This window comes from Physcomitrium patens, chromosome 14, assembly GCF_059467195.1.
Source record: "Physcomitrium patens ecotype Gransden chromosome 14, ASM5946719v1, whole genome shotgun sequence".
Lineage (NCBI taxonomy): Eukaryota > Viridiplantae > Streptophyta > Bryopsida > Funariales > Funariaceae > Physcomitrium > Physcomitrium patens.
Window position 1 is genome coordinate 5,378,768 of NC_143423.1, and position 72,089 is coordinate 5,450,856.

At 35.9% G+C, this 72,089-nt stretch overlaps 4 protein-coding genes across 11 annotated transcripts; 3 read left to right on the plus strand and 1 right to left on the minus strand.

Annotated features, from left to right (window-relative positions):
* Window positions 1-20,880: 20,880 nt before the first annotated feature.
* LOC112291888 (uncharacterized) lies at window positions 20,881-23,604 on the plus strand. Its single transcript, XM_024539846.3, has 3 exons — window positions 20,881-21,909; window positions 22,088-22,460; window positions 22,629-23,604. The coding sequence occupies exons 1-3, from the start codon at window positions 21,693-21,695 to the stop codon at window positions 22,972-22,974; spliced, it is 936 nt and encodes a 311-aa protein (XP_024395614.1). The 5' UTR covers window positions 20,881-21,692; the 3' UTR covers window positions 22,975-23,604.
* Window positions 23,605-27,364: 3,760 nt separating this feature from the next.
* LOC112291887 (succinate--CoA ligase [ADP-forming] subunit alpha, mitochondrial) lies at window positions 27,365-28,863 on the plus strand. The gene has a single exon (XM_024539842.3). The coding sequence runs from the start codon at window positions 27,609-27,611 to the stop codon at window positions 28,581-28,583; it is 975 nt and encodes a 324-aa protein (XP_024395610.1). The 5' UTR covers window positions 27,365-27,608; the 3' UTR covers window positions 28,584-28,863.
* Window positions 28,864-34,459: 5,596 nt separating this feature from the next.
* LOC112291823 (coatomer subunit beta'-1) lies at window positions 34,460-43,860 on the minus strand. 5 transcript variants are annotated; one of them, XM_073538804.2, is made up of 24 exons: window positions 43,723-43,860; window positions 43,104-43,124; window positions 42,701-42,762; window positions 42,452-42,506; window positions 41,748-41,784; window positions 41,240-41,565; window positions 40,915-41,046; window positions 40,564-40,712; window positions 40,136-40,204; window positions 39,787-39,937; window positions 39,553-39,618; window positions 39,252-39,440; window positions 38,888-39,028; window positions 38,634-38,708; window positions 38,203-38,379; window positions 37,787-37,878; window positions 37,472-37,588; window positions 37,213-37,327; window positions 36,675-36,746; window positions 36,210-36,406; window positions 35,959-36,052; window positions 35,747-35,853; window positions 35,479-35,548; window positions 34,460-35,048 (listed from the first exon to the last, which is right to left on the minus strand). In XM_073538804.2, exons 1-24 carry the CDS (start codon window positions 43,816-43,818, stop codon window positions 34,932-34,934), a joined length of 2,727 nt encoding a protein of 908 aa, XP_073394905.1. In that variant the 5' UTR covers window positions 43,819-43,860; the 3' UTR covers window positions 34,460-34,931. The 5 variants fall into 5 exon arrangements, with proteins under 5 accessions (XP_073394905.1, XP_073394903.1, XP_073394904.1 ...); XM_073538802.2 differs by having other exon boundaries at window positions 34,460-35,159; XM_073538803.2 differs by having other exon boundaries at window positions 35,419-35,548.
* Window positions 43,861-45,956: 2,096 nt separating this feature from the next.
* LOC112290956 (uncharacterized) lies at window positions 45,957-55,959 on the plus strand. 4 transcript variants are annotated; one of them, XM_024537842.3, is made up of 24 exons: window positions 45,957-46,972; window positions 47,494-47,592; window positions 47,881-48,105; window positions 48,399-48,509; window positions 48,623-48,706; window positions 48,922-48,981; window positions 49,176-49,304; window positions 49,561-49,622; window positions 49,864-49,920; window positions 50,128-50,236; window positions 50,409-50,561; window positions 50,803-50,889; window positions 51,038-51,151; window positions 51,465-51,544; window positions 51,818-51,953; window positions 52,280-52,429; window positions 52,652-52,737; window positions 52,879-53,066; window positions 53,213-53,305; window positions 53,521-53,708; window positions 53,945-54,056; window positions 54,218-54,375; window positions 54,488-54,604; window positions 54,946-55,959. In XM_024537842.3, the coding sequence occupies exons 1-24, from the start codon at window positions 46,760-46,762 to the stop codon at window positions 55,186-55,188; spliced, it is 3,054 nt and encodes a 1,017-aa protein (XP_024393610.1). In that variant the 5' UTR covers window positions 45,957-46,759; the 3' UTR covers window positions 55,189-55,959. The 4 variants fall into 4 exon arrangements, with proteins under 4 accessions (XP_024393610.1, XP_090111820.1, XP_024393613.1 ...); XM_090255694.1 differs by having other exon boundaries at window positions 54,488-54,764; window positions 54,946-55,083; XM_024537845.3 differs by having other exon boundaries at window positions 46,614-46,972; window positions 50,175-50,236; window positions 50,476-50,561.
* The last annotated feature ends 16,130 nt before the right edge of the window (window positions 55,960-72,089 follow it).

The window sequence follows — 72,089 nt, forward strand, 5'->3', positions numbered from 1 at the left end:
GATGTGAAATATGGTTTTGCATGTTGTGTAAAATATACAATATAAATTGATAATCAATGCAATAAAAGTACTTACTTGGATGGTTTAAGTATCCAAAATAAGCAATAAATAGAGTATTTTTTGAATTACAGATCTTTATAAATAGGGTAATTTCCAAGTATATCCCTGACAATTTCTTAAATTGCAAGTATACTCCTGACAAATTTTTAATTGCAAATATACCCCTGTCATATATTACATTCTCGTTGCGCTCTCTCGCCTGCCCCCCCCCCCCACACACACACACATCGCTGTAGTTAAAGCGACTCAAAATCTGTTGAATTGTTGCAAACGCCGAGAATGCAAAGAAATATATTCCTGCGCATTCACTGAAGGTGCAGATTGCAATCACGTCAGGGCATAGAAGATTCAGAAGACTCTCGGAACGGTCGTGTTATTGTCTTCAAGACAGCAGGTACTAGGAATTCAAAGAAATAAAGCATTTTTTCGCATAGAGATACCAAGCAATGGCGAAGCCGAAGAGCAATGCTCACACCAACATGGCAACAGCAGGGAGGGCTTCTAGAGCTTGCGATGGCTGCGGCTCTCAGGAACCACGATGGTATTATGAGGCTAACAATGTGTATCTTTGTAGCAGATGCGACTGGAGCGTGCACTCGGCTAATGCTCTCGCCTCGCGCCACGAGCATGTCCTTCTCAATTCCCAGGGCACCGTTTCTCGAGGACCGAAGAAAGCCCAACGGCAACGAAGCTCACAAGGCTCACCATCCTGGGTCAACGCACACCCACTTTCAGCCGTCACGGAAGCGCTCTCGTCTTTCCCAACGCCCAATCCTCACCTTCAAAACGCGGCCGACATTTCCAACCTAGAACATTGCCGCGGTAAGTTGAAATCCGAAAGCAGGAACCTGGGAGAATCCCACGAGGTGTCAAACTTCATCACCGTCAATATCCAGGAGTCTCCTCTCTCCTTTGCCCATGACAGTGCCATGGGGATATCCATGGCAGAGTTTTGCAAGGGAAGGGCAACTGCAGTTGCGGCCGTGTACATGGGCGTGGGGGACGCGTACGAGGAGCTCAGCAGTGGAGACTCCGGACCAGATTTTCTGGTGCCGAATGGCTACACGGAAGACTTAGTGAGTGCCACTGGAGCACCCACCGAGTACCACCGGAATGCAGGAAGTTTCTTAGACGCTGGCAATGGCGACGAGGACACGGACAACAGCCATGAGATGGCGTGTGTGGGAGATGGCTTGCAGCTTTGTAGGAGCGACGAGCGTTACAGAGGTTATCCCATGGGATTAGGGGATGGGGACGCCTTTGAAGTTAATTGTGAGAATACGTCTGGATTTGTTGATGAATGCTGCAAGGTAACCGGCGGTGGACTTGGCGATGGCATGGAATGCAGCCTTCAAGCTAAATTAACTTTAATGTTAGAGAGTAAAAATATTTAACATTCATATTAACATTAAAGTTATTAAAGCAATGTTAGAGAGTAAAAATGTTTTAAAATAAGCAAAAATAAAACTATCATCTGTTAAAACACAGAATAATGTGGTTTGTATAGTATGCTGTTACTTCTAAAATATTATAAATTTGATAATTTTACAAAAAAAATATGTTGAATTCTTCTTAATGCACACTGTTATTAAATAAATAAATAAAATTGAATCAAATTACTAATAGTCCATCAAATTAACAATTGCATCAAACAATATAATTATACTATATACAATAATTTGAAGGAATCAACATGAAAATATTAAAATAAAATTATTTATTAATTCTCAATTAAATATTTGAAATACTGATTCCTTCATACGGAAACAGACAACTCATTTTTTTTTACCACTAAGATATTAAAGATTGCCATTTCAATAAGATTTCCTACAATTCTGAGTTTAAGCAATTTTTTGTAACACTACGTTATATAACCTTATCTGGTAACATTTTTATTGGAAAGTCATACAATTTTTTTTTTCTTAATAGATTTTCCTAACAAACCAATTTTCATAATCAGAGCAACATTATGACCCAAATCTTCAAATATTCCACTGGAGGAAATGCCTCCCACTAATCCACAAAGTGCACAATAAATTTGGAGTTTGCGGATTTATATTCAAGCAACTCAGCAGAAGGAACATGATGGGATGTCGGCACAAAGATTCCTTGCTCCTCAAAACAGGCAAAGACATGTAGAAGTTAGACCAAAGAACGACTCAAGTGACTCAAATAGCTATTTCTCAGTATGTTATGGGTGATTTCATACTGCATCTGGTCTTCACGGACTTGCCTGTACAGAAACAACCCTCTTGTTTTATTTACTCAACTTCAACAATCCAACAGCTACGAGTTCTTTAAGTTGTGTTTAAGAAGCACGAGCACTTTGAAAATCAGGAGTGTAGGTCAGAAACGATTGAATCTAGGCTCCAAGTCTCAGGTTGATGTAAATTCCACTTTACTTCAGTAGAGAAGCGAGTCGCTTAGGTGTGCATTCGCCAAAAGAGCTTCAGAAACTAAGGGTGTATTCAGTAAGATGTTAGGAAGCGAGATGTACTCCAACTTTGTGTGTGATTTGATAAGCCACTCCGTAATTAGATTGGCACGTTACGCCACCACACTTGGAACCCTTGTTAACAACAATTGCATGATTGATGTTTCCGATGTACACAACCCTGCATCTTTTGCCTTGCAAAGAAATAAAAATACAATAAAATACAATTATATACACACCAAAGAAGCTTTGTATAACAGCAATAGTTCAAATCAATATAGAAAACCTGTGGAAGCAAAAATCTGAGGTCCTCTTAAATCTTGAAACACCAGGCTTAGGGCTCTTAAATGAAACAACACAGGAACATTTACAATGAACAGCTGCAGCAAAAGATTTATAAGTAGGTCTAAGCCCCTACACGGTTGATTTCACAGATAAAAACTTGAAAGGAGAGCTTGAAACTCTTAGCTAATTGGTAAGTTGAAAACTTAGCTAACAAATTAGCCATGTGTTGTATATATCGACCACTTAATTTATAAGTTGGCCACATGTCACGCATTTTGGCCACTTGTTCTACAAGTTGACCATAGGGCATACATGTTGGAAACTTGCCTTGCAAGTTAGACATGTATCCAGCAAATTGGGCATGTATCAAATGACATGTATAACATTGCCACATAAGCTTTTAGTTAGATAGTATTTATGGGGGTAAGACTGAGGTCTTCCTTACCTTTATCAATATATTTTCTACATTCTTGTCTTACTTCAAGAATTTCTAATCTCTTTGTATTTGGCAATAGCTATTCTAATTTCTATCTTATATCTATCTCTAGTTTGTCTACTTTCTCTTTTTAAGTGTTACAAGAGTGTATTGCTTATTTAGAATTTAGTTATGATCTATGTCTTGGAAAATGTGTTATCATAGCTTAGCTAAATTGAATGTCTAGCCTATTTTTGAAATATTTTACCAACAGATATATATATATATATATATATGCATAGATACATGCACATATAAAAATATTTTAAATTTTAATTTTTTTGCAATGTAATATATTCCATTTATAATTTTTTGTTTTACTTAAATCCTACCAAAATTAAATCTAAGCTTTTAATGTGCATTATTAAACAATCTTGAGATTTATTTTTGTTTTTATTTTGAAGTATTGAGGATTTAACTTAGACTTGTTTGATAATATTTTTAGTCTCTAAATATTATATAAAAATATATATATATATTAATTTCTTATAATATATATATATAATTATGATATTTTTATATAAATAATTTATTTAAAATATTATATTTAATAAAAAATGTAATACCTGATAGAAGAAAAATACTCTTCAAAAACTATATATATATATATATATATATATAAATTAAACAAAATAATTTTTATTTTTAATATTTTTATTTTAAATTTTAATTTGTCTTCTTTATAAAGCTAAAACATTGTTAAAAAAATTATCGCAATCTACATAATTTAAATGTAAAGTAATATTTATTTGTTTATTGATGCATTTTTATGTTTCAAAAGATCATATGTGATATGTACAATTCATACTTAAATTTAACTTTCTAATTGTAGAAAAATTTAGATTAAGAAAAAATCTGTAACTTATTTTTAGACAAAATTTATTGCCTAACATAAAATAGAGTGGTCTAAACATTTTATATACTTGTGATAATTTTTTCCAAGAAAAGATTTTTTATTATTTAACTTATAAATCTTTCAAATCCATAAACTTTTTAATTCAACCACAATCAACAAACATAAAATAAAAATAATTATTATTATATATATATATATATATATATATATATTTAAGTAGAGAAATTTAATTTAAACTAATAGAAATTATTATTCTTATATTTATTATTAAATTTTAAGTTAATTCCAACTCCAAAAATATCAATATTTGAGATTATATTACAAAAAACTAATATAATTTCTCATAATTAAATCCTAAGTTAATTAAATTTTATATGGATTTCTTTTAAAAAATTAAATTAGTAATAAATTTATTTATCTATTATTCTTGGCTTTTTATTTTTGAATTAGTAAAAATGCTACATACATAGATTTAGTATCATAAAATTATTATATTGTATATTTTTAAATACTACATATGTATGTATGTATATATATATATATAATAAAGATCTATCAACTCTATTTTTATTGAAAAAAATTAGTGTGTATTTGAAGAAAATACCATTCTGTATTTTTTGATATTTTTAATTTGTGATTCAAATTATTATTTTTTTATTATAAAAAAGTCTAAAAATATTATTAATATAATAATAGTCTTTATACTTATATAAATTAAAATAAACAAAAAAAGATAAAAGTATTGATTTATTTTTAATAAAATAATAGAGGAGATTTTTGGAAATAAGTTCAATCTATAAGTGTCATTTAATACATCACATGCCTGCAAATTATTTGAATTTAGAAAGGTTTTAAAGAAGCAATGTGCAAATATGACATCTGTCTTGAAAGCATTGTAGTCTTAAGAGGGCATCCTAATACTATATCAATTAGCTTGTAAATATTAAAGCAAAAATAATATTATATTTGGTTCTTTCATGGTATTTTTTTCACTCAAACTTCTTTTTAAGTGTTTCTATTTTTATACTTTTAAATTATTTACTGAAAATTTTACTTATTTATGAAGTTATTTTTTATTTTTATTTTTAAAAAATAGTCATTACAATGTCGTTTTTGTCTTTGAAAAAAACAAATACTGTATAGTTAATTTTTACACAATATACAATTGGATCAGTAATGCTTTTTATTTTATAAAATTTTATGGTTTTTTAGTTAAACAATCTAATAATAATACCTTAAAAAATATTATATTATGTTTTAATTATCTAAGAGATTTTTAAAATATTAAATATATTATTCAATTCTTATATTAGGTTTTTTTTTATAATCATCTATAATACCTTAATAAAATATATAATTATATTTAACTTAAAATAAATTTATTATGATTACATGATTCTTATTTACAAGATTTAGGATGCTACTTGCAATATTTTATACAATATTTCAATTATTTATAAATATCATTATTTTTATAAATAATTAGATAAATATTTACTAAAAATATAAAAAATGGAGTATTTTTATTTTAAAAAATTATTATCTTTATCAATATTTTGTGGCTAAATAATAAAATTTGTGAAATATTGCATATATTTAAATTAATTTACTTGCAAGACTTCTAAAAATATAACATATCATTTTATTTCAAAGTAAATGTGAAGATTAAGATATAGCATCAAGAAGTGTTTTATGGCTTATACATAGAAAATAAGTAATATATTTAATTCATTGATTTATTTCTTATAGATTTTTTATGATACTTAAGTCACTTTCTAAATATTATAGATAATTAGTAGAAAGTCAATTAATGTCTCTTGAGATTTAACTTTTAAATTTAACCAAATAAATATATGTATATTTTTATTTTTTTTTAAGTTGGAAGATTTTTAAAAATAAACTAAATAATTTTGTATTTTGTATGTAATACTTAAATTAGATTACTGCATAACTATATATATTTTTAAATATATCATATATTCTTTTATTTTTACAAATTTAAAAAATAAAAAATATTTTTTAATAAGATGAAGAAATTGAAAATGAATAATTTTTTTTATTATTACTAATGTGTTCTTTTAATTGAACTTTAGAAAATATTTTATTTACAATTCCTATAAATTATTCCATGTTGGTACTTTTATACTATGGTCCTTTTAATTGAAATTTAGTGCCCATAGTTAGCATAAATGTGGAACTAAGCTAGTTTTGTATGAAAAAAAAATATATATACATACATATATATAGATTTAAGTTATTGCCAAAATAATTTACTTATGTATAAATCTCTTATCTCTAAAATAAAAAGATTTTTTTAAAATTATTTAAATAATCAACTTAACAATAATTGAAGAAAATAATTTGATTAAAATAATTATAATAATAAACATTTTATCAAATTTACAATATATTAATTTCACATATAATGAAGACAATGTTTCTTTTAAAATGGATTCATCTATAAGCTTGGTTTTAAATTTTTCATTCCAAATACCTTCAATGCTTATCTCTATATCTCTCAACAACTTTTTTATAAAAACTAGTTATAATTTATGTATGTATATGATAAAATTTACTGACCAAATATTATTTCAATTAAATTAATCTGCTTTTTATGGAACCTTGTTGCATATCCTACGATTTCCTTTCCTGTATATATGCTTCAATATAAACAATATGAATAAATATGCTTTTTAATGTAACTTAAACACAAAAAAGAGATGCTACAGTATTACCAAAATCCCTTACAATAGTTATATCAAAATCATTTAGATTTAAATTTTGAAAAACTACCTCCAAAATTGGCTATCTTTAAACTTGAGTCGTTCACACTCTGTGTACGAGTTACCACAAGTCCATTGAATAGGGTGGGTTGTGGTTCAGAGATTAGTGGGACAGCAAGCTGCTTATAATAAATTTAGGATTAGGTTAAAACTGGGTTTTTTTATCTGTTGCTAGTAGTACAATGTCAAGCCCTCACCCTTACGCGGATTCGGTGAAAGCTAAGCTCACGCATGCCCCTGTAGGATCCACAAAGTCGGCGGATGTTAAAGCTGTTTCTAAAGATTCTCGTAGCGCAGGTGGTGTTGAGCTTAAACTGGTGGCGGTCATTACTAACATGGGAAAAGGTGCTAAAATTCATCCTACTGTGCCATCCGATGGGAATAAATTACCGACTGAATTCACACGAAGCAATACAGGCTTCTTGTTGCATACAGAGGCACTGACGATCAAAGTCGACCAGGAGTTGGTGAAGAAGTAGACAAAACATCTCCAGAAGCATGCCACTATAGCCTACTTTGTTGGGGGTAAGCAGTCTCCTTCTGTTTTGATTAAGTGGATTGATGTTATTAAGTTGCAGATTGGTGAAATTGTATCACTAGGGTGAGACCTGGGCCGAGGCTTTTTCCAGCTTCTCTACCTCAACCCGTCAGCCACACAAAAACTCCTCATGCTCACCCACCACCGTTCGAGGTGGGGTACGTGCATTTTGCAAACCTGGACATCCGGGTTTGGCCCTAGTCATCCAAAGGGTCTCCGTATCCCAACCTGGATCACATTGCGCAGCGTCCTGGGGGAGTTCATGCAGGTTGCTTCTCAAATTGCAAGTGGGCTGGATATGTTGTTGGGAAGTGACTCTCGTAACGCAACATCGGTGGATCAGAGATTTTGTGTCGCTTTGGAGGCGAGGGCCGGTTGGAGGACAACACTGTTGGTAACCAATGAGCTTTCGGGTGCGGCCTCGGAAATTACTGTTGATTATTGCAACCTTCCGATTAGGTGCCGGTTTTGCTTGAGTATAGAGCATCTTGTAAAAGATTGCAAGGGCACCAAATGATCAAAAGGTAACACCGGGGTGGGTAGTGAGGCATGGGCTTACACCCAGTCAGTCTCCCACCCCTCCGAGGGGTATGCCACAACCTCTTTCACCCAACCAAAGGGTAACACAGGTGTTGTCCTCCTCCCCCTCCCCAACTGAGGGCCAGAACCCAATATATTCGTGGACTCGTCAGGCTCATCTGGGGAAAATCAAGACCAGAGTGCTGGGATGCCAAGCAAAGGCACCGAGAGACCATGAAATCACTACTCAAACGGAGAGTCACGTCTCACCCCCCGAGTACGAATGGAATGGGTGGAAGAAGGTTTACCAGAACAAGAAGGCCATATGAGGACCCCAGCAACATAGTAACTCGAGATCCTTAGTACTTTCCCAGCCTAGTAAAAGAGGGCAGCAATGGATGCTAGTAGAACATTCAACCCACAACCCCTCCTCCTCCCCCTGCCAACGACATTCCACAAAGATCACCCACCATCTTCCATTTGGCGAAAAGAGACAATTCAGGCTCATCCTTGCCACCAGTAAAACTTGCTTCCAGGGGTCCCTCAGTGACAAATGACCCGGAAGATGGCATGGAGTGGTCCCCTACGCTCAGAAGAGTACAGTTGGAAAGTGGCCTCCCAAAGGGAAAGCTTCCTCTCCCTGTTACTGAGCCTCAGGGAAGGACCCAGCTCTCTTCCCCGCGAAATCTTGCCCATCAGCCTGAGCTTACCTCTCAGCCAACTGCTAACCACAGGCGGCCTTGTTCAAACACTGTACAAGGGAGGACTGCTACCTCTATAAGGGTCACTGAAGCAGAACCTAGCCTCGTCATTGAACAAGCTCTTTCCCGACCCCTCTTGGTGGACGACCGGACTACTTTTCCTTCCTTCGCCATGGATAGTGATCTAAAGACTGATTCGATCGACCCCTCAATCGCTTTGTAAGCAAGCTCCATGGCAGTTGGGCAGCCAGAAAACTTGGCTACCTCCTCATCCTTGAAACAGGATGGTCCGCCTCCCCTCCTTGTAGATCAAGTACTCCCTGCACCCCGAACCTCATGTCCCAGCCTGAAGACCCCTCATTAACTTGAATGGGTTAGCCTCTATGTCGCAGCCTACACTTGCTAGCAGTCTTGGAGAGTTATTAATGATGTATCCCCCGCCATTACGAATCAATACAACTGGTAGCCACACCCCCCCCCCCCCCCCGATCCAGCAACTCCACTCCCCAAACTCCAGCGGAAGCAATCGAAGGCCTCACTATACTCTTCCAAGCACAATTTTTTCAATGGTTACACAATATGAGAGTCCTTGAGTCCAATTGTGGCTTCTTTTTCATTCCACAGCCCCAGCGGCTAACTGACCACCAGCTACTCCGAAGACAGGATATGTTAGCCAATTCACGTCGCCAAATGGACCTACTTCTTCAAAGCTACATTTTATGTGTTACTTAATTATAAAACTTAAACTACAAACTTATATAAATTAAATAATTTTTTTTATATATTTTATTATTATTATACTTTATTTTTAATTAAAATCCAATCTTTCATAATATTTTATATTAATTTTATATATTTTACTACTTTCCAACATAACACTAGGCTAGATAGTATGTGCTCCAAATTCTATGCTATCTTGTATATAATTCCTTCCTTTCTCCTCCTCCTTTCTATCTTCAATGGTTGTTGTTGACGTAGCCCACTACTTTCAAAACATCCAAGACTGATTTTTGGATAGTATGAAGCTCAATTTGTGCACCCTGATTCTTATAGAAAAACTTGAAAATAGACTAAAAAATATGGATGTAGAAAAAACACTAAGGCCAGATGGAGTGGTAATGGAATTTTTAAAGAAATTCTAGGATATTGTTAAATATGACTACTTTCCATTGTCACACAGGCTATTACGGGTGGCCATTTTTCTAAAGGTATTACAAAAAGATTTATATCCTTGTAATTTAAGAATTGAATAAAAACAAGATTAACCAAATAGAGACCTATTATTGTCAAAGACATGAATCTTAAAGAAAGAAATCTTTAGTACACTCTTGTGTCACTCAAAAGAACTAAAAAGTTACTCAAAGATAATATGGTATTAAACTAGAATGGCTATTGCCAAAGACAAGAAGACTAGAAAGTCTTGAAACAAAACTAAAGACTAAAAAGGCATTCACAAGAGTGAAGAAGGCTTCACTCTTGGCTCTATATATATATTCTTAACTAGGAGCTATGTGGCAATGTCAAGGACAAGAACTCGATGAAAGCTAAAGAGTAAGTGAGACTTTTCTCAAAAAGAAATAGGACAAAATAGAAATATGTATATTAAGAAAGAAACTGGAATGGCTATTGCCAAAATACAAGAAAACTAGAGACCCTTGAAACTAGACTAGAAGCAAGAAAGGAGTTGACAAGAGTGAAGAGGGCTTCACTCTTGCCTCTATATATACTATCTAACTAGAAGCCACGTGGCGATGTTCTATAAGACCTCCAATATATGTTGACTTTCTAGGCCACATGCCTTTGCTTGCAAGGCAAGTTTTCTATGGATGGACCACGTAGTTAGCTTGTTCTTTAAGCTTCTAACATGCGTGGCACATGGCTAACTTGTTGACCAAGTTTCTAACCTAAAAGTCAACTATAGACTCCTATAAAGTCAAAGCAGCATCTATGAAGCTTCTAAGAAGCTTCTCTAGAAGATATTACACAATTAACCTACTTTTACATACTTTTATCTATTCATATAGGTAATTATATGTATGTCCGTGACATTACCCCCCCTTCTAGGGACGAGTTCCACGAGGAGCGGTGATTATATATTGAGAAAATCTAATATGCGGCGAATTGTATTTGCTACATACTCTGATCTTTGTTCTCTTCGAAGATAGTTGATGGGTCCTCTTAGCCATCGATAGTGTCCCATTCCAGGGCGAGAAGACCACCCTGTTATTTGATCACTGTTGAGGCCTTCATAACTTCCTTCAAATAATACATTTGAAAGACCATCAGGAGTCATTCCTATCTCGAATAATATCACCAAACATCGAGAATCTCTTCCAAGGTCGTGATACCAAACGCGTTGTATCTCACCATCTATTCGAAGAAGAACATGTCGTTCTTGAGGGTCTTCATCTCGGTTGCGTCGTCTTGAAGGTTGTGACAATCGCAATGTCTCATCCGGTAAGTCAGCAAACGAAGGTTCTTGAGTTGAATCCGCTGGTTGTTGGCTCTCCATCTAATTAGCGTCACAAAATGCAAAGAAGTTACAAACAAGAATAGGAAATTGAATGTTATCTTGCCTCAATCTTGTCTCTTTTATAAGAGAGGTTTTCATCTTGGTTTTGATGGATGTCGTTGATGAAAAACTTTGACTTTAGCTGATGCATTTGCTAGATTCCTGGATGGCTCCCATGTGCGCTCACTAATATCATATCCGCACCAATGAACAAGATATTCCAGCTTATTTTGGCGCCGCCTTGAGTCTAATATCTCTTCCACCTCAAATTCTTCATTATTATCTACTTCTATAGGAGGCGGTGGCATTTGTCTTCTTCCTTGTATATCCACTGTCTTATATGGTTCAAGAAGAGACACGTGGAATACAGGATGGATCTTCATTGACTCCGGTAGATGTAACCGATATGCAACTGGGTTGATCTGTTCAGAAACAGAAAAGGGGCCAAGCCTACGATAGTCCAATTTGTCACAAGGTCGAGTGGTCTTGATATTGCGACGAAGTAGCCATACCTTATCACCCACGTTGAGTTGTGGTTGCTCTTTACGATATACATCTACATTTATCTTTTGTCGTTCTTGAGCTTTCTTCAACTGCGCCTTCATTATTGCATGTAACTCTGACAACCGATTTGCCATATCTTCTGCTGCAGGATTATCAACTTTTGAAAAATCAAAAGTATCAAGTCGTGGATGATAGCCATAATTGGCAAAGAAAGGTGTTTGTTGCGTGGAGGAATGTACCGTATTATTATAAGCAAACTCTGCCAATGGCAGAAGGTTTGTCCAATCATCTTGTTGGTAGTTGATGGTACACCTTAAATACTGTTCCAAGACTTGGTTTACGCGCTCTGTTTGTCCATCAGTTTGAGGATGGAAAGCTGAAGATAGCTTTATGTCCACTTTTAAAATCTTGAAAAGAGTCCTCCAGAATCTCGACACAAATTGAGTTCCCCTATCCGATATGATATCTTTAGGCAATCCATGATAGCGATAGATATTATCAATGAAAAGCTTAGCTGTTTCTTCACCTGTGATAGATTTTGTACATGGCATAAAATGTGCCATCTTGGTGAAACGATCTACTATCACAAATATAGAATCATAAGATCTTGAGTTTGGAAGATCTGTGATGAAATCCATAGAAACAGAAGACCATGGTTGTTCTGGTATAGGTAATGGCTGAAGAAGTCCGTAAGGTCGATGTCGAGGAATTTTTGATCTTGAACAAATATCACATGATTGTACAAAGTCTTTGACTGACTTCCACATTTGTGGCCACCAAAAATCTCTTGATATGAGTTCCAGAGTCTTATTATATCCAAAGTGCCCTGCTGCTGGAAAGTCATGACGTGCTTGAAGAACACGCAAACGTGCTTTTCCTTCTGGAACATATAGGCGTCCTTCAAAATATAATAGATTATTCTTGAACTCGAACTTAGAAGAATCATGAGACTTAGAAGAATTATTCTCGATATCATGAACAAGAGGGTCTGAGGACATACTGGACTGGATTTGCTTGAGAAAAGTTGAATCAACAGTCAATGTTGATTTCACTGCTCGGAGATGAAATTGCTCCGGTTTCAAGAGGACCGTTCTTTGTTGCTCAAAAGCTGCATCTCCTTCTTTTGGTGCAAAATAAGAACGTCTAGACAGGGCATCGGACAAACCTTGTTGTTTTCCTGGCCGATAAGTGATAATGAAGTCGAATCTTGACAAAGACATACTCCAACGAGCTTGACGACGATTCAACACGCGTGCTGACATGAAATACTCGAGGTTCTTGTGATCTGTATACACAGTGACTGGACTAGAAGCACCTTCTAGATAATGACGCCATTCTTGAAAGGAATCCACGATTGCAAGAAGTTCTTTATCGTGGATCTCATAATTGATCTCGGCTGCTGAGAATTTTCTTGAATGAAAAGCTATCGGATGAAGTTTGTCATCTGTTCCCATTTGTGATAAAACTGCACCCAAGGCAAAATCCGATGCGTCTGTTTCCATAAAAAATGCCTTGGAAAAGTCAACACGATATAAGACTGGTGCAGAGACAAACGATGTCTTCAAGGCTTCAAATGCTACTTCCGCTTCTTGATTCCATTGGAATTTATCTTTACTAGTCAAGCGTGTAAGTGGAGCTGCAACTCGTGAGAAGTCTTTGATGAAGATCCGATAGTAATTGGCAAATCCCAAGAAACATTGGACATCTCTCACAGTCTTTGGAATCTTCCAATCCATGATTGTTTGGACTTTCTTAGAATCCATCATAAGACCATCATTTGAAATGATGTATCCTAAAAAGTCAACTTGAGTAGTGTGAAATACACACTTTTCCATCTTGGCGTACAATCCTGCATCTCTGAGTTTTTGTAATACTTGACGAACATGTATTTCATGTTCTTCAACATTCTTAGAATAAATCAGGATATCGTCTAGGTAGCAGACGACAAAATTGTCTAAGAATTCACGAAATACATCATTCATGAGATGTTGAAAAGCAGCTGGTGCATTCGTGAGTCCAAAAGGCATGACATTGTATTCAAAATGCCCGTACCTGGTTCGAAACGCAGTCTTCCATTCATCTCCTTCTTTGATCTGTACTAGATTATATGCTCCTCTTAGATCTATTTTTGTATAGATCTTAGCTTGATTTAACTGGTCAAGGAGTCCTGATATCAAAGGTAATGGATACCTGTTCTTGATTGTGATCTTGTTGAGTCCTCGATAGTCAACACACATTCGTAAAGATCCATCTTTTTTCTTTACGAATAAAATTGGAGCTCCTGCTGGAGATTTTGAATGGCGTATGAAATTCTTCGCTAAATTCTCGTCAATATATGTCTTGAGTTCAGCCAACTCATCTTGCGATAAACTGTAAATTGGTCCAAATGGTGGCTGAGTTCCTTCCTTGAGATCGATTGAACAATCGTATGGGCGATGCTCAGGAAGAATATCTGCATTCTTTTTCTCAAAAACGTCTTGATAATCCTGATATTGACTTGGAATGCCACTTGAAGTCTTTACGTTTTCAGAAATAGGTGCAGCATAAATAGCAAAAGTTGATCCTTCTTTTGCTGCGTGTATAAATGCTTTTGCACCTATAGGTGCGAGTTTTACTATACTAGACTCATGGTTTTTTACTTGGTTAATAGAACTGTTACTAATGCTCTGAGGAAAATCAAGTTTACGAGAAATCCAATCTATTCGAGGATTATACTTTTCTAACCATGATAAGCCTAAAATTACTGGATTAGAGGGAGATCTAATTATATTAAAAATTACGCAACTACTATGACCATTTATTACTACATCTACAGGAAGTGTTTCGTGAGTTACATCTCCAGAAGACAACGGACGACCATCTATGACTTCTACGTGTACAGGTTTAGTTTTTTGTATTAATGATATTCTATGACATCTAGCAAATTCTTCATCTAAAAAACAAGATGAGGCTCCTGAATCTACCAAGGCAGAGGCTTTGTAATTATTAGGTCCTAAACGCACATCTATTATAAAACAAGGAGATGGTTCTGAGGAGAGGATAGGACCTTTATTAGAAGTTGTACAAGATTCCAGCTGCACGGTCCCTATTGTAGCTGGACGTACTCGTTTTCCGACATACTGTCTTCTTTGACAGCCGTACTCCTCATTTTGTAGTTACGTCGCTTCTTTGGACAATGTTGAGCAGTGTGCTTAGGTTCTCCACAATATAAGCACAATCCTTCTTGTCGACGACGAGACTTTTCTTGCTCAGTAAGAGGTTTGAAACGTACCGCATCAATTTGCATATCCTCTACTTCTGAAGGTATGTGTTGAGGAGACGTCGGTGTTGCCATTGAATTGTAGTAACGTTGAGGCCCACTTGTGCGACTCTCGGATCGAAATTCAAAAAGTCGATTGTCGCACTTCACAGCAAAGTCAATTGCTTGACTCAATGTTTGAGGATCAGGTAAATTAAGCATCAATTTCTTTACCTCATATTGTAATCCGTAGAGAAATTGACTCACAAGTGCGGCATCATCCCACTTGATATCAGTTGCAAGTTGTCGAAATTGTGAAGCATATAATGTTACTGATCGATTGCCTTGTCGCAAAATACGGATCTTGTTGGTTGCAACACGAATTGCATCATGTTCTCCAAACATGGATCGAAACTCCGCCAAAAAAGCCTCCAGATTATCCAATATTGGATCTCGTCGTTCAAGAAAAGATGAAAACCATGACAATGCTGAACCTGAAAGAAGTGTACCAATGAATCTTACTTGTGACCCTGGAGTTGGATAGCTCTGGGGTTGAAGTTCAATCACTAGTTGGACCTGATTGATGAATCCTCGAAACTTGGATCTGGTACCATCAAACTTCTCGGGCAAGGCAACTCTCGGTTCTCTAACACTCGAAGGGTGTTCCATTCTGGGAGAAGGGACATGGTTTGGTGCAGATGTTGAAGCAGCCCCAATCATCTCTATATCTTCACTTCCTACCATTCTTGTTGCTCCTTGTGGTGGTAAATTGAGTTGATGCATCGCAAGCATTAACTCCCTCAATTGTTCTTGCATCTGTGCCATTGCACTCTTCATTTCAACAAGCTCTGCCATAGTAGCACTTAGAAAAGAGAAGATGTCTAATAACGCTCAAAACAAATAGAAGAGAGGAATTGATAACAAAGAAAATACTAAGAACAATATCATGTTAAAAGAGGGTAATCCGCAACTTCTAATGCGCTTATGTCTTATCAAGAAAAAGGGGTAATCCACTCTTAATCAAGAAAAGACAAAGCTCTGATATTGTAAGTGTACTCTTGTCAATCTGTCAAGGACAAGAACTCGATGAAAGCTAAAGAGTAAGTGAGACTTTTCTCAAAAAGAAATAGGACAAAATAGAAATATGTATATTAAGAAAGAAACTGGAATGGCTATTGCCAAAATACAAGAAAACTAGAGACCCTTGAAACTAGACTAGAAGCAAGAAAGGAGTTGACAAGAGTGAAGAGGGCTTCACTCTTGCCTCTATATATACTATCTAACTAGAAGCCACGTGGCGATGTTCTATAAGACCTCCAATATATGTTGACTTTCTAGGCCACATGCCTTTGCTTGCAAGGCAAGTTTTCTATGGATGGACCACGTAGTTAGCTTGTTCTTTAAGCTTCTAACATGCGTGGCACATGGCTAACTTGTTGACCAAGTTTCTAACCTAAAAGTCAACTATAGACTCCTATAAAGTCAAAGCAGCATCTATGAAGCTTCTAAGAAGCTTCTCTAGAAGATATTACACAATTAACCTACTTTTACATACTTTTATCTATTCATATAGGTAATTATATGTATGTCCGTGACAGGCAATGTCCTATACGACCTCTAAAATGTGTTGATTTTGCAAGATATGTATCTTAGCTTGTAAGGTAAGTTTTTTATATGTGTGCCATATAGTTAGCTTGTTCCGCAAGCTATTAACACATAGTTAACTTGTTGATCAAGTTTCAAAACTATCAATCAACTACAAACACATATAAAATCAAAGCAACATCTATGAAGCTTCTAAAAAGCTTTTCTAAAAGATATTATGAAATTAATCTACTTTAATATTCTTTTATCTAATTTACCTAATCATATAGATATTTATTAAAATACGTATGTATATCCATGACAATTACCCTCCTCAATGTAACCTATAAGTTTTATTCAACGACACTACAAGTATGGCTATAACTAGTGCTTATGGAAATTATATCCATCTATCAATTGGCTTTTCTTCTAAAGTAATTCATCTTTGATAATATTTTACTTATACATGAGACTGTAGAGTGGACTCATTATTCAAAGCAACCTCTTATTTTTTTGAAGTTGGACTTTTTGAAGACCTACTACATAGTGGATTGGTTCTTTGTCTTCCAAGCTATGTTTAAATTTAGCTTTTTAGAGAACTTTGTAGACATGACAAGACTTCTTTTTACAAATGCATTATCTAATATTATGGTAAATGGATCTCGATCCTCTCTTTTTGATATTAATAGAAGAATTTGTTAAGGTTGTCTTTTAACCCCTTACTTATTTATTATAATGGCTAAGGTATTTAATAGTATGATTAAAAAAGAAGTGGAAGAAAGGAGGATCCATGGCATTGTCCTTTTCATTGAAAACAAACAATATGTTATTGCCCAATTTGTACATGACACTTTTTTTATTCTTAAAAAAAAAGATGGTCTGGTAAAAGTATTCTTTAATGTTTTGAAAAAAAATTGATGTAGTTCAGGATTGGTGTTGAATTGGAATAAATCTAGTAGATATTCGAAAGCAAAATCCATAAGGCCTAGCATTATAGACATGAGATTCAAAGAAAGAAATCCTCAATACACTCTTGTGTCACTCAAAAGAACTAGAAAGTCACTCAAAGATGATATAGTATTAAAATAGAATGGCTATTATCAAAGATAAGAAGACTAGAAAGTTATTGATAAGAGTGAAGAAGACTTCATTCTTGCCTTCATATATACTCTTAACTAGGAGCTATGTAGCGATATCCTATAAGACCTCCAAAACATATTGACTTTGCAAGATATGTATCTTCACTTGCAAATCAAATTTTCTATATATACACTACATAATTAGCTTACTCCATAAGCTTTCAACACATGATTAACTTATTGATCAAGTTTCTATCCTACCAATCAACTATAAATACATATAAAGTCAAAGTAGCATCTATGAAGCTTCTAGAAAGCTATTCTAAAAAATATTATGAAATAAATCTACTTTTACTTATTTCTACTTAATCATATAAGTAAATATCATAGTAAGTATGTATGTCCGTGATACCTAGTTGGACAAGCTCTCTAGAAGTGACTTAAATTGATGATAGGAGCATTAGCAAATTATTAGGTATTCCATTTGGGATGAATATGTCTTCCCTTGATGTAGATGAATTTTTGAAATCTAAGATAGATAAAAAAAAAAATTAAAGTATTAGAGTACAACAAAAATTATTTGTATAAGTAGAGCACTGGTAGTTAATAAGATATATTCTCTTTTATTTTATTTTTTGCTACAATCTAAGAAGGCACAAAATTAAAAATGACCAAAGCACAAACCCAAGTCCAAAATTATATGTTGTCTAGAAACCTCCAAAGAACTTGAATCAAAGTCTCATGGCTTCAATATTGCCAACCAAGAACAAATGGAGGTATTCACATGGTTAACCTTGTGAATGCTCCACCCTCCTTGATGGTAAAATGGATTCTCAAAGCATGTGAATCTAGAATATCCAATCTCCATGTCTTACTAAGATATAGATTATACACAAGATATATATTATATACAATGCAGTTGGTCTCCAAGCCTAGAATACTTTTTCCTACCTCACTTCCCAGCAAACATGGATCTAAAGCTTGGACAAGAGCATGCTCTTCTTAGCATACTTTGGCTAAGTCAAATATGCTACTCCTTGTGTGGCGGAAGAAGTTGCTTGTGAGTCATTTTGGTGGTCTCCTTCTCTCCTGGGACTGAATTTTCTTAGGCCCGCGCCTCCCAGCTGCATAAGGCGGGGCTTCAGCACATTCGAGATGCTAGAAGAAGCAACCGCTCTCTCACGGCACAAGAAGCAACCATCGCGTTCGGCCTTGAATCTGAGGAAAGTTCCGCATGGGATGTTGTGATAAGCCGCCTCGAGAGCCACTGAAGCAGCCTGTTAACCAATGAGTTTCCACATGCTGTGAAAGGTGAGTGGATCGGCTGCTACCTTACCAGCAACGCCCCTCTTCCGCTTGCGGTTTGACAGGCCTCCGAGAGTGGGAAACACTCCTATGGTAGTAACCCATACACAACACGTCTCCCTCCCACTACACCCAGTTTCATGGTATTACCCCGGTCACGCTGCCTTGTACCTCAGGCCCACGAAGGTCACCTTTCACTCGAAGGAGTCTACTGTCGGGTTAGGGTAGTGAAGATTCTTAAGGGCCCTCAGCAACAACCCGTCTTCTTTTTCTACGGGCCAGTTGCGGAGTTGTGTTGGGATCCGCACAAACTCTGCTGGCCCTCGCCGAAAGGGCCAGTTCCCTTCTTTGGCTACACAGCCAAGTTAGGACGCGAGCGCCTGCGAGCAAAACACATCATACCTGGCCCTGTGCGAACAAAGTGGCAAGGGATCTTGCATGGTGATTTTTGTTTGAGATGGAACACAGCGTGGATCAAACACCGCATCAGCAAGGAAGCCGGCCTCTTGTGGCTCTAACGGCCGGGCTGTCACAGTAAACGCCTGGAGAGAGTGGATTGATCGAAACGTTTCTTCGAGCTGCCGGATCTCTACTAGGCGAGCGGATGAGCCAATCCTTCACCGATTCTTGGAGTGCGGATCGGGCCAGATCGCATGGCAATGGGGACTACACATCCTCAATTCGTTGATTCACGGGGCGAACGCGAGAGGCCCTTCGCAACCATAGTCGTGGCACCAAGGCCTTTTCTCGGTGCGGATTCCGCGAAAATAAGATCCCTTCAGTCTGCTCTGGATGGAGCGCAATGACGGAGTGTTAAACGATATTTTTTGGCACCCTAGTAAGCTAATCCAGTGCATTTGGCTTGGTATTGTGGACTATGACCGGATGGGGTGGGCAGCCGTATGTAGAACGCAGAAGCCGCAACTAGCAAAAGGTAACAAATTAGCGAGCCATTTTGAAAAGAGGTGGTGTTGCCACAGTCTGTTCTCGGTTATGGTAAATGGATCTCCACAGTGGCTTCTTGCCGGTCCTGTTGCGGGGTTCGTTCTCCAACCTCCGTAGGTAGAGAAGGCCACTGGGACGTTGTCTTCCCAGGTTAGGCCTGTCACTTATGTGGGTCTTAAGACCTTCGCGAGAGGTAGGGCCGTTAGAGGTCTGAAGAGCGTGTCGTTTGTATCAGTCGGTCCCACCCAGGCCGTCCGCGGCTGGGGTTGGTTGTATAAAACGGTTCCATAAGGCAATGAAGGCTTTCTTCTTTTGTTTCAAAAAAAAATAAAAATAAAAATAAAAATATGGTAGAAATGGTACGATGGTTACATCAGACGCTCGAACAATATATCTATTTTGTTTTTTCGGTTTTCTTCCTTTCTGAAATCAACAAACACATACTCCACCGCAACTGCAACATAATTAACACAAAAAAAAGTGACACATCAACTCTCATTTACACACCAGGTTGTTGTACTTCTGAGACGGAAAAGGAGTGAAGCCTTGCAAGTCAAGGTGAGAGATATGGAGGGGGAGATGATAATGAACCCACCCGCACACACACTTTCACACACTCACTCACTCACTCACTCACTCACTGCAACGTCAGAGTCGTGCAACCCAGATTTTCGCCCTACTCAAAGCTCATCGCCACACATATCCAGGCATCTGTGACTTCATGCAAGTCCGGACTGACACATGGTTACTATAGTCAAGGTAGGAACATCATCTCACTGTGTGTTCTACCGAAGCTAACCAACAAAAACTCACCACGTTGAGACTGTGTAGTTGCATTGAATGTCAGAGATCCAGTTTGACAGTTGCAGAGAGTTGCAGACAGTTGATGAAATCGACAGTTCAAAATAGTGCTGAATGAAGGCGATTGAGCTGGGCGTGAAAGTTGCTGCTTTTACGGCACAATTTTTTCCCCTAGTGTCGACAGTTGGTTGAAGTGTGAGTATGTGTCCGTGTGTTCCTTGAGGAGAGCAGTTTATTTGGAGTTAATCGATGCAGTCCCAACAAGTCCAAGGCTTGATTGATCCTCACCTCCATGAATGAATTCAAGTTGCAGTGTTTGTATTGATGCATCCCCCTGACTGCTCCCCACAAACGAAAGCGGAGTTTCTAGGTAGCTCCACCGTTACAAGTAGTTGGGAGGCGCAATGAAAGACAACCGGCCATGTCGCGTGTAAGCTCGCTGACATTCATTCAATGCCCAACATCTCTGTGTCTCGAAAAGATTGCCATTTCCAGGAGATGGTCATGAGTCTGAACCTTGGGGATGCAATTAATGAGAGGAAAGGGAGATCGGGGGGGGGGAGGGTAGGTAACCTGTCAACGCGGTTGACCAGCAAGTCAAGTGATGGTTCGCATCGCTCTGTCAATCCTTCGCTAGTCTACGGCGCGCCTCCGACCGTCACCACCAACCCTCGCAACGATTCTCATAAATGCAGCCATGGCTATGCTCATACATATACCCGATCTCCAGATCACATTCTCATATCACCTCACGCTGCATGTCTGCAGTTCCATGAGAGTACTGTTTCAAGGTCCAGCGGCGGCGGCAGCAGCAGTAGCAGCTCAAAAGGGTTGGTTGCTCACACAGAAAACTTGCCATGAGATGCTGTAGGTTTTAGGGTTGAAGGACTGATCTACTCCTCTGCTGTAGCAAGACAGCCACACAGGTCCACTTCCCTTGAGAGTTCCGTGCAGAGGTTAAGTGGGTAGCTGGTTTAGTTTCCCCATGCGCGTGTCGATACCGTGCGGTGACAACACTGGTCTCCAGGTTGAAGGGCTATCCAATCTCCCCACTGGTGCTGTGGAAATTCAATATGGAAATGAGGATAGGAGTGGCGGTCCTTGCGGTGGTAGCGCTTCATGGACTGTTCCATGTCGCACTTGTGTCGGCGGAGGAGCAAGCATTTGCGCAGACCCAGGTTTATGGAGGCAGCAAGGAATGGACACTCTGGTCGGCGGTGGTTGTCGGCAAAGTTTTCTGTGATCAGTGCATTCAGAACAAAGTCTTCCCATACGCACATCCGATGAGCAGTAGGTTCCTGCAGCCACAACCGCCCAGCCAATTCCCTCATTGCCATTGAATTATCAGTCTCCATTTGCTCCCATCGGCAAGCTTGAAGAAGCACAAGACAAACATTAGAAGTAATCAGGCTTTCGGTAAAATTGAAGCAGTGTTGGAAGATCTGACCGGGAATCCCTTGTGTTGCAGAAGCGAAAGTGAAGGTCGAATGCAAGGATGCATCGGGGAATGTCGTGGACTACGCCGATGCATCAACAAATTTCCTCGGAGATTTCATCGTCAGTTTCAAAGGGAAGGAGGACTTGACGGGGTGCTCAGTCTCTTTGGCTGGAAGCCCGGACAGCAAATGCAGTATCGTCGGAGGTGGAGGGAAGACCGTGACCTTGAAATCCAAATTCCTTTTCAAGGCTCTGTATGTGGTGGATCCTCTATTTTACAAACCTGCGCTACCGATGGAATTCTGCTCCAAGCCGAAGAAGGGCCCATCACCACCACCATCACCGAGTGGAGGCGGCATCACGATTCCCTTCCCCAACAGACGCCCCTCAACTTGCTCATGCTTGTGCGTGCCCTAATCCTTCTCTCCAAAGCTCTAAATCTAGAATTAAGCATCGGTGCATTGCATTGTTTTTGCTCTTCTTCCTTCACTGATTTGATATCCACACGGCTTCTTCAACATTCTCCGGTTCATGGGATTACAGTAAGTAACCACTTTGCCCCTCCATCCCAGGGATTGGCTTCGCCCGGACTACAAATGCTACTGGCCCAAGGACATGCAACCATGGAAAACAACCGTGGGGACAGTGTTCGGCAAAGGCGCGCAGCAGAAATACGGGAGCAAGACACTCGCAGGCGGGCTCCTCACGGAAGACGAGCTGCTCCGTCAGGCCATATCTGCCATTCTCAACTCCCGCACCAACATGCATTTCTACATGTCTCCGCGTGCAATTCAGCGAAGTTTTGCAAAAGCGTTGTATGCATCCGAGCCAACGAAAGCGGCACAAGCGAAGGCGTTCAAGGATGCTAACAACGGTTACGGCAAGGGCAAGTGCCTGCTCGTCTCCTGCAAGTGGTGAACTAACCCCCCCTCCTCTCCCTCTCTCCCTCTTCTCCTTATACAATATCTTCTTTGCACACATCCCCACACACAAGAGCAGGGAGGGACCCACTTCGCATATTAATTCTTCTTTATCACATACATACATTCATGGATGGCAGTGTCGGTGCCAAACCTTGCAACAAGGTTGAGTTGCAAGCATTTATCTCCGTCTAGTTCCCTCGCTCTTCATCGATCAGGTTGCCATGGCATGGCACCAACCAACACATCCACCACCACCACACTGTTGTTATTGTTGTTGTTGCCATCCAGCTCCTCTTCGTCTTCTTCTGCTCCTTCTTCTCCGTAGCTCATTATCTATATCTATATTTATATTCATGTATTGCCTTCTAGTGGTTCTTTTGGATTGCGCCGTGCTTCATAGTGTTCGGAAGAGTGAGGTTGCACTCCATTAACATCAGATCTACACCAGCCTTTATAGATGTCTAGAAATTGGGTGTCGTGGAAACTCCCTTTTGGTTTTAGGAAGAAATTGGGTTTTCTTCTCGTTTTATATATTTATAGACATAAAAAATTAACTTTTACAGTTCCTTGAAAGGTTCTTTACATTGGGTTCTTACATCAGAATAAAAACTTTTTGTTCATGAAATAGTTTTTGCTTTCACCGGACTGTTGTGTCTTCTTCTCCTAGTTCATCAGTCTGTGCAGCTTAAGGATTGGAAGCATTCCTTGACTACTTTTTCTTTTCCTTGTACTTTATTTTTGTGCTTTAGTTGATTCTTTTGAATTTAAGAAGACAGTAAACTTGGTGACTTTCGGTGAATTCAAATGTGAAAATTAAAGGTAAGCTTTGAGTTTTGCAATAAATGTGCAAGGGTTTAGGTCTGTTGTGTTGTGTGAATGCTTCTAACCCATTGCTGATTTCTTAAAGGGAAGTGGTTTTTAGTGTTTGTGAATATATTCATAGATAGATATTTTGTGAAATATCGAGATTCTGGTAGAAAGTTATAGTTTTGAAATTTATGAACTGATCCATAAGAAAGAAAGAATTGTTATGCTTTGTGCAACTAAAGACTAGATCTGTAAATAACTGACCAATTTCTTTTAAAGAATATACAAATAACGGTACATTTTAATACCACATGTTACTTGATTCAAAATGAACAACTGCATTTCTTTAAACTTGCTCAAGATTTGCTTGCCTCTGTAATTGAACTGTGATATCTAATTTCTAAGAATTTCTTCATATTCTTGTTAATGTTTTAATGCTTTGGTTTATATTGACTTGGACCTTAAACTCCAACATAATTTTGTAAAAAAAAAAGAAAGAAGAAGAAGAAGAAGAAGAAGAAGAACGAGAAGACTTGTACCAGTGTGTTTGAAATTGAACATATAAAAATGAAAAAAGAAAAAATGTTATACACGTAACTTGTAAGCGAATTAATAGAACACTGCCTTTTATTTTAGATAATTTTTTAAAATTCAAAACAGTCATTTCAAAATAAATAAACGAATCTTCTCATTCCATTAAGATTTTAGGTGAATAAATGTTCTTGGGATATGATGAAAAGAATACAAAAAAATAAAAAAAATAAAAAAAACAAACAAACAAACAAACAAACAAACAAAAAAAAAAACAAAACATTTGTTCTAGGAGTAATATGATTTAAAGGAATTTAAATTTTAAATTTCTCTCTATTAAATAGTGATCTTTCTGTACTTTTATACAATATTTTGACCATAAAATAAACTTCTTCCTTTCTCCTCCTCATATTGTGGTTGAAGAGAGAGAGTGAGAAATAAAAGAATAAAAGAAACCTATTATCATAATTTTAAGTTTAAATCTTTGTCATTAGCAAAAATATTTGACACTATACTAAAATTTTGGCATTTATTTGTAGCTAGTACTTCATATTCTTTTAATACATATTATTAACATAAATATAATTATTCTAATAATATAAAAATAACACAAATGAATTTTAAAATTTTAAAACCAATTTAAATACAAAATAATATTGAATTTGTTTTACAAAAACTTTCTCAAAAAAAGAAAATTATTCCTTTATTTTATATTTTATTTTAATATTCATCAAGCTCTTAATTTATACATGAAATTACTTATTTTATATATATATGTATATGTAATAACATAAAACAACATAAGACAAAAATGTATTTTGATTGGCTATTGAAGGAAACTTTGAGAATGTGGGAGCACAAAGTGGTTGAAACCATGAGAATTTCCAAGTTCCAAGTAATTAGAGTCCTCAAGATTTCCAATAACAACCTCAAATGTGCACTCTCTCCTTCTATCTTGGATGTGCATTTGTGTTGTGTTTTTGCCTTGCCATTTATCTCTTCGTCACTCTTGCTAGCTAGCTAGATTGCTTGCTTCCTTCATTTCCACCTAAGTTGTGCTCTTTCTTTTTAATCAATATTGTTTTTTGCAAAGGAACTTCTTACTTTGTTGTGCAACAAAACCAGGTTTTACAAGCACTTCTCAGTAATGACATCTTCCAACAATGCCATTAAAGAAGAAGATCAAGAGGTGGAGAATGGAAACTCATTATTCCAAGGCAGTAGTTGAAAAGAAGACAATATTATTTGTTAAATGAATGGATCAATTTTTTTGACGAGGCTATAGAAGTATAACTAGCAAAAAGAGACATTTGCCTAATAGCCAAAACAAAAGTAAAAAGATGCATAACTAGCAAGAATGTGGTATTGGTATGAAGTTGATAGGTAGACACATTGTGAAGCATTTGACATGGTTTTTGCCATATCTCTAAGAAGAATGTTTGCAAAACATAATACCTATCTTTATCACTTGATTTGGACATTTAAAACTGAACTCCAATATAAAACTTAAGTTTGCTTTGGATTACTTGTTATGCTTCTAAAGTACATGTCTATGATACATTGAAACCAGAAACATGTGCTTTACACATCTTCTATAGTTATTGAAGACAATGCCTCAAAACATGTGATATATATTAGGCAGATATGAATCTATACATACATGCATCTAATCTACACAATACTGAATAAACCTTGAATTCATTGAGGGCCTTGATTTCAATAGCACTTCAAAACTGCTCAAATCAAAGTTGCTCCATTCTTGTATCTCCTAATTATGTCCAAAATGCCTCCAATATTATAATTGGTGCTTGAAGCATAACCACTAATAAATATAATGTTAACATTATCTTCTCTATATGCTTTGGGTTCTGCACACACAAAAATAACATTGTATCATCAAAAGACTGTGTTGCTTGTAGAATGCGTCAACATAGTTTCATGACTTGTCTCAACAAACATCAAAGAATTTTTGCATTCTTGGAGTCTGTCTATTGTCAGACTATTAAATCATATCATTTATTTCCAATTTGAAAGTTGTAATTGGACATGAAGACATAACAATAACTTAAGATTAGATTTTGATTTTGAATCACATTCTATTAAAATTCTAACTATCAAAATTGTTAAATATATATATATATATATATATAGTGATAGACTATTATCATATATTTTCATAATATTATACTATATTATGATACATAAAACAAACTATATGTATATGTATATATATACACTGAAGAAATGCATGGGAATCCATGGGAACTCAGGAAATGCAAGGAAACATACAAGAATCCATAGGAAGTTGGAGAATTTACAAGAATGCACATGAGCACATGAGTACACTTTCTTATGCTCAGTGACACAAGTTTTCACTTCTCCAAATATGATTAAGATCCTATATCCTAAAAACAATGAAGATAAAAACATCACCATAAATTCAATTTATTCCAAAATTCTTTTAATTTAGTTATTTAGGTTGTTGTAGTAATTAAAAATTGTTGTAGTAATTAAAAATTGTTGTAGTAATTAAAAATTGTTGTAGTAATTATTTATGCTTGTTTTAGTGTAGTTGGAAAAACTACACTAAAACAAGCATAAGTGGTTCCATTGGTATGAATATATTCTTTGTTTGTTTTTTTTTGTTTTGTTTTGTTTTGTTTTTTTTTTGTTTTTTTGTTTTTTTTTTTTTCCTTAGCCAACATTTTGTTAGGAGTGGTCAACTTTTGACTTAGCAACTACAAATTAAATTTTAGAGTTTTTTCATGGCCATCAACATGAGTTTCCACTAGATTATATATATATATATATATATACACACACACACGCACATTGTTTTAAGGACTAAACAAGTTTAAACCAGTTAAAATTTTTAAGCGCCAGTGTCATTATTAAAACGAACCGATGAAGTAATTTAGGGTTTCCAGCACCAGAATGTTGAACGACGATGGAAGGGGGGGGGGCGCAGAGCGAAACACGGGGGCGGTGGGAACAGAGGCCAGGCGAGAGTGCCACGTTCTCACAACAATTCAGGAGCCGATTCGTTTTCGGAACAGGCGTGGGCGGGTGAGCGGCAAGCGACGATTCCAAGCAATGCTATCGGCGCTTTACTTACAACACTGGATGAGCATCAACGCTGTATGCGGGTTTTCATCTCTCGCTAGGGTTTGCTTGCATGCATGCAGGCGGAACAGGATTTGCCGCTCTCGCCACTGTTATTGTTGTTGTTGTTGTTAGCTCCATTCTCATTCTAGTGCTTGGAAGGAAGGAAGGAAGGCAGGCAGTGAAAGGATGAGAAGAGTTGCTGGCATCGCGCGGCAGCTCGGGCGCTTGGCAACTCATAGCGATGGCGGGCGGAGGCAGCTGTCTTCCAGGCCGGCTGTGTTTGTGGACAAGACGACGAGAGTGATCTGCCAGGGGATCACAGGGAAAAATGGCACGTTCCACACGGAGCAAGCTATTGACTATGGTACCAATATGGTGGGAGGAGTGACACCGAAGAAGGGTGGGACAGAGCACTTAGGTTTGCCCGTTTTCAACACTGTTGCGGAAGCGAAGAAGGAGACGAAGGCTAACGCGTCAGTGATTTACGTGCCTGCGTCGTTGGCGGCGAACGCGATCTTGGAAGCCCTAGATGCGGAGCTGGATCTGGTTGTGTGCATCACGGAGGGCATCCCGCAGCACGACATGGTGAAGGTGAAGTCGGCGTTGTTACAACAGTCGAAGACACGCCTAATCGGGCCTAATTGTCCTGGTATCATCAAGCCAGGTGAGTGCAAGATTGGTATCATGCCAGGTTACATCCACAAGCCTGGACGCATTGGGATTGTGTCGCGATCTGGGACTTTGACGTATGAGGCAGTCTTCCAGACGACTGCAGTAGGCCTAGGGCAGTCCACGTGCGTGGGGATCGGCGGCGATCCTTTCAATGGGACGAATTTTGTAGATTGTCTCGAGAAGTTCGTGGATGATCCGCAAACTGAAGGAATAGTGTTGATTGGTGAAATTGGAGGGTCTGCCGAAGAGGACGCAGCTGCTTTCATTAGGGAAAGTGGTACGCAGAAGCCAGTTGTGTCATTTATTGCAGGTTTAACGGCTCCTCCTGGGAGGCGAATGGGACACGCCGGAGCAATTATCTCTGGAGGAAAGGGGACTGCGACAGACAAGATCAATGCTCTAAGAGCAGCTGGTGTCACCGTATGTGAGTCGCCTGCACAAATTGGAGCCACTATGCTGAAGGTCTTTGAAGAGCGCGCCCTAATTTGAGCAATGTACACAATGTTTAGGATGCATAATATCATTGATGGCAATGAGCTATTTGGCGCACTATACATGTAGCTGGCACGTGGAAGCCGTTCTTTCACTGGCTTCTGTAAGTCCCGAATTTTAATACAAGAGTAGTATAGTGCCAAGCTTACATTTCCTTTTTCAACTGGATGCGAGTTTTTTGGTTAGTTTGTGGAAGCCAAAAGATGAGGGGTATTTCATTGAATTTATTGCAGTTCAGGATACTAATAATACTTCGTAATTATTGCTGTTATTTAAATCCAATGTTGCAGAAATTGCATAACTTGTTTTAGGAGTACTGCTGTGCTCTCTACACTACGAACAGATGGTCGTAGTGTACCGCAGCTCAACACTTACCCTAATATTCACCAAGAATACTGTGGTATGTGACAGGGCTGAGCATTTGTTACTGATGTACTTATTGACCACGTTTCATGCGTTTCAGATGTAGGTTTCGAAGGATTCTATTTTCTGAAGCTTGATTTGTGTGTCCAGTATTAGGATTGAATTTCCCTCAGAGTTCTTTGTGTGAAACATGGTATGTTGGTCATCCCTTTTCAGGCCTACTCTCTATGCAATTAGAGCAGCTGCAAAACTTGTGTACAGTATGGTGCTGTGCCTATGAGAGTGATCCCGCTGATGTAGTGGAATGCTTTCACTAAACTATATCTCGTGCCTCCCAAGCCAAATTCCTGAGCTTATATCTTAAATTAGGAATGATCATGGGCTTCAGTCGACATCTGAAATTTTAAGTACGTGAAGTACGCTAAGTCAAAGCATGTTCGGTAGTAGATTTGGATTAAGCATGCTACAAAGTGGGAATTTTAGGGCTCTAGTTTTGAATGGAGAAAGATGATGAAATAGTTGTAGGTAATACCTTTGAACAAAATGCAGTTACTTAAATTCACAGTAAAAGTGATGTGCAAAAGTAGAAGAAACATCATGAATGTTGCAAAGTTGTCCTGGATCAATGAATGAAGAATAAACGGTTAAAGCATAAGACGAATTAAAAATTTCAAGAGGTGTTAAAATGACAGCATGTTCCTAATTTGTTTCTACATGATAACTAGGTGTCCCACCCACCTTGTTAGTAATAAAAAGACATTGAGGAACACAAATGGAAACAAAATGAGTTCCACATTTTTCTTTTTAAACAATTAGTTTGAAATTCCTTAAAATAGTTATTTTCCTTGTTACAAAACAATTCTATACCTCAACGATGGTTCAATTAAATGTGTAGGATTTAAAGTTTTACTTGTTCAAATACTTTACATACAAAAAGTTTAATGATGTTAGATGTTTTGCTAAAAATAAAGGTAACTGATGTATTCTCATGTTCCAATAATAACTTGTAAACCATTTAGCTTTCAGGTCTTAGAAAAAATATGAAAAAGTAAATAAACAATTATATTTTTTAATTTCATTTTAACTAATTGTCATAGGGACCATATACTCTATTATAATTTTCAGTAGTTTAAAAATTATATTTGTGGACAAAAATAGTGACCAAAGCTTTTAAATTACAATATACCAAAAGAAGTCATACATCATACATCATACATCATCTAAGAGGTAGTAATGAACATTCTACTTAAAATGTAATCATGGAGTTTTAAGGATAATCTACTATTGCATGAAATCATTGATATCAAGTATATTTTTGAAGACAAGTTTTTAATATAATAATTGATTTATATAAGATGAACAATTATACAATTAGTAGTGAAATACGGAAAAAGTAAAAGATTTTTTTTAAAAAAAATTATTTATTTATTTTTATTTAAATGTAATAATTGATTTCTGTAACTTTCTGGTAATAGTAGAAAAAAGTTAGAAAGAATATGAGTTAAAAGAAAAAAAATAAGCCTATTGACGTTTTCTATTATAATAAGGATTTTTTTAAGAAATAAAAATTATGATTACTTTTACAACTCCAATATTGAAAAGCTTTTTTTTCTTATTGAAGAAATCTACTTACAAATGTACTATATTATTTTTTAAAAATAAATTACGTGTATATATATACATATGATTATTTATTTATTTCAAGAAATATGTAAAATATCTTAAATTTCTTTAAAAATCAAAGCATAATTATTTTCCTAAGAAAATAACATTAAGCATTGTTCATGTATTAGTTATAAATATGATTTGAATTAGTGATTTAAATTAGTAAATTTGTACTTTTTTTAGAGATTGAATAACTACTAAATATACATATGTACATACATACATATACACACATACACACACACACACACACATATATATATATATATATATATATATATATATTAAATTTAAAAACTAACATTATTAATAGATATATTTAAAAATCGAAGTACTACACAAATTGATATTCTTATAAGGCTCAAGCTATAAGTACATTCCAAGTCGCTATACACACATCCAAAAAAAATAGACATCTAATTGGCTTGTTTTGTGGAGACTCATACTTGCCATTATTGCAAAGGTCATGTAGTTATTCCTTGCAACAATCCAACTCCCAATGAAGAGCATGGTGAAGAAGTAGCATCCCTACCCAAATTTGATTTTAACTTTGTTTCTTTAGCCTTGTAGCAATTCTTAATCCTAAAATAAGTCTTTTTTCTCCATCTCCCTAGTCTCATACTTCATTTTATTCCAAGCATGAGTGTGCTCAAAATACATATCGTCATCCCACCTACTAGCCAATATACACCCAATTAGGACAAGCATGAGCAATTCCACTATCCATTATTGTTTTGCCATTATTGTGTGAACAATTTGGAGATGTTGTAAAGCATATGGAACAACAAAGATGACATAGTTTGCTCACCTCCAACCAAATTTTCATATCTTAATTTGTGATAAATGAATGATATCTATGTGTTCATGCTCGGGATGGTGCCTTGATATTGACTATATGGAGACTCTTTTTGCCATGAAGAAGACAATGACTCTGATGCTTTACTATGAACGAGAATCTTAGTTGATGAGGTAATTTTTTTTCTCTTTGGTAGGCTACTGCAAGTTAGAGCTCTTGTAATTGATGAAGATATCACAAAGCTTTGTGATATAAAAGCCATACATATATCATGCAACACAAGAGTTTGGAGATATATTATCAATGCTGATGGACTTTTAGTGTGCAAATCAAGTTACAAGTGATGGTATCATTTTAAAAGGCATTGAGAGTTTGATATGGGATAGAACAAAAAAGAAAAAAAGAAGATAAGAAACTTTGATCAAACATTGATAACCAAGTATTATAAATGACAATTGTACACTTGCATGTTTACTTGATATGAACATGCAAAATACTATTTAAATTTTAGAAATCTAGCCATAGCGACTATAAATAATACATTGAGGCTTAAGTAGCAATCACCAAAGCTCTACAAGAGTTCAAGAGTAAATTCAAGGCCCAATGGATTATAGAAGACATCTACAATAAGCTAGCCTAAAAGAGTAAAAATGAAAAGCACGAGCTAGAAAAAATGAAGCATGAAACTCTACAAGACTAGAGAGTTGAGAGGAAGTCAAGGACTTTCTCTGGGACTAGAAATTGCTACAAGACTAGAAAAAAAAAATTAAAATCAAACTTGAATAGAAGTGTTGCTTCTTCACCTCACCCCCTGACCAACAAGCAAGATTGTTGTAGGAGATGATAGTAAGATCTCTGCAGTAATGATAGGTGTCAATCTCTACAAAACAAACAATCAATTAGAGGTCTCTATTTTTTTGGATATGTATATAGCAATTTGGGGTGTACTTGTAGCCTAAACCTTCTTATAAAGAGATAATAATGTTAAATAGAATGTATAATGTTCTATAACTATTTACAATTCTTGTAAGATTTACTATTATTATTATTATTTTGTAATATTTTTTTTTACTATATTTTATAATCTTAATACATTTTTAAAAAATTGATGTAGGTTTTAAAATTTAAGTTTTTTTACTTTTTTCTTTTTTATAATAATAAATAAACTTTAATTCAATTTTATAAAAATATTTTATTAAAGTTGATTGCATCAAATTAAACATTACAAATCTTAAAAAATAAATAGAATTCAAAAAGTAGTTGCTAACATCAAAATTGCTCATATTATTTTTTTGCTTCATCAAGTTATAACATAAAATTTGGTTTGTGATAATTTAAAAATTATTAAATGATTTTCTAATATGATGATAAAAAGTATAGATTACTTTAAAAACAAAGTATTCACTGTTAAGCCTTTGAAGAAGTTCAATTTAAAGTGGTTTTTTTCCTTTACATCATTTTTTTTGTATTTAAGAAAAATATTCTAGATACACTCTAATACAAGCTACATTACTAATTAAAAAGTAACCTTTTAAGATAAGAGATCCGTTTTATATGAATATAAAATATTAAAGATTAATTATATTAATTTTTTTTTAATTGGAATTAACTAAAGATATGATTATAAATTATTTATAAAAAACATCAAATTATTAATAGTCAATAGAAATTTTTTAAAATTTTAAAATTCATCGTATTAATTTTTAATTGAAAAATTTCAAGCACATGGTTTGTTCTGTTTTGTCAAATAGTAAATGGCTAATTTGAATTTAGCATGGCATTTATTCCTCAATTATCCACATCAAGAAAATTGAGAAAAAGGAGAAACTTTATTTAAAACTTTATTTAAAACTTTATATAATTTACGAATATAAATAATGTTATTGAGAAAATTATGTGGAACATAAAAATTAACTGCAATATAGTAACACATTTAGCAACTAAAAAAAAAGTCTAAATTGACTTAAAGAATGTAACTACAACATTCATACTTTAAGTTTTGTAAAGAAACAATCAACTTGTAAAAGAAAAGAAATGCATAGTAGCAAAGTATGAGAACAATTAATTAAATAAAAGTTAAAAATTAAAAAATACAAATCAAACACAATGCCAGACAATCAAATTCTAAGAAACATAAAGTTCAATACCAAGTCAAATAAAAATTGTTCAATACCAAGTCCAATACCAAGTCCAATATTCAACATTACTTGCAAACAATTGATCAATAATATTACTGGTATTATTATTTTGGCTAAAGACGTCTTTTGCATGCAAAGAAGAATAAGAAAAAAAAAAAAAAAAAAAAAAAAAAAAAAGGTAAATAAGAGGCATTTAAAATTCATTATTGAAAATAATATAAAAAGGAATTATTTGCTTTTCTACTTTGACAATAAAGCAATGCTACTCCAAAGGGGCTCAAAAAGCCTAATTTCAAATTTATTATTTTTCTACAGAAATTATTATTTTTAATATAATATTAAGTTAATTTATTATTTTTCTACAGAAATTACCAAATTGTTTTTAAAAATCCAACTTATTTACAATGAACACCGTTTTGGCAACATTGAAAAGGATTAATTGAAATTTAAATGCAACCCATTAATTCTCCATATCAATATAGACAAAACATCCTTTGTACCATTCGTTACTGAAAATTATTTGTCACCATCAAAACTGAAGTAAGTTTTACCTTTGCAGCACTTCATGTAACACCCCTTCTACATGATCAATTTTTGCCCAACTTTTCTTTTTAATTTTTATTTTGTTTTTCTGCTTATCTTGTTGGAACATCAAACCAATGTTGGGCTTCGTAGTCTGTAACCCTTCTTGTCATGATTTTTCACAAGTTGCCGGTGAGTATCTGTAACTGCAAATGTATAATACAAACCACTAGTACATCTTACCGCAAGGGTCATAGATCCTTCCAACTGCAAAAGACATGGAGTGTCTGTAATGACACCATTCCATCATATGCCCTCCCACAAATAGTAGAAGCATCACCCTAAAATGAAGAGAGCACGAGATACTGTGGCAGGATTGAAGTATCACGTTGTTAAGAATTTGGGAATATTTCCACGTACTCAGTTATACAAGGAACATTTACATAGCTAGGAGCACTTAGCAGTATCTGGAGTATCCTGGGATTTCAGAGCTTTTCAAGTCAAGACCCTTGAATCCTTACGGAGCTGACAACGTAGGATGGGACATGGTTAAATTACCATGTCCTCATTCATGGCTACCATTATAAAAGTAGTAAAAAATGGTAATGCTTCTGGCTAATATTGGTAACTTAAAATATTTGGCAGAATGCAAGCACGTTGTTAGCTTGAGATGCTCCACCTATGTGAATGGAGCACCAACAGAACGGCTCTCACTTTGTTACAGATAAGCTGGCATCATTCTATTGTTACACGAACAGAGATCAGTTCCTGTGAAACATGCCGCCATTTACCATGAAAGTGATTCTCAGCATCGGCTAATTATGCTGCCTACTGTTGCGTTCAAAGGAGCCAGCTCCAATCTCATTCTTCAAGATGTGGTTGTTCGATTTCCACACTCCATTCTTCAGCGCTTTCGTGAGTGTTGTTTACGAGGTGAGGCTCCAAAAGCTCGCCTTCACCTTCTATGTACTGGTCGGCCTTCACAAAACCAGCCCCATCATCCACATTTAAATCCTCATGTTGATACTCTTTCAAATACTCTGAGTCATGGAAAACTTCTTGTTCCTGGTTACCTACGAGTCCTCCGCTCTGCGAAGTAGACAATGAGACACCGGTAGGCGTTTACTTAAAACTCTAGACTGCTGGGTAACAAAATGCTCTTACAAAGAGTTTATATTCCATGATACAGCGAGAGACTGTTCTTTAAAAGAGAAGCAACTGCCAAGAGCAATACAATACCGGAAACCAAGAGAAGTTCACGCATTTAGACAAGCGCAAGCTTTTTTTAATTCACTGATAATTAATTTGGGCTCCAATTTAGCAACATGATATTTAAACAAGTGTTCACCTCTTCCACGTAGTGACCGTTTTCCATAGAAGAATCTTTGTTCAAATGTAAGTCCTCTACCTCACCAGTCAAGTCACTTAGTTCACCATTGATGTAACTCAGATATTGCGAGGCTGGAAGAAAGTTGGCGCTGTTGACATTCAGAAAAGATGGGATAAACAGCCGTTCCTCCCAAAAGAAAGAAAAATTGTCATAGAGATTGTATACTAGACATATTTGTAGAAGAAGCAATTCCCCCCCTATAATACAAAAAAAAAGTAAAGGCAATTTGTTAACGACATGCAAATGAAATTCCACTCATTCACCCCAAAGAGTAAAAGCAACCTACCTCTGCTCCTTGTTCTTGACTTCCGCATCACAAGCCAATTCCCAATCTGGAAATAAATTGGGATAATCTTGAGGGTCTGCTAATGACTCAGCAGCCCTTTGATTTATCTGCTCACAACCCCAAACACAACCTTCCATAACTCTTCAAAATAAACGAGTCCTTATATGATGAGCCGTGCAGATAAGGGAAAATGCTTATCCAAGTTAGTTTACCTTCTTCAAATCATTTCGCCAGAGACTAACAACATTGCTCACTTCACTCGGCAAGTATGTACGAGCCATAAAGGCAGCCTCCGGTATCCGATTACTGCAGGGCAAAAAGGACAAAAAAATGGTTAGACCTGAAAACAGTTCAATCAAATTACTAAGCTTTACCAAGCTTGCTATACCGTCTTCGGTGTGACGATTGGAATCGAATTATGATTGCATAAGTGGAGTTTGAAACAGGGCACAAGCATGGGTACCTGTCTATCAGTAATTGTACACAATCCTCTATTTTTCGGAGTAAAAAGTGGCTGAGAAAGGCAATGTTTATCTTCCCCTGCTCCTTGGCAGTAGCTGCCAGTTTATCAAGCCCTTGAGCATCTCCAAGGGCTGTATATAGCAGCAAGAAACCGCTCAAATCCTTCGCGTAACCGAAGCATTCTTCCGCAACTTCAAACTGCGCAACCAACGCTCTCAGACTAAGTGGGAGATTTGTGTATCATCAACATATACTCACAAATCAAATCCACAACATAGAAAACGTTGAACTTGAGTTCTCAAACTCTGGAGAAACCACAGGATACGAACTCTCTGTTACTGTATAAATCTAAATATACCAGAACCATACCGATATAAGAGAAGCCCAGATAAACAAGACCAACAACAGACTTATTTCATTTCTACAACTTGCTTCAGATAGTTCTCAGAGCTTTTCCACATCATACCTGTCCAGCTGACATGGCAAGTTCGCCTAGCTGCTTCCATTTGGACTCACTGTGTGACTCTTCGGCTATATCCTGCACAAGCAACTAAACGACTATTTAATGATCTCTTCAATTCTATATTCATTGCAATGTTACCCACTTCTGTCTATCCAAAGAAGTTACAAACTAGATAATAAGGGGTCGTATCTCCAAAATCATCTTAAGTCATCAGGGAACCTGTTGTAGCTGAGATATATTTGTTTACTTTCTCAGCGTAATGCCACCTTGGTGATTTGGATGCATAGTTTAATAGATATAGCCGGTGCACAAAAAACATTTAGAGACTCAAAACAAAGATAAATTTGTGTATATTTCAACATCAGGAAACATGGCATATTGGTCCGAATTGAAACATTTGTTTTCCTGCCGATTTACTGGACGGTTTTGTAAACCGTGGAACCTCGAGAATATTTACATCTCAGTGTACCTGCTAAGCGACACATGAATAAATGGAAATCAAAACTCCACAGCAGGACAGTCACAAGGGAATCAACTTCACCTTAGCAGTATCTAGCTTGCCTAGCTGAATGGCCATATCGAACTTGTAGTCAAGATCAGTTGCAATAGCAAGAGCATCCTCCACCTGACCCCGTGACTCCAGAAATTTCGCAACACTGCCCAGAAAAGATGTATTAGCGCTTTAAAACCAAATTACCTCAAACCACTACTACATAAGTGAGAAAACAGAAAACAATGAAGGGAATAACTCAAATACGCAACTTGCCACCATAAATTCAAAAAATTAAGTTTCAATGGACCTATTCAGATGTTCCTTTGGAATAGTCGGTAAAACTTCCTCTGCTCTTTCCAGATCTCCTCGCAAGACTAGAGTTTTGTACTCTATCAGATTCAGCAAAAGTGTGTAGCTCACGACACTGAAACCAACCACGGCATTCAAGAGTTTAATCCATAAATTACATTGAACCAATCAAATAAGACGTAGTAATTTCTAACTTCATTCTGAGCCCATGAAAGTTGGAACATTTACTTCTGAATATTACTAGAACGGTTGGCCATCTCATGAAACTTAACACATAATTTTGGCCATCGGCCCTCTTCTCCACAGGACTCACTTGAACTCCTTGTCGATGAGGTACACGCGACTCAGATTTGCGAGATACCCAAGTAGATACATCGGACGATCTAAGTGGAACATTGTCGTCACCTGAAATTCCAGGTCCTACAATTAGTAACCACGATCTCATACCAAAACTGGAGTGATTAAGCGTAGAGGAAATAAGCTTGACATGGTAGTCAAAATTGCAGTAGGCCACTGAATTGCACGGGATTAGTTATTGGCGCCACCTATGACTGTCAAGATAATCTCTAATGCCTGACGGTCTGGAATCAATTGATGTAGGTATGTAGTTATTTTGGAGTTCTTTAGCGACCATCTCACCAGAGGGTGGTCTACTAGTTCGAGCAACACAAAGATCACCTTCAAAGAAGCAAATGACATTGTGTCTAAGGTTTACTTGTTTTTCCTTACCTCTCCACCGACACAATAGTTGAGCCTCCATGCCGAATTGTTGTAAATGAAGCAGTCGCCCACCCACAAGCCAGTTCTAATTCGTTCGGAGATTTCGTGTAGGAGTTCGAAGGCGTCTTCCACACCTTGTTCGTCCGTTGGCCTGCCACTGTCAAAGTGCTCTGCAACCACATCCCGCTGAACATAGAAGATTGAGAATCGTAAGTACCTAGCACCGGAAAGATAAATAGTTTCTTATAAATTTTACTTTCAAATACATTGAAACCAAAAACCTACATGTATGTGTAAGAGTTCAACACTAGAGAGCACGCGATTTGCATTCACGTTTCCTATAAAGGAGGAAAGTAAGCCGTGACATGGAGTTCCAACCTGTAAACCCCAAAAATTCTAATATGGACTACGCAATATTTATACACAGTGCTTGCTCTTACATTGTACTTCAGAATATAGAAGGAGCTTTCACTCGCAATCGCAACCAGATCTCCGCTGTCTGACCAGAATACGTTCTGTGACAAGAATAAATTAGCTTACGATGCCTTCCGAAAGATACGGATATTAATAAACAATTTGTTAACACTTGAATTAGTTTGAGCAGAGGGAGACAGAGAGAGTTGATAGACTCCCATTTATTATAATAAATATTAGAAAAGATAGTCCTCAGAAAGAATTATTTAATGACTTTTACCTTCACTACGACATCAATTCTCCGAATTACACGGCCTTCAGCCCAATCATAGAAAGAGACCGAGTCATTAGAACGAACTCCAAGCAAAGTACCACCGTACATTCCCTCAGCTGAAAAAGATGACCGAATACTTTTTCGCTCCTGCAATTCACATCAAGCACCTCTGTAAATGCCTTTAAAGAGCTTTTCAACCGATTAACGTAGAACTGATGATGTCAGAAAGTGACGAAAACCAGCGTATGAGAGGCAGGAAGGTATCCAACACTAAAACATAAGAACTTAGCAACAAGATGATCGATGTCGAAGCATCCATCAACAATAATAAACTATGCACAAAGAACATTTATTTCTCAGAGAAGGCTACCTGAAAAGTTTTGCCAAAGATTTTGATCTTGGAAGTGCTTTCGCGAACTGCATATTCACCATCAGTTGACCAGGCAAAATCTAAGGCAGAACCAAATGATCGATTTCTCCAAGCAAGAGCTGTGTAGATGATGAAGTCACCATCACCACACACTACCACGAACCTGCCATTGGGATTATGTTTGAGGCTCTGCGAAGCACACAAACTAAACTACTTAGCGATCCTAAAACAAGTTGTAAAACTCAAACATAAACCAAATTCAGGGCTTACATTTCAGAACTTTAACAATAAAATAAAATACCTGAGGATACAGATCGCAACTCCCTAGCTCTTTCACAGCCAGAGGCAAGCGTTCTCCATCAGCAAACTGCACAAAAATAAAAATAAAAACATGAAAAAGCTTCAGTTATTTGATATTACTACATGATAGTTCTAAATATAGCTAATGATAACTAACATTGCACAGGAAAGAAAGTATAAAACAAATACAACTAACTTTATTTGAATCTAATTTTTAAACAGGAGTAGGCGCCACCTCGAAATCAGCACCAACTGCCTTGACATTGACAGTCTGTATTTCATTGTGTTTTGCCCATATGATTTTACCACTACCATCCATGCTAGCAACTGGTGCCTCCTTTCCCATTTTAATCATGATAGTTCCTTCATCGTATCCAATTGCCACCCTGCACAATAATAAGACAATCCCATACATATAAATGAATAAACGCAGAATTACACACACACATCAATGAAGGAGTGTGTAACAGGATGTTTTAGGTGAAAAAATTAAATGATATCCTTGTATATGTCTTAAGAATAACTTGTTAAACCGCCTAAAAGATACAATACGTTGAGTTCAAACGTTTTGGTAGAGAACTCGCCTTTTTGAGCCCTTGATGTACCCAATAGTCCATACTCGCTCCAAGCCGTAGTTCAACGTGTTCTCTAGCCTTTAAAAACAAAGGGAAAAAATAAAAAAAATCAATCAACTACTACCAAGCACCTGAACAAGAAAGAAGATTCAACTGTAACCAATAAACGGACACTGTAACTCCCAAACATTTCGACATAAACTTTGTTGACATAGACGGGTGGGCGTGCAAAACGTTACTTCCAGCAGTTGGACGGGAAGGGCACACAGAAAATTAATGGAGTCAAGATAGGTCATACTGCACAACACTGCCGAAAGGCTTATTGTGTGGTGCACGGCATTTTAAAGATACAGAGAACCCATATTCAAATCTGAAAACAACGAAAGTCCACACAATCCAAAAGCTATGGAAGAGAGGAAGAAAGAGGAAACGTATACCTGTACGTAGTTGCATGCCAAATACGAACTGTTCCATCTTCTGAACCAGTAAGGATGATAGGGAGCTCGGGATGAAAACACGCTGCAGATACATTGTGAGAATGGCCCTCTAAAGTCTGCACACAACCCTTGGTTTGGTAATCCCACACCTGCGTCAAAGAATAACATCCGAAAATATTACCAAACCATGAACACGTAGCACCTTAACAACCTGAACAAGTTACCAAATATTTACTCGTCCACACACCGTCAATCTAGTAAAGTGAACTACGAATCTGCTTACGGCTTTAAGGGAACCAAGCACCTACGGTATCAGCAAAACAGATAATAATAAGACACGAATCAACACACCTTGGCTGTTTGATCATCAGATCCTGTGATCAAATGTGGCCGGTCACCGCCGGTGAAATACTCCACGCAATTGACACCTTTCTGATGAGCCTCGAGGGTAAAATTGGGTTCGGGAGAACTCAAGTTCCAAATCTGTTAAAAAGACAGTCCATACAATTAAGCCATCGTTTTGTTCTATTGTCTTGGAAGACAATCTTACATCAGTTGAACTTCGTTGCTTGAATATGGGGTAAAGCTATTAGCATAAGGAACCCTATGATTTTGTAATATTTCAAGACAGCTAATACTGCAGAAAAATAAACGACGGAACCAACTGGTACCTCACCTTCACAGTTCGATCCAAAGAAGCACTTGCAAAGGTGTTGCTGTCTTTGGGATTAAACGTTACTTGCATGACATAATGAGAGTGCCCTTCGAAAATTTGAGTGCAAATCCAACCTTTTTCCCAGTCCCAGAGCTTGATAAGCATATCATCTGAGCATGATAGAACATAAGGTAGCGTGGGATGCACTATCACACACCGAATGTAATCAGTGTGTGCCTCAAACTGTTTCACTTTGTCCATCGTGTTATAGTTATACACTCGGATGAACATGTCATCAGAGCAAGCCACAACCCACTGCTTACGGGGGATAAACTTCGCTGATCGCACTGCAGAAAACAGAACGAGATGAACTCCTCTCAGCACTTTCAAGTGATGGTTTCAAAATAGAGAACAGCTAAACACAGAAAGATGCACTGTGAGTGACGACTGTAATAAAACTCGCGAGTGACTACTACAATGACAGCTGAACCATGGAACGGACGGATAAACATGGTCTCAAACAACGTACCTGGCAGGTCGGTAACCTCGAAAGACTTCACCAGGCTCTGCAAATAAGGATATTAGAATAATGTCAGTCTCAAAATGGAACCAGCCGAGTAACAACAACGATGCGACAATTCCTGCTAACATAAACACCAGGTGTGTATTGGCAGATTATTAACGTTTCAGACGTTAAACATACCGGCGAAATGCTGCTCCATGATCAACGTAAGTACAGCACATGCATGCTCGATATATAAAACTAACCAAAAGTGAAATTGGAACATACATCACAAGCTGGGTATCCAACTCCAATGCCTACGGGGATGGGGAGATGGGCTACCCTGTATCAGCCATGTCTAAGTGTGATTAAAGCATGCACTTTCATGGATGAACCTTTCCAGGTGTGATGCATTCCGTACAGCGAAGAATAAGCATTAGAAGCACGAGGAGGACCTAATACGAAATTGTGCTAGATGGTGAGATACTAATAGAATGTCAATCAACTTCTACTTTAATCTTGTACAAGCATGAACGGATAGGCAAAGTGTCTCTCCAGACTACGCCTGGAGGCTTTTTGAAAGCTTCCTGGCGCTGAACCATCCGAGGTCCTGCAAGTCACTAATCATGCCGGAGGCCCAGGTCGTAAGCCTGAACTATTTCCGGTGCAATTTACCAGTCTAGAATATACAATGTCACGAAAAATATGTGGAAGTCGTGTCATGTGTATACCTGGTTCTGGTAGTTCCAAATATGAAGACTTCCGGTATATAAGCTGGATAATATCCTGCATGACAATCATAAGATTCCTCAATTGCTGAAACATCATGTTCAAGAACCAACCAACATACAACATGGACGCATGTAAGTTCCAAGGCACATCGACAGAACCCGCCATGAGTCCCAGACTGTAGATTCTCAAAGCTTTGCAACATAGTGAAGAAATGCAGATTGCGTCTGACGTCGTTAAAGAGACGTTACCATGGCTCTGTTGGATGAAGATCCACACACTTAACTCGCTCAGACCTTTGCGCGAGTTTCCGCTGAAATAAGAAAATCAGCACTATCAGCACAAAACCTGTGCAGGCATAAAATCACCACTTCACACTCTGCAACACTGCTGATGATGAGAAGAATTCAATTACAAATTCTGTTGTGGCATGTGATAATAACACAAACAACAAATGACCTCAGGTACTGACGACTGAAGTGCCAAAGCCTACCCGACCATGCTAGTACACAGGTAACTCATGAAATAATCTGCGAAAGAGGTAGACATGGGCCTCTCATCACTCTTGGTTGGCGCTACATCGGAGCCAATACTGTGGGAAGTAATATCAAAGAAACAAACTCTAGTGGACAATATCAAAGGAATGAATCATACCTTGATCGCTAAGCGAAGAGGCTGCGAGACAAAGCGAGAGACAATGAAAAATTATCAGAATTAGTCTTGTTCCGATCCAATCGAACAAAATCCAAACGCATAAGTTTTTGCTAGACCCGACAACAATCCACATTCTCATCACTAGTCATCCATGTGTATCCTGCCGTGGACCGTAAAATCAGAGCTCGATTTCAGTTCTGTCGGCAACTTTCAACGACAATACCGATATCATGACAACCGTGGAGTACAATCAAAGCCAGAAATTAGACAGTTTAAAGCCGCCAATGTCGAGAACCTGACCCTCAACTTCAAAACACTTAACTCAAAACTAGGTCAGGGCAGCTGCGATGAATGTCACTAGCGACCAGCAAAGCCTCGAAACAGATAATAAGTGCAATTGCAAGTGAAAAAAGAGACACAAAAAGGCGTAAACCAGCGACGAAAGCACGCCCTGAATTACCCTCGACCTAGTGATCCCTTCGCACTGTCGTAATTTTCATTCTCTCAAGACCCATCAAACATCTCAGACAAAGTATTGAAATGCCGAATTGGACCATGAGATACTACAGATGAACTCGATTGTTTCGATGTGGTGGTGAATGTATAAAGAGAGCATTACCATGGTGCTCGATCGGGGGCGACGCAGTGGTTGAGGCGAACGATCTCCGATACTGCACACCGCAACGCCGCACAGCAAGATCCCGTCGCAGAGCATCGCCAGGACAGGAAAAGGCCTTCTTCGCGGTTCACATCCCAATCGAGATCGTCACTTTTTGGCTCTGACGGTACCAAAAACAAAATGGATTTGGTTTTGGGATCTCGTTCGGCGACGCAATTGAGGTCCTGCTCATGGCGCGTCGATTGAGACCCGATTCGCTCTCCATCCCAACCGCTCAACTCACCCTCTGCCTTACCAGGCATTTTAAGCACTATGATTATTATTATTATTATTATTGTTGTTGTTGTTTCAAAATTTTATTCATAAAATTATTTATATTTATTTTTTATTAAATTAGAGAGAAAATAAACATAAATATAAGTTACTTTATAGTGTATATGATTGAAAATAAGTGCAATTTCGGTGAGTGCAACAAAAAAATTATGTAGGTTTTCAGATGTATTTTACATTTCAAAACTATGTGAAGTATGTATACAATACTAATGACATATATAAAAAGTAATTTATTGGTTGAAATTCGACCTTTCATTTTACTGAGAAGGGGAATATGTTATTCTTCGTACAAACAAGTTTGCTTACAAGTTTTAGAAAAAAAACTGCGTCATTAGAAATCAATTTTGGATGAAAAAATCACACAATACACAAAATAAATGTTAATTGAGTTGTTGAAAATATGAAAAAATAAATAAAAATAAAAATAAATAAAAAATCACAAGGGTTCTAGTTTTGATTGACGTACTGTGCTTGTAGAAAAAAAAGTTTTGTTTTTATAATTTTCAGGAAGAATATGTTATTTAAAGCTTGTATCGAATAAAAATAATAATCCCGATTAATATTGTTTGATGAATATAAAAATTTTAGATATGAAATACTATATATAAAGTACATGATGCTCATTAACATAAACAATTCAGACATGTATTGTGTATATGTTCGTATTATTATGTTTTGAATATTTTATATTAATCACTTGACATTTATAATATTTTTACTCTAAAAAAACGTGATGTCATGTATAATTAGGATATACAAAACTACATATGAATGATATGTAATAGTAAAATAAAATAGAGATTACCCGAAAATTAAATACACAAAAAATCACACACTATTTATAAAAAAATCACACACTATTTATAAAAAGTCCACAATGGAAAAAATATACTGCATGAATATACTTAGAATACTTGAAATTGTTGTGTTGGTGGTGAGAAGAAATATTTTTTCAAAATATTCCTGGTTTTGGAATTTTATATTCACTTGTCATATTACTATTTGCAATGGATGATTTTTTCAAATTTATTAATTTGGAAATAATGAAACTAAAGCAAATTGGCGGTTCTGCATGAACAGTGCCTTTGAATACCAAGAAAGTAACAATTTATGTATTTCAGGCTTGTAAATATATTTTATGACACATATTAGTAGGGGTGAATTTTTTTAAATTAATACCATATTTCTTGATAAATGATGATAATTATTTTTTTTTAATTTATGAATTTTATAAAGGAAAAACGCTTTTGGGATGAAGCTTTTAATATTTTGATTGTATAATGAAAAGGGCGTATAAAAATTATCACATGTTATTATTGTAAAAAATATAGTTGTAAGTGATGAATGTAAAACTCACTTGTGTACGTTTTTAAAAAATGGTGCGTTCTTGCATCGTTGAGTTTATATACTACTTTTTTTTTTCACAATTTAAAAGTTTGACTTTAAATGAATCAAAGGTGACAAGTGTACTGTTACGATGCCATAAAAACCATCATTGTTACAATAATTTGAAACGAATTCATGGAAACAACTTAACTCTCTACATTCTCTCGAAAACCTTCGAAGTTTTGTTTCAAAAATTAAAAATTGGCTTGCTCACAACATGTTGAATTACTGAATCATATAGATAGAAACATTGTTATGGTTTGAGGGCCAAGTTTTGAATTCTAAACTGGAGGATACGAGTGGCTTTTTTTTATCAGGATGCGGAGAAAGGGGTGGCGGGGTCATGGGAGATGTATGCAAGATCTGAATTGATGCAGTAATAGGGGTCCTTTAGCAGGGGGGGGTGTGGGGTCATGGCGCATCGGGCCCCTCGGCCCATCCCCCCCGCTGGCGGGATATCGGACGCTGCTCATTCATATGCGTTGCTTGCTCAAATCTGCTCTGCTCAGCGTTGCATTCTGTGCTCTCCCGCGTCGCAGCAGCTCACGGTCCCATGTCGTCGTCTCCATTTAGCGGGCGGATTCTTCCTGCTTCCTGCCCCACTCGTTGCAGTCCTCGGTGATTCTCATCCCTCCGGTTTTGGATTTGGACTCCGGTTCTTCTGCTTCCACGTCTGGATTTAGAGTCGATGGAGTTGAGCTGTCGGCGACAGCAAGACAATTGCTGGCCTTGGTTTCGGATACAGTGAAGGTAATCCGTCTTTGAAAGAAAGAAGATACTTAGGAAGCGGCAGGCAGTGGAAATGGTTGTGATGAAGAGGAAAATGAAGGCGACGGTGTTGATGCTCTGTGGAGGAGGTGGAATGGTTGTGTAGTGGGTTTTTGGGGGTCCTTCTCTTTCTTTTCCTCGTTCTTGTTGAAGTTTTTCTCAGCAATCGATTTGAGAGGACTGGATATCGGTTTCCCCGAGGAATTAGATATAGGTGTGGCGCAGAGGAGATTTGGATGCCGATTCATCTTTTCAGATCGAGGAAAAGATTGAGAAAGATAACTGACATTTATTTCGTTTTGGATTCTACGCCTGGGACCTTGGAGAGTTTTCCTTGAATGCTATCGATTTCGTACATAAGCGAATTTTAGTTTTTTTCCTGTATTCAAGAGAGGAGGATTTGGTGAGCTAAATTTGCAACTCCGTGCAATCGCGTACCTGGATTACGATGGAACAGTGCTTCATTTTGCATGCTTCAAATGTTTAAATGGCCTGAAGAGTGATTGTAGAATCGCTAGGGAGCTGGGGGGTCATCGGAGTAAATATAGACATGGAGTCATTACAGGCACAAGTGGTGCAGGCTGTTCGCATACTAAATCATGACACACAATCAGTTAACCGGGTTGCCGCAAATCAATGGCTGGTGCAATTTCAAAACTCGGATGCCGCTTGGGAAGTGGCCACTTCTATTATGAGTATGGATTCTTCTCCAACGATCGATTTAGAGGTCGAGCTCTTTGCTGGCCAGGTTCTTAAACGGAAGGTATGTGTTCAGTTTTACTCTTCTTTTTTTCCTTTTTCTACTTTGTCCGAGATGTGCTACATAACAAATACACACTATTGACAAGAATTTGATCTGTGTTGAGTTAAGCGTGCCTGCATGTTTCTCCTGCTGTGAACATTGATGGTGTCCAGAAACATGCTTCAATTCTGCTTCATTTCGGAAAATAGACTCCATTGGGAAGTTCTTGACAATGTGCATTACATAAACGTTTAGATGTTTAATGGATTGATAGTGAATGCGACTTGCTCTCTTAACTACTCGATTTAACTACTGCACGGACTAAGATGAACTAGAGCAATTAGTTTCAAACTTACTTCTCTGATACTGTTGGGGAGGAGATTTTGGACTTGGAGATTGGGGTAGGTTAACAATGTGGAGTTCTTTAATGTACTTGACGTGTTTGATAGTGGTGCTAGATTCCTGGTGTGAGTATCAGTTCGGGCTACAACACACACTTAATATTGCCGCTTGCACTTGCAAATGATTTTTATTCTTCACAGATACAATGCGATGTTGGAAAGCTATCCCTAGATGGGAGGGCTGCTTTGCAAAAAGCATTGCTCATGTCTGCTAAGAAATTTAGCAATGGGCCTTCTCAGGTGTGTATTCTTTGCTTTAAATTATTTTACAATTGAAAAGGTGAATCATTCGAGCGATAGTTCATAAATTAGCGACTATTGTTACACCTCTTTCTAAAGTTTGTGTCTATTTGTCTTACTCTGATCATATTATGTACGATGCAAGGCGTAAAGTTGCACTTCGGTGCAGTTTTTTGTCTTTCTGCTTTCTCGTTTGGTGCTCGCTTAGTTCTACCGAGAACATCAAGACTGTGTACAGAAAGAGATTAGACAGGGGATAAGACTTCAATTGTGTTTTGCTGTGAGCAGCTTTTGACCCAGATATGTGTCGCCCTATCAGCCTTGGTTCTACGTGCAGCTGAGGTGAGGAAACCAGTTGAACGGTTATTTGCAAGCCTGAACGAACTGCAGGGTCAAGGCACTGGTAGCAATGCAGTATTGGAGCTTCTCACCGTCCTACCTGAGGAGGTTGTCGACGATCAATCCTTGCTTTCTAGTGTGGAGTTTGGTCGAAGGTCGCAGTTTTCCAGAGAGGTAAGTATATCTGAATCGTCAGTCCCTTGATTGTTAGAATTAGGCCCTTAATAAGATATATGGTTGCTCAGGCTTGTTCCTTCTGATGTTGAATGGTAATCGTTTTCATGGCATAACTACGAGTGCTTATTTTTCCTATTTTCTTCTTCTCCTTCTCTCTCTCTCTCTTTCACACACACATACATATACACACACTCTCTCTCTCTCTCACACACACACACACAGAGAGTGTAAGCAAACTTCATGGTTGCTGCCTTACAAATGCTTTACTTCTCCTTTATTTAAATTGCCAGATTCTATCTCACACAGGCGCGGTGCTTGAGTTTCTTCTTCAGCAAAGCATTAGTGACGGCTTAGATAAGCACAATAGGCGGTCCAAGGTCCTCCGTTGCCTCCTTAGTTGGGTAGGAGTTTCTGTTCCTTACCCCTCTGTTTCCTTTGGCTTATCCAGCAAGTGTATTTAGGTGATAAATCTGTGATTGATCTTGTGCTTATTTTGATTTTGATTCTAATGCAGGTGCGACTCGGATGCTTCTTAGAAATCCCTCAAAGTGCCATACCTAGTCATCCACTTTTGGGGTTTGTTTACAGTTCCTTGCAGGTAGTGATTGCCTCATATATTATTCTCGGTTCTTTCTTAGAGGTCAATTTTTTTTCTTCTAGTTTTGCCTTCCTGAGGAAGCATGATTGCCGATAACATGTCAGAAGTTAATTGTTTGTGTAAGAATAGATAAGCAACTTTTAGGGAAGTGCATTTCGCACAATTCGGCGCAGGATATTGCTTGTAAAGTTTTTACATATCGACTATTGTTCCAGGATCCAGGCTCATTTGAATTGGCTGTGGAGGTGCTAACAGAACTTGTCAGTCGTCACGAGGTAAGTTTCTGTGTCAAAAGAGAATCTCAGTGTTAAACGAACTTGTAATTGGTATAACATTTTTTGGGGATATTTCCCATTAAGATTTTCATTATGGATGAGGTTCAATTGACTTAGGTCACCTCCTCACTTGTACTCTGTTGACTAGGTTGGCTGCTGCTAAGTATGTTTCCCTTCCTCTCCTTCAAGTGCAGGGTTTGCCTCAGGTTTTACTTCCACGGATGCTTGATGTGAAGGATGGACTTTTAATGCCAGCTCTTGCTGCTGGCGAAGAAAATGTCATTAGGGGTGTCGCTACTCTTATTGCAGAGCTGGGCCAGGCGGTACAAAACCGTACACTGCCTTTTCTTGCTGTCTATCAATTTATCATTACTTTCTTGAGTGACGATTTTTTCACTAGCATTGTAAGTTGGATACGTATCCAACTGTCAGAATAGCTCTTGTTTGTAAAAAATTACGTGTTTAACTGTCACGAAGTTACCTTTTTATTTCTTCAGAAAACAATGTAGGAATTACTGTATCATAATGAGATTTACTGCTCTGTAGTCTCGGTAAGCAACGACGATTTTTAATCTCCAGGCTCCAGCGTTGGTTGCGCAAGGCAGCAGAGAAGCTTTGGATCTGGCGGAATCACTTTTACGGTGTGTTGGCTAACTTATTTATTATCTCTCTCTATAACGAGGTTGCATAAGACCAGGTTTATTGCATTAATGCCTAGTTTTGATGATACCCAGTCTCTTTTAATTCTAGCACCTTTATTAATTCCAACAGACAATAGAATTGTGTGGCTACTGCTATTGTCATGAATATAATGGTTATTGTCCAGACCTGCCGTGTACTTGCGTTTTTTAATTTGTTGGGTTGGCATCTTTGTACATCTAGATGTGTCTCTTTTCCAAGTTGTGACTGGGAAATTGCGGAATCTACTCTTCAGTTCTGGTCAGTTGCTTTTTTCTTGTTCCTACAACATTCTTTCTGCTGAGCAATGTTTTTGGTTGCTTTTAAGATTTGATAACGGGACAGTTTATCAATATGTCTTTAATCTTTAGCCATTTACTATTGACAAAAATTAACGGATGATAAGATACTGTACGATATTTTTCATGCAAATTCTGACATTGGCATGGGACATGTTTGCTCGTGAAGGTGCACACTTGCTGAATATTTAGTTTCTTGTGAAGATACTTCTGCAGCACTTCCAACGTTTATACCTGTGTACAGTGCCCTTCTGGAGGCCTTAATCGTAAGGGCTCAGGTGAGAAGAGATGTGAACAAATTTTCTGTTTCTGTGCATTCTTGTGAATATTTAAGCTTGTTTCTGTTGCTGCGCATTCTCTGGCCATGAACATTGAACTCGCGCGACAAAGCTTCTGGCTATGTCAATAGTCTCATACACTGCATCTAAGACGTATCGTTTTCTTCTTTAGGTGCCAGATCAGATTGAAGAGGGTAGTTTTGCTGAAGATGATCTTGATGGTGTTAGTGGACTTCCAGGTGGACTTGCTCTATTTCGGAAAAATTTGGACGAACCTCTTGTCGATGTTTGCCGCTTGTTGGGGCCAAAGCAATTCCTTGCATCGGTGTGTGAATCAAATTTTCTCTGTTCTCTACTAACTGGTATGTTGTAGCAATATATTAAAATTAAGTTGAAGTCTGTGAAGTGATCAGCTGCCCCTCTACGCTTTAGCCGATGTTAGCCTGTTCCTCTTCGGTGCCTAAAGTGGGCTTCAATATGATTACACTTCTACAGATTGTTGGACCTCGTCCACAAGGAGTTTTGAAGAGATCTTTTGACAGTGAAAGGTGATCCTTTGGTGGCAGTTACTTAGTGGAGCTGAGGCATGGTCTCAATTTGAGACGCCAGTACCGTGGCGATCAGTGGAGGCTCGTCTCTTTGCATTGCATACGGTGTACCTTCGACAAACTCTTGGTTTATAACAATTCACTGAAAGTTATCTTTAGAAACTTGTAATGTCTAGTATGTGATTGTTTTCTTATTTTAATAGGTTTATTGACGTGGTTGCTTCATGACACATGATCTGTCATTGATTCGCAGGCTTCGGAGGTGGTCCTGTCAGAAAGGCAGATTTTAGACATTACTCCTGTATTGCACCTAATTGTTGTTCTTCCGTCAAGGTCTTCCCAGATTGATCGAACCTTGTTTCACTTGGTACGTCATTTAAAACCATATTGAGATTGTTTCCTCAGTTTGATTTTTGCTCAAGGTTTTGAGTGGTAGATAAAGCCTGACTTCCATAGTTGTTTGTGGCCACCTTATCTTTTGATTAAGCGATTATTTGTGCATCTGAGCAAGTCATATGCTTTTCTGGAATCATATGTCTCGGGTATGCTTATTCAACGATTTTAAATTTGTTAGTTTTTTTGGAGCTTTATTTCCACGTATTAAGTCTGTACGAGTGGCTGTTTATTTGAGAGAATCACCGTTACTGAATTTGATGACCTTCTGGTGCAACGTCGTTCAGATCCAGAAGTCAGCTGCTGAAGTTGTTGCATCGTATTCTGGGTGGTTACATAATTTTCCTTCTTTTGTCACCCCGTTACTGTAAGTAGCTCAGCACAAATCATTACATTAATTGAACTTATGCATTTGCTTTCAATTGCATTATCCACTGGCTATGATTGTAGCCCTCGAAATTGACAATTGATCCACTTAGCAGCAAATCAAGTTCTCGAGCTGCAGCAAGAATCTGGTTTAGAGAATTATGGTTCTCGTAGACAGTCGGGACTTGTATTCCAACACACTGGTCTTTGTGTTGTATAAACATTCAGTCACATGCATTCCCTTTTCTGACATGTTTATGTGCACCATTTGCAGTGCATTCTTGGCTAGCGGTTTAACAGTTCCAGTAGCAGTTAGTTCTTGTGCTGCTGCCTTGCGGAAAGTATGTGAAGATTCCCCAAACCTTTCACATGAATCGACCTCCATTGCAGGTCTTTTGCGGATTGGCGAGGTATTTTATTTTATACTTTGTGGGTTTGTTTTGAATTTAACAAAATTCTAAGATATGGTTCAAGGAAAAGTAAATGATTTGCATAGATTGTTTCAAAAACTTACAATTCAATTTCAAGTCGCACGTGTGTGTTTGTTTGATATGTGTATATAAGTATTATTTGTTTCCACTACTGTTCTTTTTTGAGCTGCCAAAGCAATGTGGTTGCCGGTGGAAACGGCATTTTGACGTGATCCACGTTTTGGGAACAAGATAGTCTCCTGTTTTGTTTCGCAATTGTTTTAAACTCTGTGGTTGATTTCAACATTTGTCCGTCGTCATTTCAGGAGCTGCATGCTCTTCCATTGACTCTTGAAGAAGAGGAAGATGTGATGTGTGCAATCGGTCGTGTGCTTTCCTCGCTTACAAGTGTCGCTGATTTGAATGCTGCTCTAGAGCACTTGTTGAAACCCAGCCATGTTGCAATTGAGACACTGGTATGCTCTGATTCCAAAGGTTGTAATACTTTGCATGTTTATTCATCATCGTCTTTTGCTTCCGTAACAACGGAATAGAAGATATATTTTGTATTTTTTTGAAGTTACTGTATAATTTGGAGTACATGAATTTTTATTTTGTTCTTTTTTCTTATTGAACAGTTTGTTGAATATAACGCTTTGACCGCTTTGATATGGGGCTATTGGAATGAATTTGTGTAGCTGAGTACAGACAGTGATAATTCACTTAGACATCATTCAAAAGCCTACTGGACTGTTTTACAAGCTGGCATCCGGGCAGTTCATAGGTAAAGAAATGACCTGGAACAATCTGTTTCTACTGTTTTTTTCAGAATGGCTCCCAGTCTGAACTTGATGCTTTCTAAACTTGAATTTAATTATGATGTCCTACTTATCCACTAGGGACTCATGTCTGCCTTTTTCTACAGGATAGGGGTTCTCTTTGGTCAGTTGACAGGGGCTTTTTCAACAAAAGACAATGGCGATGAGCCGGTTTTGAGAATTATAGCGCATTTCTGGCCTTTATTTGAGCGACTACTTACTTCACGCCACATGGAGGACTCTAGTTTGGCTTCTGCAACTTGCAAGTCTCTGTCACAGGCTATTCAAGCATCAGGTTACTTCGGTTTGTGTGTGGGTAGTTAAATATTGTGTTTGATTTTCATTTCGGCTGTTTATTTGCTCTCCAATAATGAAAAATATGAGGCCATTCATCCTGATTTCACGCTGACCCTTTTAATCAGTTTTCGGCTGGAAATGTAGGACGGCTGTTTTACTCTTTGCTTCCTAGTATCATGGCAGCCATGTCCAATGGTTTTTTATCATTCCAACCGCATGTGTGCTTCTTAAAAACAGGTGCAGCTATGTTTGTGATTTGTTTTTTCTCATTCAACTCATTAGATCTCTAGTAGGAGTTCTATCATTCGGTCTCATGTTCAATTTGAGATTAACATGCTACGAACTACGGACTATTACAGCTCATATGTGGTATTGGTGCTTTTTCACCTTTTACTTAGTTCTGGTGACTATTATAGTTACATCCTCTTGGAACGCATGTGGCAAAACTACAGCTGGAATAGCCGTGGAGGAGTTCGGTCAGGAGAAAGAACACGGGGCTCTTATTGTGGAAACGCTGATGGTCTTGACATCCTCAGAAGCCATGGCTGCAATGACTACGTCGTATTCATGCGATCAGGAACCGGAGCTTGCTGAAGTTTACTTTGGTTTGATGTCCACTTTTGTGCACAGCTGCCCCCATGTAATGAACTTACATAGATCACTTTCGTCTAGTCCAAAAATAGTCATATCTACGTTTGCATTGTGTCGAACCTTCGCAGCCGGGATATTTTACCTTTTAATCAATACAGGATTGTATTGGCTGATTCGTAGACGGAACTCTTCGTGTTCTGAATCATGAATACAGTTATTAGTCGTAAAGAGCTGATTGGACGTCTGGTTAGATTTATTTGTTGAACCATGATTGTGTGGATACAGGAAGTTGTAGCAGCTGCGGATACTCTCCTGGAAATTTCGTTCAACCGTGCATCTATCTGCTGTACAGCTATGCATCGAGGGGCAGCCTTGGCTGCTATGTCCTACATGTCCAGTGCGTTCCTGTGAATTGGAGGCTGTTTGTTCGTTTGTTTGGAGCTGAAATATTCGATTACTAAACCCATTTAAAGGAATTATGTATTTGATAAGAGCTTGTGCCTTCGTCTCATGTGTTAAGAAAATCAGAACCTAATCAATTCTTTTGTCTTGGAACAGACTTCTTAGAAGTTGTGTTGTCAGCATTTACAGCTCCCAGAAGTGTTTCTTTGGATGGATCTTTTTTGGGTGCTGCTGCAAGAGTTTGTCTACAATGTGGGGAAAATGTTGTGTCAGGCATGATGTATGCCTTGCTAGGGGTTTCCGCCATCACCAGGGTAAGTCACAGTGTGCCTTGTGTTTTATTATGAATTCATCGTAGAGACAGATTGTTAGTTTCCGACGAGATCAGTAAAGCTATGTTTGTTTAACATGATTGTTTGTATGCAGGTTAACAAGGCAACTATAATACTTCAGCAACTATCTGCTTTATGCTATTTCAGCGCGAACGTGGACAGCCATTTTCCTCTAAATTTTTCAACTTTACAAGGCTGGCTCGTTTCTGCGGTTAGTGTTACTCCTACTTATTTTTTATTTACCATCACTGACCCAAACTGCTCTGTGCACGCCAGTGGACAAGAACACCATCAATTGCTGCTACATTGTTATTCTTGGGTTATGCTTTACTCGAGCTATATTCCACTCTACCCATATCCTGTCTGAACAGGTTAGTTTGTCATCTTTGTAACGGTGTTGTTAATGAGTGAATCCGAGAAAGTAGAAATTTTCAGCTTGTAGCGCCTTTGTATTTCTAGTAATTTCAGATGGCCATTGATTCCAATTACCTTTCACGAAAGTGTGTTTTGCTGTGCTCTAATATGCACTAATCACCTTGTTCTGCAATCCAGGTCCAAGGTCTACCACCTGAGTACTTAAAGCCCGGGGAAGTTGAGACATTGATTCCCATATGGCTTAAAGCTATGGAGGCTGCAGCTGGTGATGTGTACAGGTCTAAGGCGTCAATGAATAGTGGAGGTCGGGCAAGTGGTGGAGGTTATCTTCAGGGAGCTGGTGGCCGCATGCTGAAACGCTTACTTCGGGAATTTGCGGATACTCACCGATTTACTGCACCATCATATGGACCCAGCTGATCCTCGGATATCCGAATCCACAATATCTGCAACAGCATGAGCAAGCTGGACAATGTGCACAACCAAGATCCAGTTTTGGGGGATCAAGCGTACTCTTTCACCGGATCCAGAACATACCCAAAGCGCAGTTATGCGATGTTTTCATCCCTTGGACTGTTACAGGACTTTCTGGAACCCACTTCATGCAAGTCAAGCAGATTATTCCTGCTGTGTTCATCCTCTATAGTTGTTCAGATGGAATTTTCGTGCACGATCCTATGCCAGAACAGCAAGCTATCAAACGAAATTCTTAAGTGTGACAATCTTGTGACATAGTGGGGGAATTACTACTTAAATGCCAACTAACGGTGTGATGAGTACCACCTAGAGTAGCATCAAGGCCACTTCTGGAAAGTGTCTTCAGATCTTCAACTTAGAATTGCTACGGATTGTGATCTTAGCATTAGTAGCAACCGCTTACTAATTCAGCTATTCAAAGATCAATCTCATGTTCTTCCAATTGATCCATATATCTGTCTCAGTGTCGTGGAAGCGTGGAGCACAGAAAATCTGCTTAGTGGCAAACTCAAACATTTGGAAGAGGGAGGAAGTTCTTGGAACTACCGACATAGAAGAAGCAAATGGGTGATCGCGACCATGCATGCCCAAGGATTCAATACACAACCAATTGTAAGGCACAGATTGATGTTGACAAAACCCAAGGCAGTTTTGAAAACGGTGGCTGGATTTTGAATGGGTCTTCAATTTCAATAAAACATTGAAATTCAGAAATCAAGAATTGGAATGAGATTGGAAAAACGTGGCTGAAGATGATTGCTTTTTTGTACGTTGAATTCTTGAAATCCATTAAATAAAAAATGGAATAAGCTTATGTGGTTAGATATAAAGAGTGTTCCTTCCAATTCTTCCTTACCAACATACACATGTCTTGGCAAAGTCCAGCAACATTATATAAAATTGGTTTTCATTGGATTGAGAAGATTTTTTATGATATGAATCATAATCAAAGGATATGGAGTGTACTTTTTTAGTTAGATGTTTTTGGAATTACACTCAATTTTTATATTTGAAATATTATGAAAATATGATAGAAAATAGAGTTTAATGCTCTAAAACTAAAAACTGGATAGGTCTCTGTAATACAACAAATGATTACATTCCTACTATAGTCTTCTAATTTCAATATTAATATCTAAAAGTAAGAAAAAACACATGCTTTATACTAAAAAAACCTACAAAAGTTAAGATATATTAGGTTAGTAGATAATTTAAAATGCTATGCTATAAAATTTTGTTATCCAAATTAATAAAAATTAAAAATTTAGATTATGCAATGAATAGATATAATTGAGTAGAAGATTTTATTAAAATTATTTGAATAGTATTAAAATCCAAAGAAATATAAAAAATAATAAAAAAAATTAAATTATTGCATTAGATAGTCGAAAAATTATAATTTGATGATAATATATATTATTGGTCAAGAATCTTGACTTCTTAACCTATACAACTAAGCCACATTAGAAGATGTTTGGTTTAGATCTAAAACAAAGAAAGAGACTATTCTCATTGTATTGATCTAATATAGAAGTATAACAATAAATTTTTAGAAAATACAAGCTAATGTAAATGAGTCATTTCATTGTGCTTAGTGTATTGGAGGTCCTATAGAATGTTGCCATAGAGCTCCTAGTTAGATAGTATATATAGAAACAAGAGGAAGATCTTTCTCGCTCTTATTAACTACTTTTTTGCTTCTAGTTTAATTTCAAGAGTCTCTACCTTTTTTGTCTTTTGGCAATAACCATTTTAGTTTATTTTTTTAATATACATGTTTACTTATTTTCTTTTTGTTATCATTTTTTGAGAAATGTTTCACTTATTTGTTTGTATTCTTTGAGTTCTTATTATTAACAACATATTATAGATAGCTTGTCAAGAACATAAACTGGAAGATGATACATAAACCAATGAAATCTGAGTAAAAAAAAAGAGACAAAATAGAAATAAGGAAGTACATATATTAAAAAGAAACTAGAATGGCTTACTGCCAAAAGACAAGAAAATTTAAGACTATCGAAACTAGAGTAGAAGCAAGAAAGGAGTTGACAAGAATGAAGAGAGATTTACTCTTGTCTCTATATATATTATCTAACTAGGGGCTATATGGCGATGTTCTATAGGACCTCCAATATATGTTGACTTTGTAAGATCCATGCTTTAACTTACAAGGTAAGTTTTTCTATATGTGTGCCATAGAGTTAGTTTTTTTTTAAGCTACCAACATGTGTGGTACATGGTTAACTTGTTGACTAAGTTTTTAACCTAAAAGTCAATAATAGACACCTATAAAGTCAAAGCAACATCTATGAAGCTTCCTTAAAAGATATTATAGAATTAATTTACTTTTATCTACTTCTATCTACTTCTATTCATTTATATAGGTAAATACTGACTTACATGTCTACGTGGTGACATTATCCTTCTTTCAAGGAATGAGTTCTACGAGGAGCAGTCATCATATGTTGAAAAAAACTATGATGCGACGAATTATATTCACTACATACTCAGATCTTTGTTCTCTTTGAAGATGGTTGATAGGGCCTCTCAATCATTTATAGTATCTGATACCAGGGCGAGAAGTCCACCTTGTTATTTAATCATTGTTGAAGCCTTCATAACTTCATTTAAATAAAACATTTGGAACATCGTCAGAAGTTGTTCCTACCTCTAGTAAAATCACCAAACATCGGAAGTCCCTTCTAAGGTTGTAATACCAAACACGTTGTATCTTGCTATCTATTCGAGAAAGAATATATCATTCTTGAAGATCTTCATCTCGATTACGTCATCTTGAAGGTTGTGACAATCATAATGTCTCGTCCGGTAGGTTAACAAAGAAAGGCTCTTGAGTCGAATCCGCTGGTTGTTGGTTCTCCATCTCCTTAGCATCACAACTACAAAGAAGCTACAAACAAGGATTGAAAGTAGAATGTTATCTTGCCTAGATCTTGTTTCTTTTATAAGAAAGGTTTTCATCTTGATTTTGATGGATGTTGTCAATGAAAAGCCTCCACCTTCTTTGTTGCATTTGCAAGGTTCTTTGTTGGCTCCTATGTGCGTTCACTAATATTGTATCTGCATTAATGAATAAGATATTTTAACTTATTTTGGCACTGCTTTAAATCTAAGACTTTTTTCACTTCAAATTCTTTACTATTGTCTACTTCTATAGGAAGAGGTAGCACTTATCTTCTCCTTGGTATGTCCATTGACTTGTATGGTTCAAGAAGAGACACATGGAATACTCGATGGATTTTCATTGACTTTGGAAGGTGTAAACAATATACAACTAGATTGATTTGTACACAAATATGAAATAGTCTAAGCCTACGATAGTCCAACTTGTCATAAGAATGAGTAGTCTTGATATTGCAATGAAGTAACCATACCTTATCACCTAAGTGGAATGGTGGTTGTTCCTTTTGATAGACATCTGCATTGATCTTTTGTTGTTCTTGAGCTTCTTTTAAGCTCACCTCCATTGTAATATGTAGCTCTGATAAACGATTTGCCAAATCTTTTGCTGAGAGATTATCAATTTCTGAAAAGTCAAAAGTATTAAGTGATGGATGACAACCATAATTGGCAAAGAAAGGTGTTTGTTTTGTAGAAGAATGTACCATGTTAATATAAACAAACTCTACCAATGATAAAAGAATTGTTCAATCATCTCATTGGTAATTGATGGTACATCTTAAATACTGCTCCAAAACTTGATTAATACACTCTGTTTGTCCATCAATTTGAGGATGAAATGCTGAAGATAGTTTATTTCCACTTTTAGAATCCTAGTTTTTATGGTCTAGATGTTTTTGAGTAGTGTCTTTTTTAGTTTTGGAATAAGTTGTGAATTGCCACAAAAACATAGTGTTGCAAAGAGTCGCGTTTGCGGTGCTCAGAATAGCTTTTAACAAGGAAAACAAGGATGATCAACCATTTGAGTACCTTGAACTTGGAATCAGCCACCGAACTCACCTACAAGCTCGAAATCCAAGGAACTGAGATACTCGCTTCCATGATGCTTGGATTAACATTGCCAACATAAAAAAAATAAAATAAAATAAAATAAAAACTTCATTATTGATGGTCTATTGTGTGGGATTCGAAGAGACTTGATGGGGAGACAGATTCAGCTCTAGAATCACTGTCACGCAACGATGCGTTACAGTACCCGCCACCATAGGGTTTTTCGCCCTGATAGAAGCTTCTCCCAGTGCATCCGACCTTGTTTGCTTCCTAAATTTCTAGACCGATGTTTGATTCTATGCTGTGGGTTTGTACTCTAGGATTTGCATTCTAGCCACTGCGTTGTGTGTTTACAGGTGACTGAAAAGTGATACGGTGGTTAAGTGCCTGCTGGTGGATGTCGACGATTGTGGCACGGTCGAAGGAAACACGATTCCAGCAGGTTCATGGGCATTGAGATTGTTGTCTCTAGTTGATATCATCTCTAAGAATGCAACTTGCAGTTTTTCTCTTTCTTGCGAAACCTTTGAAACAACAGCAAAACGTAATCACGAGCAAAAACTATCTCTATATAACTCCCACTATAGCTCGCAGGGCTTCAGTACCACCCTACAACAGTTTATTATCATGGAATCACAATTGGTACCGACTACGGACTCAAGAGTTCGTCCTCTTCTACCATGATTCAACAACTCTATTTTATTTCGACTACATGAAATGAGTTTAGATAAAGATAAACCTGCTTTTAACCTTCAACAATCAATCCTCAGCTTCACCCCCTACACAAGACTACAAAACCTCCAAACTGTCGCTGTGATTCAAGATGTAGTCTGTATTATGTTCAGGTGTTGTGCTTGTAGCGTAGCTTTCAAGGAAACTCTGATCCAAGAGCAAAAGTCAGTGCTACAGACTTGGATTGTAACCAATCATGCAACCAACGCTGAGACTTCGACTAAGCTACTGCAATAACCGACAATTCAAGAGCACGTGAAATTGCTAATCCCAGCAACACAGACGGCGTGCACCTCTGAGCTTCCTTGGTCCGGAATTACTGGTACCACCTAAAACTGATTACTAAACAATAATGAACAGGTTGGCAATTTGATTATAAACTTCACAACCATGCTTGCTGGACTTTTGCCAACCCTTGTACACGGTTATCCCTGCTGTGTCAAAAAAAAAAAAAAAAAAAAAAAATGAAGAAAAAACAGAGAAAAGAAAATAACACACTCTACCATGGAACTACCCTTGGTGGAGCATGTTAAATGGAAACTTCCTGGTATGAGTGGCCTACAAGTAAAATTCTTCTTTCAAGTGTAAGAAAAACATGATCTTTTAATTTAACTTCATGGCCTTGTTCAAACAAAAGCTCTGCAAAAACAATGAAGTATCTGTTTTTTTTCTTCTGTGATTTTATTTATTCATTTATTTTTTATGTCTAGAGGATTATTTGTAGCATCTAAAGAAGAGGATATATTGGAGTTATTTATTTATTTATTTACAAAATTCCACATCCAATTTGAGTTGTTCATGTTTAAATTCTCTAATATATATTTTTCAAGTTGAAGTGAATTCTTTACCAATTTTTTGAAGTTCCTTTCTTCTTAAAAATATAAAAAATTAAAGTCATATTATAGTAAAATCTATGTTTGTAAACTAAACATGCATTGTGATTGAGCACCTTCTATTTTTTGACAAAAAGTACTTATGTGTATTAAATATAATATATACATATATATATATATATATATATATATATATTTTTCCAAATTTATTATTTAAAATTCTTCAATAATATAAAAATATAAAGTCTTATTAAAGCTTAATTCATTAAAATAACAATTGAACCTTGTGTATAATTTTTAAAATATTTTTTTTTATCTATTCTCTATTTTTATGTCTTTTTTGTTACTTTGAATCAAAGACATTAATTTTGATAAAGTTATTCAATAAAAGAATTTTTACATATAATTTTTAATTTAAAACTTTTAAAAATTTAAAGAACTATATTCTAATGTGTAAATATATTAGAATGGTTATTATCAAGTACAAAGTAATTAGAGAGTTTTAAATCAAGACTACAATATAAAAATGCATTAACAAGATTAACAATGATCTTTGTTTTGCCTCTACATATACTGTCTAAGAAAAATATCTCATAGAGCCACAACATTTTTTAGGAGCAATTTGACTCTAAATTGGTTTATAAATTGATAAATGCTTAGATTCCTGCTTGTATTTGTGATTTTTTTTTATCTATACATTATTGGCCATTTGAATTAGTATTAATATTTTATATGTGAATAAAAAAACCTCAAAATTATTTAATCATTTTTGAGATTTTCATCATTGATTTTAAATAATATGCTTATAATAAAATCTAGTATAATTTATATATTTTATAGTATCACAAAATATTAAAACTCTAACTTAAGATTGTAAAACCAAACACATGTATTACCATTTACTTAACAAAAAATACATATATTTTAAAAATCTTCATTTTAATTTTAATACTATGTTATAGCAACCTAAGTAGTTTAATTATTTATTCAAAAAATAACATATATTTTTAGATTAAATTTATAAATTTTTAGATTCTATTTCACTAGAAAAAAATTGATAAAATTTTCGTTGATGCATCCAAGAAATCTTTGAATATGAAACATTTTTTTCCTCTTTTCTACTATCATCTTGTTGTTATTAATAATTATACTTAGATTTAATTAGTTTTTTAATTTTAAAAAAATCTTAATATCTGCAAGAGTTTTACAAAAAATTATGTATCTTATTAATATCATAACCAAATTAACTTACAAGATATCTCAAATCTTTTAAATACCATCTTAGATCCTAAAATATGTTTCTATCAAACTTGTTATTATCTATTTAAAAAAAGAGTAGTAGTGATTGTTTATTTTTATTTTTATTTTTATTTTGAAATTTTAATTATTTAAATAAGTTAAAAAACATAAAACAGTATGAATATTTATTTATATTAGTATTTGAAATAAAAATGTGATTAATTTAAAATTTAAAATTTAAAATTATAAATAGTTAGAATATAAAATAATATCTAATATTTTATACTATTTAATTGATTTAATTATTGTAACCATATCTTATCACCAACTTTGAATAAAATATTCTAAAAGCATTTGTATTGACTTCTATTATTTTTAATTCTTTTGGTCAAATAATTATTACTATGCAAACCTCCAATAATTTAACTGCCATATATTTTATAATTATATCATTGAATATAAATGAATTAAAATTACTAGATTAATTATTAGTAATTATAATTAAAAAATAGATATTTTTATGATATAAATATTTTATATTTATATTTTAAAAATAATTATTTGACTAAAGTATTAATAATTATTGATACATTAAAAATACTTCTCTAATTTTAAACTCTTGTCTTTGGTATTTTCACAAATTTAAACTAAAAATTAATAATAGCTTAATTTTTATCTTTAAAATCTTTATTACAATAAGAATTAAGTATTTCATAAATAACAAAAAAACCTAATAAAGTTGAAGTAAATATTACATGTTTTTTATATTAGTTTTACTAGATTTTTATTTTGAATATGTTGTTTCTTTATTTATAGGTTTCATATCTTTTCAAAAAATTATCATATTATGCTTAGAAAATCTTTCCTAAAAAAAATAAAGGTCCTACAATCTATAAAGTAATAGTATAAATTGTATGATTTTTATATACAAAAATAAATTTATTATAAAACCAAAAGAGAACTTAAATGATAATATTTAACTTTCATTATATAATGTTGGATAAGAATATATATATATGGTCTTAATTAAAATTGAATAATAATTTTTTAACTTATTATATAAATCTTAAATTATATTTTATATTTTATATTTTATATTTATGCTATATTTTTAGATAATATTTAATAATGTATTAAGAATTTTTATAGTTCAAATACAAATCTTTGTATCAATATTAATATTTTTATTATAATAAACCTCATTATTAGAAATTTACTTTGTTGATATAAATACTTGATAAAATTTAGCCTCTAGTTAGTTATACTTGAAAACTTTATTATTTAGATATGCTATGTATAGGTAATATTTTATTCCAAATCTAAGATTCTCTCATGTTGATCCATATATATTAGTATTTATTAGAAATATATATAAATCAAATTCACAACAATATAATTTTTGAAAATATAAAAAAATCCAATTCTACTACAAAGAACATATATCATGTGATATAATCTCCATATTAGGCTTGAAGAAGAATCTTATTGCTAGCCTTGAGAACTATTCTGAATAGGCTCTAAATTGTATCCATAACACCTCATGGAGGTGTTTACTTTGTACCTCCTCAAAGAAGAATGGAAAGAGAGAAAACAAAAGAGAAGAAGCTAATAATCTAATTTCCACCCCTCTCTTTGAATCTTCTATAAAGAATGTCAAAAAACCAATGCTTTTGTATAACATATTGTCTTACTTAAGAATGCATTAGACACTTGGCTATGGAAGGTAAGTTGTAACAACACAAGTCCTATCAACTCTAATAGAATCTTAAATAAATTCTAATTAAATCTTAATAATTATAATAAAATTTTAGTTAATTCTAAAAAAAATCTTAATAAAATCTTACAAGTCATCAATTTATTTTTTAAATCAATTAAAAGAAAATTAAGCCTATTATACAATTACAAAATTCAATCAAATCAATAGATTTTTCAAAATCATAGAAATTCTTATTCACTCAAAAAATCAAATATTTTAAATCTTAACCTAATAAAAATTTAATATGTTTCAATCTAATCATTTAATTGATCTTAAATTTTTGAAATATATTTAAGACAATTGCAATTACATAACCACAAAATTTTATTAATCTATCTACTATATTACTTGTAAATTTCTTAAACATATAAACATCCTTTCAACTTTCAAATCCAAAATCATTGAAAACATCTCTAATTTTGAAAAGCTCTCAAAAACTCAAGATTAATCAAAATCACTTGAAATTAATGCTAAAATAATTTCTTTAAAGTCTTTTCTTTAGTCTTACTCTTTAATCAGTAAAAGAACTTTAAAATTGCCATAAGTGCATGGTTTTGTACTTTGAGGTTTGATTTCAAGTCTAGTTCACAATTGGTCCTCTCTTAGTATTAATTCTTAGCTTTTTAAGATCAATTTTGTTAAAATCTACTCTAATTTTTTTTTAATTTTTTAATGTTTTTATTTTTTTTTGTAAATAAAACTTTTACTTGATTGTATAAATATAAATAAATAAATAAAAATAGAATAAAAAAATAAATAATATATTTTAATCTTTTATTATATAATTTTATTACAACATAACAATTGATAAAGTTTGCCAAGAAAATTCTTAATAGAAGACAAATATCAACAATCTTCTCCTTATCATGTACTTTGTATATATATATCTCAAATATCTATTTATATATTCTCTCTTGTATTATTCAAATGCATCTATATTTAATACTCTCAATACTAAACAAATCTAAAAAAATCCTAAAAATTATAAAGGCTTTGTCAACATATTTGCAGCATATATATATATATATATATATATATATATATATATATATATATCTTTTATAAATATACTTCTTTACTATTAATAATATCTCTAATATAATAATACTTTATATTTATATACTTTGCTTTAAAGAAAAATACCTAATTTATAGCCAAATATATTATACTTCAATTAATACTATATAATAGAATCTGTTCTTGTAATAGACCAATCTCATTCATTAACCTATTCAATAATATAGCTTCTATAGTTACTTTTGATACAGCCACATATTCAACTTAAGTAGTCAAAAGTGTTATGGTAGACTTTAAATTTGACTTCCAACTTACAAGTCTATTAATTAATATGAAGACATAACTTGTAAAAGATCTTCTCCCATTCAAATCTCTAATAAAATTAAGACCAATAAAGCTTATAATCTATTTTTTTCTCTCATGTTTTGATTTAAATAAATTTTTTGATATTTATAATATCTTTTAGGTATTGGCAAATTCATTTTTTAGCTTTTCAATTTTTCTTTCTTAAATTTTCTATATATCTACTTACTATACTAACTCTAAACAAGATATTTGATTTAGTAAAAACCATTGCATATATAAACTTGCCTACAACACTTGCATTTAGAATTGCAAACATAGACTTCTTTTCTTGTCTAGTCTTAAGACACTGTCACGGATATACTCATGTAAACCAATAATTACATATATAAATAGGTAGAAGTAAATAAAAGTAGATAAAAGTAAGCTAATTCTATAGTATTTGCTATGGAAGCTGTCTAGAAGCTTCATAGATGCTACTTTGACTTTATAGGTATCTTTAATTGATTTTTTGGATTAGAAACGTGGTCAACAAGTTGGCCATGTGCCACACATGTTGTTAGCTTAAAGACCAAGATAACAATGTGGCCCACATGTAGAAAAACTTGCCTTGTAAGTCAAGGCATGTGCCCTACAAAGTCAACACTTATTGGAGGTCCTATAGAATGTCGCTACATAGCTCCTAGTTAGATAGTATATATAGAGACAAGAGTAAAGCCTTCTTCACTCTTGTCAAATCTTTTCTTGCTTCCAATCTAGTTTCAAGGGTCTCTAGTTTTCTTGTCTTTTGGCAATAGCCATTCCAGTTTTTCTTTCAATATACATGTTTATTTATATTTTATTACCTTTCTTTGAGTGAAGGCTCACTTGTCTGAATTACTTTTTCATCGAGTTTTTGTCCTTCACAGATTGACAAGAGTACACCTACAATATTAGAGCTTTGTCTAATCTTGATTAAGAGTGGATTACCCATTTTTTTTATAAGATATAAGCATATTAGAAGTGGCGAATTATCCTCTTTTAAACTGATATTGTCCTTAGTATTTTCTTTGTTCTCAAGTCCTCTCTTCTATTTGTCTTGAGCGATATTAGACATCTTCTCTTTTCTAAGTGTTATCATGGCAAAACTTGTTGAAATGAAGAGTGCAATGGCACAAATGTAAGAGCAATTCATGGAATTAATGCTTGCAATGCATCAACTCAATTTACCACCACAAGAAGCAACAAGATTGGCATGAAGTGAAGATATAGAAATGATTGGAGCTGCTTCAATATTTGTATCAAATCATGTCCTTTCTCCTATGGTGGAACGCCCTTCCAGTGTTAGAGAACTAAGAATTATCCTATCCGAGAAGTTTGATGGCACCAGATCCAAGTTTCGAAGATTTATCAATTAAGTGCAACTTGTGATTGAACTTCAACTCCAAAGCTATCCAATTCTAGGATCGCAAGTTAGATTCATTGGTATGCTTCTTTCAGGTTCAGCACTATCGTATTTTTCATCTTTTTTTGAATGACGAGATCTAATATTGGATAATCTAGAGGCTTTTTTGGCAGAGTTTTGATCCATGTATAGAGACATGATGCAATTCGTGCTGCAATTAATAAGATCCGTATTTTACGACAAGGCAATCGATTAGTAACGTTGTATGTTTCACAATTTTGACAACTTGTAACTAATATTAACTAGGATGATGATGCACTTATTAGCCAATTTTTCTATGGATTACAATATGAGGTAAAAAAATTAATCCTCAACTTACCTGATCCTCAAACATTGAGTCAGGCAATTGACTTTGCTGTGAAGTGCGATAATTATCTTTTTGAATTTCGATTTGAGAACCATACAAGTGGACCTCAACGTTATTATAATTCAATAGCAACACCAACACTTCTTCAATACATACATTCTGAAGTAGAGGATATGCAAATTAATGCAGTATGTTTCAAATCTCTTACTGAGCAAGAAAAGACTCATCGTCGTCAAGAAGGATTATGTTTATATTGTGGAAAATCAAAACACATTGCTCAATATTGTCCAAAGAAATGACGCAACCAAAAAATGAGGAGTATGGCTGATAAAGAAGATAATATGTTGGAAAACGAATTTGTCCAGCTACAATAGGGACCGTGCGGTTGGAACCTTGTACAATATCTAATAAAGGTCATATTCTCTCCTCAGAGCCCTCTCCTTGTTTTACATTAAATATTATTTTAGGACCTAAATATTACAAAGCCTTTGCCTTGTTAGATTCAGGAGCCTTAGCATGTTTCTTAAATGAAGAATTTATCAAAAGACATAGCATATCTTTAGTAAAGAAAACTAAACTTGTTCATGTAGAAGTCATAGATGGTTGTCTATTATCTTCTGGACATATTACCCACGAAAATCTTTGTATTGAAGTAATAATTAATAGTCATAATAGCTTTGTAGTATTTAATATCATTAGATCTCCCTCTAATCCAGTTATTTTAGGTTTATCATGGTTAAAAAAATACAACCCTCAAATAGATTGGATTTCTTGAACTCTTACTTTTGTAAAAGTATAATTAATAGTATAGTTAATCAAGTAGAGAGTCATAAGTCCAGTTCAATTAAACTCGTGTTTATAGCGGCAAAAGCTTTCTTACATGCTGCTATGAAAGAATCACCATATATTATTTATGCCACACCCATTTCTAATGGTGCAAAGACTTCACGTGGCATTCCAAGCCAATATCAAGAATTTCAAGATGTATTTGAATAAAAGAATGCAGATACACTCTTGGAACATTGTTCCTATGATTGCTCAGTTGACCTTCAAGAAGGAGCACAACTGCCATTTGGACCAATCTACAATTTATCACAAAATGAGTTGATTGAACTCAAGGAGAATATTGAAGAAAATCTAGCCAAGAATTTCATATGCCATTCTAAATCTCCGACAGGAGCTCCAATTCTATTTGTGAAGAAAAAAGATGGATCATTGTGGATGTGTGTTGATTATCGAGGATTTAAGAAGATTACCATCAAGAACAAGTATCCACTACCTTTAATATCTGGACTTCTTGATCAGCTGAATCAAGCTAAGTTCTATACAAAAATAGATCTCCAGGGAGCATACAATCTAGTACGCATCAAAGAAGGAGATGAATGGAAGACTATGTTTTGAACTAGGTATGGATATTTTCAATACGTCATGCCTTTTGGACTTACAAATACAGCAACAACTTTTCAACATGTTATGAATGATGTTTTTCGAGAGTTTTTGGATAATTTTGTGGTCTGTTATTTAGACGACAACTTGATCTATTCTAAGAATCCAGAAGAACATGAACTTCATGTTCATCATGTGTTACAAAAATTAAGAGATGTGAGACTCTATGCCAAGATAAAAAAGTGTATATTCCACACTACTCAAGTTGATTTCTTAGGTTACATCATTTGAAATGATGAGCTTATGATGGATCCTAAGAAAGTTCAAACTATTATAGATTGGAAGATCCCAAAAATGGTAAGAGATATCCAATGCTTTTTGGGATTTGCCAACTACTATCGGATCTTCATCAAAGACTTCTCTCGAGTTGTAGCTCCACTTATATGTTTGACTTGTAAAGACAAACTCCAATGGAATCAAGAAGCGGAAGTTGTATTTGAATCTTTGAAGACAGCGTTTGTTTTTGCACCAATCTTGTATCGTGTTAATTTTTCCAAAGCGTTCTTTATAAAAATAGATACATCAGACTTTGCTCTGGGTGCAGTTTTGTCACAAATGGGAACAAATGACAAACTTCATCCAGTAGCCTTTCATTCAAGAAAATTCTCAACAACAGAAATCAATTATGAGATCCATGACAAAGAAATTCTTGCAATTGTGGATTCTTTTCAAGAATGGCATCATTATCTAGAACGCGCTTCCAATCTAGTTACCGTGTATATGGATCACAAGAACCTTGAGTATTTCATGTCAAAACGCATATTAAATCATCGTCAAGCTCGTTAGAGCATGTCTTTATCAAGATTTGAGTTCATCATCACTTATTGGCCAGGAAAACAACAAGGTTTGTTCAATGCCTTATCTAGACGTTCTAATCTTGCACCAAAAGAAGAAGATGCAGATTTTGAAGAACAAAGAATGGTTCTCTTGAAGCTGGAGCAATTTCATCTTCGAGCAATAAAATCAACATTGACTATTGATTTAACTTTTTTCAAGCAAGTCCAGTTAAGTATGTCTTCAAACCCTCTTGTTCATGATATCAAGAATAATTCTTTTAAATCTCATGATCCTTGTAAATTCGAGTTCAAAAATAACCTACTTTATTTCATAGGACGCCTATATGTTCTAGAAGGTGAAGCACATTTACGTATTCTTCAAGCTCGTCACCACTTCTCAACAGTAGGACATTTTAGATATAATAAGACTTTGGAGCTGATATCTAAGAATTTTTAGTGGCCTCAAATGTGGAAGGCAGTTAAAGTTTTTGTACAATCATGTGGTATTTACTCAAGATCAAAAACTCCTCGTCATCGACCTTTTGGACTTCTTCAGCCATTACCTATTCTAGAACAACCATGGTCTTGTGTTTCTATAGACTTCATCACAGATCTTTTAATCTCAAGTTCTTATGACTCTATATTCGTGATAGTAGATCGTTTTACCAAGATGGCACATTTTGTACTATGTACAAAATCTATCATAGGTGAAGAAACAACTAAGCTCTTTCTTGAAAATATCTATCACTATCATAGATTATCCAAGGATATTATATCAGATAGGAGAACTCAATTTGTATCAAGATTTTGGCGGACTCTTTTCAAGATTCTAAACGTGGATATAAAACTATCTTCAGTATTCCATCCTCAAATTGATGGACAAACGGAGCGTTGTCGTGTTGTAACACGAGTATACAGTGAAAATAAAAAGAAAGGGGAATTTTATTAATATTCAGTTACCTCGAATATTGGGAGCATCGACCAACTCCAGTACAAATACTGAGTGGTCAGGTTCAGTCACTCCGTTACAGTCAGCCGGGGCATACTGAAATGCTCCATTTGATTCCAATAACGGGAGTCAGCAGGAAGAGAAGGACCAATTCACAAGACGAGTTCGAGGAGCCAATTGGATCCAATTTCGATAATCCAATCCGGGTCCTCTTATCCAATATGAGACCTGAATTGGCCGGTCAACCCAGTGCAGTCTAATTACGAGAAATCCAGGTCTTACTACGGGTCTTAGCCAATCTGATGCGAGGACCAATTTGACCCAATTACGGGAACATCCAGGTTACTACGGGCATCTTTTCCAATATAGGACCTAAATTGGTCGGGCGACTCAATGTGGTCCCGATTACGGGGTTCGATTCTGTTTCAGGCTGTCCTGTTCTCTGTGCCATCTCAGGGAACGTTGTTTTCGGTAAATGGATTTCTTAAAGGCAAAAACGGAGGAGAAAGCTTGACGGCGAGAGCCAATTTCGGATCCAAGCTTGAGGTGGGAGCCAATTCCGGATCTAAGACGGAAGATTGAAGAAATTCAGAGGATAAGGTTAGGTGGGATATAGTTTTGGAAGTGGTGTGGTTTTTTTTTTTTGAGGGGAAATCGGGGGGGGAAGGATTTTTCAAGCTTCTGCAAGGTTACCAGTTTGGTTTTTTTTTATTGGAGGTTTTTGAAGATCGAGGGAAAGCGAGAGAGGAGCTTCATGCTTCGGGTCGGGGAAGGAAAGACATAGAATTTGGATTTTTCTTCTTCGTAGAGTTTTGGGGAAGACTGAGGCAATCGCTGCTGAAGTCAGTGTTGTAATGGTGAATCGGGATTTTTAAATGAAGTGGGTTTGAATACTCTTGACTGTTTTGTGAAATCGAGTTACGTCTGTGATTGAAGGATTAAAAGGGCGTCTATAGGATTGAGTATGCGGAGTGAATGAAATTTATTGGGTTAATCTAACAAGACAGTCAGTGGATACAAGATCGTAAGTACAAAGCAATATTGAAGGTTAACAGTTTGGGTTGTACGGGGTTCTCTGTAACGTCTAGAGACCTACCGGCTGGGGCAAAAAGGATTTCGACAAGCAGTCGAAGAGCACCCGTATAGATTTACGGTACATTGTTGCAGTCGTTTATATTTCAGCAGTCAAAAACTGATAGACTGCTTGACTATCGGCGAATCTCCATACTACCTTCTACAGCCAGACGCCCGGCGCGTTCTCGAGCAGGAAAGCACGTAATACGACATAAGTGGTGAATCCGACGTGAAAGCTTGAGGTACAAGGTATTCGATTTCGGTTGATTATATCTTTATTTTTATGGAAAACGAAAATAAAAATTTTGAAGGATTTTTGGGAGAAGTTTCTGGTGGAGAGTCTTCTAAAAGACAAGGTATGCACATGGATCCGTCTATTGCTAGTTTGTTTTAAGCCTTCTCATTGTCAATACAGCAACAGCAAAGCAATGATCGGAAGGAAGCTTTGGCAACCAAAGCATTGCAAGCAGTGGTCAATAAAATTGATCAATTTGATGGGAGGAATATTTCAAGGTATTTAAGATGTTATGTTCGTGAAATGGAATTAAATCGGGTTTCTGAGAGAAAATTGGTTGCACTATTTGGACTTGCCACGATATCGGAGATAAGAGACCACATTACATCGATTACGGATCGTTGTGGGAATTCATAGGAGGATTTTTCACATGCATTGAAAGACGAATATTTCTTGGAAGATGCTGATCGCGTTACTAAGAAGCTGTTTCTGGGATGGATTGAACGGCCCAATAAGAATTTGCAAGCAACAGAGCTACTAAGGGAATTTGACATGCAGTACTCTCAATTATCGAAGGTAGAAAAATTGACATTGGAGCCGAACAAAGTTGATCTATTTCTTCAAGCTGCTGATGGAGAATTGCAAGAGAAATTAGAACCCCTTCTTGAAGACAAAGAAGAAGATGAAGGATTGACAACAAAGTGGAAGAACGTTGACGATGCGGTAGGGTTGCTTACAAAAAAAGAAAGGAGGAAGGATAG

Excerpts from the sequence above, each read along its gene's own strand:
- LOC112291888 (XM_024539846.3), top strand. The coding sequence starts at position 21,693 with ATGGAAATGAGGATAGGAGTGGCGGTCCTTGCGGTGGTAGCGCTTCAT. Across the intron at positions 21,910-22,087 it reads ATACGCACATCCGATGAGCA|AAGCGAAAGTGAAGGTCGAA; the intron begins GTAGGTTCCTGC and ends CTTGTGTTGCAG. Across the intron at positions 22,461-22,628 it reads CCCTCAACTTGCTCATGCTT|GGATTGGCTTCGCCCGGACT; the intron begins GTGCGTGCCCTA and ends CCTCCATCCCAG.
- LOC112291887 (XM_024539842.3), top strand. The coding sequence starts at position 27,609 with ATGAGAAGAGTTGCTGGCATCGCGCGGCAGCTCGGGCGCTTGGCAACT.
- LOC112291823 (XM_073538801.2), bottom strand. The coding sequence starts at position 43,818 with ATGCTCTGCGACGGGATCTTGCTGTGCGGCGTTGCGGTGTGCAGTATC. Across the intron at positions 37,589-37,786 it reads CTCATCGACAAGGAGTTCAA|TGTCGTGAGCTACACACTTT; the intron begins GTGAGTCCTGTG and ends GGTTGGTTTCAG. Across the intron at positions 36,407-36,674 it reads TTGCCATGTCAGCTGGACAG|TTTGAAGTTGCGGAAGAATG; the intron begins GTATGATGTGGA and ends TTGGTTGCGCAG.
- LOC112290956 (XM_024537842.3), top strand. The coding sequence starts at position 46,760 with ATGGAGTCATTACAGGCACAAGTGGTGCAGGCTGTTCGCATACTAAAT. Across the intron at positions 48,982-49,175 it reads AACTTGTCAGTCGTCACGAG|GGTTTGCCTCAGGTTTTACT; the intron begins GTAAGTTTCTGT and ends CTTCAAGTGCAG. Across the intron at positions 50,237-50,408 it reads CCTTAATCGTAAGGGCTCAG|GTGCCAGATCAGATTGAAGA; the intron begins GTGAGAAGAGAT and ends TTTCTTCTTTAG.